Raw genomic sequence first — 66,993 nt, 5'->3', positions numbered from 1 at the left:
TGTTTGTTTGGACAGAGTATTAATTGAAATATTATTTGTAATAATTATAATAGTACTCCCTCCGTCCCGTTTTCTTAGTCTTGGTCTTTTTTTCACACAGATTAAAAAAGTGTAATTAATTTGGTTGGAAACATAAATTTAGATTAATAATTTCCTAAAATACCCTTATGCTAATCAATGTAGTTAATGTATTCAATATATTGGAAAAACTCAATGTATTCAATGTAGTGGGTTAGTATTTAATAATAATGTATTAATAACAAGATATTTAATAAGGGTATTTTAGACAATTTGAAAGATTACTACATTTCTTAATGGGAAAGTGGACTACAATTTGGGACGGACGAAAAAGGAAAACAAGACTAACAAAGTGGGACGGAGGGAGTATTTTTTTATGATGTGATGTACGTGAAATAAAAAAATAATTTAAAAAATATAAAAAATATGTTTATAATATAAATAAAATATTATTTAAAAATTTTAGGTACCGAAACACTTGAGAATTCCATCATGTGGTACTTTTGTACTTGGCTCTTGCTAGACCAATTTTGTGACCTGACATCTTTATTCGCTGTGTCTGCCATTAAATGGAAGCACAAGTTTTCAGGTCGTGCAATGAGTGAACCTTTCTGTTCCCTTTTTTTTTCCTTCTTGTTACCGTGTCATCTCTAAACAAATGTAGCCAACTAAAATATTTGTTTCAAAGGGTTAATCTAATTAAGAAAGACCCTATAGGTGTTGCTCTTTTGAAAAAGTGGAGTTAAATCAGAAAAACATTGACAAACGAAGGACAATAATGATGATGATAATTGGGTTCAGTCTCCGTTGGTTCTCCGTGATTCTATTAGATCATCTTCTTTAAATATGTTAGAGTAGAAATAGGAACAGATGTAAATGATGATAATTGACCCAAAAAAAAAAAATCAAAGGACAATAATGAACGTGAGTTTGTGGTATTTAAATGTAAACAAAGTGTAATAACCGATGCTCATTGGATAGTAACTAGAAACATCCAATTTTTATGCCTCTTGGAGAAAAATTCCCAATAAGCCAGAAAAATCCAATTCTTAGACCTCTTCAATTATATCTATGGAAGAGTGCTTAGGCTTGATAAAAATGAACTCATAAATAAAGTTGATAAACTAATAAACTCCATGCAATGTAGAGCATTTTTACTATATATATATATATATATATATATATATAGAGAGAGAGAGAGAGAGAGAGAGAGAGAGAGAGAGAGAATGTAAGATTACAATCGTTGCAATCGAAACCAGTGAGATGAATACAAATGAATTGCATCTAAAGGATTAATCAAAAATACAACTAACTCAAACAAAACGAGAAACTCATACAATGGTAGGAAGAACTATTTTTGTAGTTTATACAAAATGTGGTTAGCTCAATGCCTCAATCACATGCACATGTGATGCTGATTGACAGCCCTTTTATCCTCAATCCAATGATTGCTTTGCATCTTGAGTTGCCACTGCCTAATCTCTTTTCATGACTATCCGCAATTCTAGCCATCAATTTTTAGCTACAACTAGCAATTTCTCTTAATTAATTATAGAGGATGAAATACGTCTGCCCCCTCAACCTAAAAAACACGGTTTAATAAGTAGGTTTAAGCCTGTTTCATCATGTTTTCAATGCAAACCCCTTTTTTTTTCTTTTGGTTTTGACAAAAACAAAAAAGAGACTGTTTTTAACATTCACCTTAGAAGTTAGTTTAGCAATTGTTCATGAAATATGATCACGTGTTTGTTTTTCTTTTTGGAGTATATCATCTAATTGTTGCAAAAAATGAAAGTCAATCTTGATTTATCGATCTAACATACAAGGGGTGTGCATCCAACTGGAAATTAAGTCGAGAAAGTATCTAAATATAAAGGAAAATTTTTTTTTGTTAAATATTTGGGGAAGTTGTGAAGGGTAAAATAGAGGGGATATGCAAATGAGATAATTAATGTGAGTATATGCATTTAAATGATAAATTACGTGTAAATTAGGTGCACAGTTGGGTCCATATTACAAGAATCCTATTCATAGAACACAGTTGTCCAAATACTATGACTGAAATTTGCCATCATACACGAATCTTAAAATGATCAATTGTAAGGACATTGATTAAAGAATAGGTTTAGACACAATTAATAGAGCCTTAAACATGCTTTATAATACGTTCCATTTTGTAATATGGCTGAAATTCTCGTCAAGATTTTGTTGGTATATGCTCCGTTTTATAATACTTCTCCGACCCACTTTGATAGTTTTGGTTTTTTTCTCGTATAGTTAAAAAAATTAGTTTATTTTGTTGGAAAAATAAAATCTAGTCCAATGCTTTTCTAAAATATCCTTACATTAATGTTAGGAGTATCACTAATCACTACACCTTTACATAAATTACAATAGTTATAATAATGGTATATTGCACCATTCAAAACATATATCAAAGCAATTGTTAGTGAAAAAGTTAACTAGTATATTAAATGATGTAGACTATACTTAGTATATTAAATTTGGGTATTTTAGAGAAGTTAAAAGTCAATTATATTTTTCAATTAGAAGGTGAACTATAATTTGAGATGGATGAAAAAAGAAAACAATACTATCAAAATGGGATGAAGTGAGTAGATAAAATCTCCACAAAGATTTGAAGATTTTTTTTTTGGGTACTTGTACTAGTACATTAGTACTCCTTTCATTGTATCAAAAGAACAAAGAAATCAAAGAGTGGCGCAAGGGAATCAATGTAGCTTTTCATGATTAGGCGCATAAAAGCGCTGATTTCTCCGCAATCATTGTTGAAAACGCGCTTTCCTTCTTGCGCATTAGACAAAATATTCTTAGCCAAGTAGATGAAAATGGAGTACTATTTATTTAAGGATTATGTTTGAGCCACTTTTGTCAATAAATTAGCAAAGATTTCATAAGAAGAAAAAGCAAATTGGAGGCAGCTCAATCTATGATACGATAGATTGTCTAAAACCCTCCATCTGAGTATGTGAAATTCAACTTTAATCCCATTTGGAGCATTTCTTGTTTTTTTTTTTTTTTTTCTTATAGTAAGGGAATGATGGAATTTAAGAAGTGAAGACATGAAAGGTGGAAATTGAACTGAAGACCTTTAGTTCTTGGAGGCTGAAGGCCCTCAACCTTGTTTACTACATAAATTTTTCTCGGCTCATCGGAGTATTTTGTCTCTCACAATAACATTTAATACAAGTTCACAACAAACAACTTTTGATTGAGGGAAAATTTGCTAGAAAGGGCATGCTACAATGCAAAATTAATAGGTAAAATGCAGTTTTTACCTATTAACATTTTGTGTACTAGTATACAGCATATTTTGTACACAAAATACTATATTGTCAAGGCTTACAAAAATTAATAGGTGAAAATTTTGTCATCGTCATTAATTATGCTTTGAAGCACTCATTTTCAGTAATTTTACCTTAATTATCTGTTGAATTTAAGGTAGTATTCAAGATAAAAATGCCCTATAGAGATATACAAGGGATCCTCTATCACCAACCATTACACAATCCCATATCCCAATATCTTATTATTGATTCTCATTAGAAAACATTAAACCATGATATGTTCTTTTTAGTTTTTTTTTTTTTGCATTTTCTTTAGTAAAAATCTTGGTATATTTTTTCTGCATTTTTTCTTTTTTTGAATACAGAAAGTAAAATCCCATATCCCAATAGTCCCAGGGTTTTTTTTTTTTTTAAATGGCAATGATAAAATTTCTATAATTTAATCTACAGGGAGGGGAGTTTAAAGAGATTGTGTATAAGGGACTAGTAGAAGCTAAAGAAGCTGTGTAGATGGGGGGGGTTTTTTTTTTTTTTTTTTTAAATACAACCTAAAGAGATTGTGTATAAGGGTTTTTTTTAACAGCAACAATAACATTTTTATAATCTAATCCATAGGGAAGGGAGTCTAAAGAGACTGTATATAAAAAGCTAGTAGAGCCTAAAGAGACTGTGTATAAGAGTTTTTTTTTTTTAATGGCAACAACAATATTTCTATAACCTAATCTATAGGGAGGGCAGTATAAAGAGGTTGTGTATAAGGTTTTTTTTTTTTTAAAAAAACCTAATCTATAGGGAGGGAAGGTTAAAGAGACTGTGTATAAGGGATTGGTAAGTATAAGAACCTATAGGTCAAAGGGGTGCTCTTGCATCTTTGGTTTTCTTTTTTAACGGCAACAATAGCATTTCTATTTATAACCTAATTTTTTTTTTTAAAGGCAACGATAGCATTTCTATTCTATAACCTAATCTACAGTGAGGAGAGTTTAAAGAGATTGCCTGTAAAGAGCTAGTAGATATAAAAATCTGGCTAAATAAAAGGGATTCCTTTCTAATGGTACAATTGTTTTTTTGTGGTTAGACAATTGTTACTTGTTGGGACAGCAATTTAATGATTGCAAAACTATACTCTAATTTCCGTATTCTGGACGGGACAAAAAGTGTTCTCTCATCTTGCTGTTTCCAGATGGGCTGCCAGGCTGTATGATGCCGAAGAAACTGTTTGGGATTCCATCAAAATTCATCAATGCTTTCTTACCCATGTGAGGCCCATAAGATTTTGGGGAATTTTGGGCCCACAATTTTCTCTCTTTGTCGAAAGTAACCCACCACAAGACGGCACCGTTTCCCCATTTGCTTGACCGCCGTATTGGAAAACAGCATCTTTTTAAATAAATAGCTTTCAACATTTTGTGAGGCTTATTAGTGTTGATAAATGTTTGTTCACATATAATCTTGGACATAATTTATTTATTAGAGATTTATTTTTGATAAAAGTTTTAAATAATTAACTTTAACTGAATGAGTTTTTGGATAGAACTCGACCAATGGACCTATGTTAATTTTTGCTAATAGTTCAAAATAAATTTGATCAAAATGCATGAGTTGGCTTAATGTGTGGGATTCTACTCGCATTGCTATGTTATTATCGACTCTATATTTTTGATGAATTTTAGAAATATAATAAGACTATGGTTTTAAAAGTTATGGACGTATAAAACTTTCTTGATCGTTATTTATGTGGTTTGGGATATTAATTATTATAAAAGTGTCTAAATATCATGGCGAAAAAATCGGAGCAGATTTTAAATTTTCACAAAATTGTCTAAATATCAAGGTAAAAATATCTAAAATATAAGATTGAAGAATAAAAACATAGGACAATGATCCATTTGGAATAAAATAGCTGCTAATGAAAGCCAAACTATATGTTTAGACTTGTAATTAATCTCCTTTTTTTTGTTTTGATTTGAGGGACTTGTAATTAATCTTGACTCTTGTTATCTTATCCCAAGATCAAAGTCAAAAAGAAGTCACTCCTAAAAACAAGAACAAAGCATTCAAACAGTTGACGGTAAAGGGATAAACTTGTCAATAGAATCCATATAAAGAAAGCCTGCTGCTGCTGTAAACTGCACTTTTCTTGGTTCTTCAGTGTCATTTCACAATTCAAAATCTAACAGAAAAATAGACAAAAACACCCAAACAAACACTCACATTGGCACCCAAAACAGAAATACAGAGAAAAAAAGAGCATTGCATTTTGTCAGTTTTGTACATTTCTTGTTAAATTTGAAGTGTGAGTTTGTAATTGCAACTGAAGCTGCTGCAGTATTGTTGTTCTTGTGATTGTGGATTTGTCCCACAGAAAGATTAACGAATGGGGGTCTCAAGCGATTCAGTGGCCGTTGATATTGATAATTTGGCACCTCCTGCAGGGAAGGTAACCAACTTAACATCCTGAACTGAATCATCCCTCAAACCCCTTAATTTCGGCTTGTTCTTTAATGCGCGTAAATGGGTTCTTTTCTGTTTTCTTGAATATTGACTTGTAGTTAGAGTTTCATGTTATTGCAGAATCTTGAAAAGATAATTGATGGGTTTTGAAATAATTTCTGCTTTGGTACTTTAACATTGCAGGAAGCTTGTGTAAAAACTAGCAAAGGTTTAATCTCAGTTTTCATCTGTGGGGATCAACAAAAGCCTGCTTTAGTAACGTACCCAGATGTTGCTCTCAATTGTATGTAGCATTTCTTGAATATGTTTCTATGTTGATATCATGAGTTTATCTTTCTTGCATTTTCTTTTTGGCTTCTGTTTGGGGTAAAAATGAGTTTCTTGTAAAAAGCTACAATGACATCTTGTTTTGTCCTAGATTTTGCGCTTTGATAGGTAGTGATTTTTGTAGTTTGGTAGCTGATTTTTAATTCATTGAAACGTAATGTCTGCATAAGACTAGTCTACAGCCTCATCAGCCTCTGTTCAAAAGTTGTTCCTGACCTTTTTGGATTTTTCAGTTGATTTCTCATTGCCAGTCCTGCATTTCATATTGGAAGGGAGGAACTGGAATACCCCCTTTGTGATATTTTAATTAAAGTCATTAATCATGTAAAATTAAAGCTGCTTATTGCTTTTCCTGCATTTTAGGCCCTCACCAGCAAATGCTGATAACCTAAGCTCCAATTCCAGTATGCTCCAACCCTACAAAATAGGCGAGTGTGCTACCATTGGTGCAAATTGAATGGAATTGGAATAAGAATTTTCCCTACTACATTTTTCTAGTAGTGTGAATTTACTTGAATTTGGGATAATGACTACTTGGTTAGATATTCATAGAAAGTATATCAGTGGTGTCTATTAGTCTTTTCTACCTATTCTAATTTATAATTTGTAAAAAGATGTTCTCAAATTACTTGTGGCAACTTTTTTCAGTTATGTCTTGTTTTCGGGGTCTCTTCTTTTGCCAAGAAGCTGCTTCTATGTTGCTTCACAATTTCTGCATCTACCACATAGATGCCCCTGGGCATGAGGTCAGTAACACTTCAATTTTACTCCGGAATGAAACCCCTTCTGTTCTTGCTAATTGTTGTTATGAATACGTTTATATGAGTTCCTAGTGCCACAGTTATTCATTCCCACTTCAAAATGGTTTTCAGTGTGACTAATGCGTTCTTGCATTTTTTTAAGAGCTCGTGCAGTTAGGAGCAGATGCTATTTCTGTAAATGTGCCTTTGCTTAGTGTACATGACCTTGCAGACCAGGTTGCAGAGGTGGTTGATTTCTTTGGGTATGTTACCCATTGCCCGTTCTTTTAAGATGTTATAGATTTATCCTCAATGGCAGCTCATGGTGGAAAAAAGATTTCTTGTGTTGCATTACTGGATCAGAGTAAATTAATAGGAGCTGCTTGTCCACCTGCTACCACACACCAATTGTTGCATCTTAAGTAATTCTAAACCTGCAATATGCAGATTGGAGAAAGTCTTCTGCATGGGAGTGACTGCTGGTGCCTACATTTTGACACTCTTTGCTGTAAGTTTGCATGCTAGCTTCTCTCTTTTGTGCAGTACAGCTTACTCTTGATGCTGAAGCATTATAACTGACAGATGAAATATGAAGAACGGGTAGCTGCTTTGATTCTTGTCTCCCCATTATGCAGAGAACCGTCATGGACTGAGTGGATATATAATAAGGTACTTAAAATTTTACCATCAAGAATATGATAGTAATGAGACAAGAGAGTTCTATGTGGTAGCAGCACTTTATAGCTGATTAAAAAATTGAACAAAAAAGGAAAAATGTAAACATTCTTTTTTGTAGGCACCAGAATAAGTCAAAACCTTTTGCACGGGTATTCAATCAATTATGCATCTTGAGATCTAACAACACATTGAAGATAAGAAGAAAAGTATTGAAGGAACAGCAAAATGACACTAACATGACTTCATAATCAGCACTAAGTGCATTGTGTGAAGGAATTCATTTTCTTCTCTTCATATATCATACTCTATGTAAAATTTCAGTTATCACCTTTATAGATCGTTCACTTTGGCAGTTCTAACTGCAACTAATTAGCAGATCACCAGTATTCCGATTTGAAAGTAGCAACCTGATCTGTCACCGGATTTTCATCCCTAGAACTAGACTGAGGAGCATTTATCTTTGGATCACTTGCTGCTTAATAAATGATGCAGTGATAAACCTACTCATGCAGATTTTGTTGAACTTGTTATATTTCTATGGAATGTGTGGTCTACTAAAGGAGTGTCTTCTGCTGCGCTACTTCAGTAAGGTATCCTTGTCACCATAGTTTATTAAGTCACATGCATTGATCTCAGTCACCAGAATACCTGTACATGTTCTCCAGGAACTAAGACGTGGCATGCATGGAGCAGAGTCAGATACAATATATTATTGCCGAAGGGTAAGGAAATCTCAACTCTGACCTAGAGTTTTAATGATTTCTTTTCTAGATGATGAATAACATAATCTCTAGGTCTTTAAAAATCAGAAAGTACGTTACCAGATTGTAATGTGCAGCTGTTTTATATACCCATTGTATTTATCATGGAAGAGCTATGATTTTGCAGTTGGGATAGTGAAGCGTGTGGAAACATGCATTGGAGAGGAAATCTGTCATTTTCAAGATAATATTTGGTCTGTTGTGTGGGAGAAGGGTGAGGGAAGGATATATTGGCCTAAGCTAGTTTTTATGAGGGCTTATTATGACATCGGAGCTGTTCTCCAAAACTCTTGGAGGTCCTTTTGTCTGCCTTCAGAATATATGCCTTTAGGATGGTAGGGAGATAAGTTGCAGCATAAAGTTAGTTTTTAAGACTGGTAATAACCTCAAGTAGAATGTTGACAATTCGAAAGAGTGTGAATTCCTTTTCCATCAGTTATGAACATCTGATGGCCCTTTTGCTCATTGAAATGTTGAGTTGTCTGAGGCAAGAAAAGTACACCCTTCCTACATGCAACTGTGTTTTACATTGATATGGAGGTTGAGCCAGCACAGATTCATTTTGTGGATGTGTATGCATTTCATCAGGTTATAGGTACTTGAGCAACTCTATATTTGATGTAAACCACAGGACCATGTTAGTCTAGTTTAGTCAAGTGTCCAAGGGTTATGATAGGAAAACCAAGTGCAGTAGGATGCTGAAGTGCAATGATTGAGAATGTGTCTTCTTTATAGCTTGTTCTCAAGGTCTAGTATGAAACATCTCTCTGATGCAGGGATTGAACAGATTAATTGGCTGAGAGCGCTTCAGGAAATGAGGTGCAACTAACCTTGTTCTGCCAATACATGATACCAAGGGGCAAGAATAGTAGATGTAACTCTTAAGCTGCTGAACAGAGATGAACTGTAACCCCAATGTCATAAAGCTTAGTCTATTCATGTGAAGGGTATTAAAAATTTTATTCGTATTAACTTCCTTAAGACATGCAAAAGAAAAGTAATTACTCTATCAATTCCTTTGATTTTGTATATTATGCTCAACCAAGTTTTAGTCAACCGCTGATCAGTAGATTTAGGTGAGCAGCTTAGCACATAAAATCTTCAAAGTGTGCAACCTAGCACATAAAATCTTCAATCTTAATCATTCTCACAAAAACACAGGGACTTGTGGGAAAGTCACAGAGAAGAATCTCAGGTTGTTCTCCAAAATGTTTTCATATTGCTCAGTACTCAGTGTAATATTATACTCATATAATTCAGAAGCGTATCATCTCCGAGCCTTACTAAATTCATGAGATTGACCATGAAAAGGAAATATTATAGATTTGACTGCCATCAAGGAGTAGAAAATCAGAAAATACATGAAATATCATGCAGAATCCAGATCTAAGTCAACTGATCGCCAAACATACTATTGCTGAGCTGTTCTGCACTTTTCCTTAATTTTCTTTAAGGAGCTTATTTTACTTTCTGAATTTCATTCTGGTTTCATTCTGAAATTTGAAAAGTTCTCCTTTATCTACTATCTGCAGTTACTGGATGAAAGGCAAAGTTCAAACGTCTTGCGGTTTCTTCGAGCAATTAACGAGTAAAGCTCTCATTTTACTATTCTTTGCATCATCCAATTGAAAAAGAAAAAAAAACCCTGAAATTTTTAACTTTCTAGAATGGCCTAACTCATGTCTCTGTCATTAGGATTCACCTTTTATTACACCCTTTTTTGTTACCATACGGACTGTTTATTGTGGGAGAACATTTATTTTTATCATCACCTATAATGAGACTATCATGGTGTTTCATGGTTGTTTATGTATGATGATGTAAAGTGCACCATTTTGTGTCGATGGAAGCAGATGATTTCACTTAAAAGGAGATGACCTCTATTATGATAGTCAAAATCGGAGCTTATTTCCAACTCCTGTATTTATTAAGTTCTTTAGAGAGGATGATAAGCGTATTTTACAAAAGCTCTTAAATTATTCGGCTCATGGATTTAGTGTGTGGAAGTTCTATGGTGCATTTTAACTTAGTGTGACTTTCGGTACTGTATGTTGCATGTACCATAGAAGGTTTTATTAGATGTCAAAGTTACTCGCATATGTTAAGAGTGTTGAACTGCAAGCTAACATTTCCTTTCAAATTTTGGCTGGGATTGGTAGGAGGCATGACTTAACAGAAGGCTTACAGAAGCTGAAATGCAAGACCCTTATTTTTGTTGGTGAGAGGAGCCCATTCCATGCTGATTCTATACATATGAATACCATGATGAACAAGAACACTTCTGCCCTTGTTGAGGTAACGCGACATCATTTCCACATCCTTGAATTTTCATTGTGGTAAAATATGTTGCAGAATGGATCTTTCCATGCTTATTTGAAATGGTTGTAACTGTTTTCCAATTATCCCTGGTATGCATCAAGCAAAGCTAGGGATATGAAGGCGCCACTTGCCACTGTTGATGCTTAACCCGAAAAATGGTAAACTTATATAATTTGGTATTTCCACCGAAAAGTCTGAAATTGTTAATTAAGAAGGAACATGAAAGAGTAGTTGGAGGGATAAGAGCAGCTACTTGGACATTATGGTTGCAAGGACGTTTGTGGGCTTCACAACAGATAAAAGTTAGAAAGAAAAGCAAACAAATAGTGGTGCATTTATTATTACTTTCCGTGGTTGAAAGGTTAAAGATGAAAATCTTGAGAACAATATCCATGTTTGGTACCAGTGGAGTTGCACCACATAAAACCATGCAGTACATTTGAGTAGCAGATTCTGAAAAAATAGCTTATGTTGAAAAAATATCTTATGTTGCATGAAAAAATAAATTTGAATACCCAATTTCCACGGAACGCTGATCCAATAATGAAGTTGTCAAAATCAATCTGTGTATGGAGTAGAGGGTTAAGAAGGATAGGAATTGGCATAAGCTATTTTGAGACCTGTCACGTGTTTTTTATGTTGTGTTGCATGGCACAAAATTTCTACTTTAATTCCCCTATTCAGTGGTAGTTCAATTTCACATCAACTACTTGGTTCTGCATTAAGAAGTTGTCTTTATTCTCTATGTATTTGTTATGATTGCTAACTATCTAGTAGTACTATTCCTTTTGTCACTATAAAGCTGAAGTCTCACTTAGAGCAATTAAGTTAACAAAAAATGCATGCACATTAAAAACATCAATCTGCACGCAAGCTCTCATGGCCGTAGTTGGTCTTGGAATTGGAAAATTTTCAGCTTGCCAATGCAGACGAGGAAGATTAACTTGTACTCCTCCTTCCTTCCTATTTGGTTTTCTTGTTCTAACTTATCTCTCCTGTTTCTTTCTCATGACGTTCTAATACTTTGTTATGCATTATTTAGCATATCAATTTGGACCCGTAACTGATGATCTTCATCCATAGCAGGTTGAATCATGTGGATCACTCGTGACCGAGGAACTTCCTTATGCAATGGTGGTTCCCATGGAGTTCTTTTTGATGGGATTTGGTTTCTACAATGAAACTCCATTTACCTCCACAGGAAGTAGCCAAGAACTCAGCAAAAACCCTTCAAGACATTGGTGCATCGCCCCGGAGCTCCTCTCTTCCGAGAGTCTAGGTGTTAAGCTTAAACCGATCAAAACCCGACCAACTCATAAAACCTGAGGTGGAAATGTCTTTATGCCACAAAGCTCCATTGTATGTTATCATGCCAAAATGTGATTAGCTGCTCTGGAATCTTAATCATGCACATAAATTGTACATGTAAAAGGCTTTCCACTCTGATGGCATTTTCATTGCCCCCAGGATTTGTTTAGGTAGGAAATTTTGGTCTGCAGCGGTTAGGTGCCTGTAATCCTTCTAAGATAGGGTATTTCAGCACTCTGGGAGCTGGGGGATGTCGCTACAAATTCATTTTGTACACTAAGATGAAGCAGTATAAATTTCTATAATACTCGAAATATGATAGCTGGTTTTGCTTCCCCCCCCCCCTCCTCTCCCCCTTCTCTCTCTTCTGGTTAAAACTAAACATTTTCCATTAATTATTTATGGATGATATCTATCAACCATGAAATTGAGCTATTCTGCTCTACTTATTGATCAGTATAACAAATGTAAATTAGAAATCTGTTCTCAAGAATCAGTTGTTGCTTCAGTAGTTATTATTCTTGATTAAAGGTTAATGACATTAGAGGAAACATTGCAAAATAAAAAATAAAAAAAAAGCATTTCAAGCCTCAAGAAGAAGTTAAAAAAAAAAAAATGGCAAGAAGATAAACTAAGAAATATCAATGTAATGCTCTTGGAGAGATTCAAGGAGCTGACAAAGACAATTAATATCATTTGCTGTCTTGTGGCTCAATTATTCGCATTGCTCGTACGTTTGGTATTCGTCATTTTCATGTTGCCATAACATGAAATTTCTTACTTGATTTTGATTTTTCTTGCTTTTGCTGAATATAGTGATAAAAGAAAAAGCTATAAAATGCCCTTTTTTTTTCTCTTCAGAAATTTCCTTCTCACTAATATTTCTGCTGAATTTTGAAGTCTCACAATAGCCTTGCCATTAGAATTGGATTCCTTTTTTTTTTTTTAAGTGCTTTCTTCAGCATTGTTTTCTCCATTTTGGCTATAAAATTAAGAATTTCTGCCAAGTGGCTGTAAGACTTGAAAATTACCAAGAAAACTGTCTGTAACAAATTTCAGCAGGCCTTGCTCAACTTTCATGAAAGCATTAGGTTAGTTAACACCAAACTTAATTCGTGAAATTCTTTGTCTTGAACATTATAAAACATCAAAGAAAAATATTAAAATCGTAAAATTCTACGCCGACCACAATTTATATATTTACTTCTCTGACACCACTTGGACTTGAGTTTTTTTTTTTTGTTTTTTCAAAATGGAAGTACCAACCACATCATAGAGTAATTCATTCTCATTATTCTTTCCATCAAAACAATTTTCTATTATTTTTCTTTTTTAATTGATCAATTTATCTTTTGGTACATGAGCTCAAGATGTGGTAGTTTTTGCTTGGTGGTCCATTTATTTTGTTGGTGTGAAAGATGTTCGCTTGCAAACTCCAACTAAAAAGTTGATGTAGATGCTTACAACACTTCAAATAGGAAATGCTATTGATTTTCAGCTCAATCGTAGCTGCTTGGGAATGTCTCCTTCACAACCACAATAATCTGCAAAAATGGTCCCTGAGGAAAGGAAAAGGCCAAGCAAATTTAAAGGTGACAATGAAATTTATCCTCAAGCTGTACTGTATTGGTATTTTTCAGCCTCATAAATCTTGCAATCTACTGTGTCATCATCTGCCACGGTAGCAATCTTCTTACTGTCACGTCTGGTGTGAGAAAAAGATGGTTTGAAAAATTATTCACATGTACCTGACAAGAGTCTGTATATAATGGAGTAAGACGATAGAAGAAACAAAACGTTGATGGACAATTAATTTGACTACCCTCTTTGCCTAGGAAGATGATTACATGATCTTGACCACCTGGACTAGGCCCTTAAATTCATGAGTCATAGCCTTCGAGAAAATTGTATCCCTTTGAGGTTTGGATAATCTTGAGACTTTTTGCAAAAGCATCAACCATAAATAACTCTTTTCTTTTATTGAAAAAGAATATCAACATGGCTGTAAGTAAAGGGGATGATAGTGGCTAAGGTACGGTGTCAAAATATAAAGATTTTACGTTCAAATTTCTCTTCTTCTTCTCAGTTCATTTCTAGTGATTGGATTTATATGCTTATTTTAATAGGAAATAAAATATTCAAACGCGGGGGACTTGATTTTACCAACGACAATGAAAAATGTGAACTCCCATCTATTTACGCGTTGGAACTTCAAGGGAGCAACTATGTCATGATTACACGAATCTATTCATTGCGTATAGACTTTAGGGGCATCACGGCATAGCCGTCAAGGTGAAGTTGGGGTCTACAAGATTAAATGGAATAGTACATAGACAAAATCAATCTCTTACGAATTACAAGATACTTCCTTAATTATTAAGAATTATGGTATCCAGCATTCAAAAAGGGAAGTAGATTACTCAAGAATTTTATGCCTCTTAATTTATTGAATCAGATATTGAACAAATAATTAAGAAAATTGAAATAAACTAAAGATGTAATCCATGAAAAAAAATTCTTAATAAGAACTACTAGAAATTTTTTTTTTTTTTTAAAAAAAGAGGATGACTTAATAAGCACTCTTTACAAAGGAATTTGTTAATTTTAGTAAGGCTTATGTGATGTTCTAGTAAGTTGTTACAAATCTCCAAAAAAAAAAGTTCTTACAAGTCTCATATGTGATTTTCTTACAATTTTGTTTAGCTACATTAGGTAGTACTTTTTATTATTGGGCTGCGCTGTTAGATAGTACACTTTGAGCATTTGAATGACTCTTCATTTCTTGTCAAAATAAAAAAGCTAAACCATAAAATGCTTAATGAATATGATAATTCTTTTAAAAGAAAAAAAAAAACACTCATGGGTATGTTGTCACCTTCCACCAGAATGGAGAAGACCAAAAGAAAAAACAGCAACAACAATAATGAAAAATAAAAAGCGTTGCAATAGCAGTCCTTCATCTTCATAAATAAAGAATTTTCCTAGGTTCAAATACTATGGGAAGACCCAAAACATATTTACTACCCTTCAAGGAAATTTTCAAATAATAGTCTCTTAATATATTCTTGCCTTTTTTTTTATACATAATTAGGCAATATATTCTTTAATTGAATAAAGAAAATTGTACTTACCTAATATGCATCCATTTTATTAACATGAGGTAGGCATGGGCAAAATTATCCGCTAACCCGAAAAACCGTCATATCCGATCCGATCCGATCCGAAAATTAGGATATCTGATTTTTATTATTTGATCGGGTCAAAAGAGGGTCGGATACCCGCTAAAATGCAGGGTGGGTTAGGGTCACATAATTAAAAACCCGCGGGTACTCGATCCGCCCCGTATATATATATTTTTTATTTTTATTTTTATACACACATTATAAAATAATAAATTAGAACTAAATAAGTAATTTTATTGAACAAATTGCATTACAAATATGAGAAACTATAGTTTATTTACAAGATTCATTTGTAGAGGCCATGATCTTATATTTTATAGAAAAAAGTTTAATTAATGTGGAACATATATATTAAAAATTGTGCTACTTATTTCAAACTTTTATTGATTTTCAATTCTTTTAATTTTTTTCCTTTATCTTATATTCTCTTCACATGCTTGTTTCTTGGTGGGAAACTTTTTTTTTTAAAAAAAATTTTATTAAATCTTAGATGAATGTGTAAAATATAAAATTAAATTGCTATAAATAATTTTTTTAAAAAAATTAAATAATAAATGGGGTGGGGGGGGTACTCGCTGACCCGACCCTATCTCAGCGAGTACCCTATTATAGGGTACCCGTTGATATGCAGGGCGGGTAAGGGTCAGAAAATGGCTAACCCGCAAGGTGCGGGTCGGGTCAGCCAAATAGTGAATGGGATGGGTATCCGACCCGCGCCCACCTCTAACCTGAGGTACATGGTAATATGAAAGCTATTTATAGTCAATTCATTTTACCAAATTATAAATAAAAGTGCAAAAATACATACCTTATCTAGAAGTATGTAGCAAAACTCGGAGCTTTGATGATAATCTCGACCTATTTCAGAAATAAACCAAGTACAAAGTATTGGGATCCAAGCGCAGAATACACGATTATTGAGATATTAAGCACACCATAATTTAACAAGAACCAAACCATAGGTATAAAAGATAAATGACACACAAGATTTAATATGATTCGATGTCATTATTGAGATTACATTTAGGGAGAGAAACTCATTATTTATTATGAAAGAAAATTAAACCCTACTTTATGAGAAAACCCTGCCATTGCTCTTGTATGCCACTTTATAGTATGCCAACTCCCTCCTATTTATAATTTACATTACTTGACCAACATTCAAATAATAACAGGAAATAACTGCTAATTTCTAAATTGGCTCATAATAGGAAATAATTCCTAGTTCCTAAACTCATACAAATAGAAAATTCCTTAGTTACTATTTCAAGTAACTAAAACTAATTAGAAAACTAGTTACCTCCATACAAAATAAGAAACCTGTCTAAAAGAAATTAGACCAATTTCTTAACAAATCTCCACTTTAGCGAATATTCCTTTTAGTAATAATTTGCCTTCAACTACCAAATAATATAGTACCGAACTGCACATCTGAATCAATATACTTCCGACACCCAATTGATTCAATTGGTAAATGAACATGTGTAGTTACTCTTAACTAACCTCCTGTTGACTTGCGAGAAAATGTCTCAATTCATCATTTCTCTTCGTAAGATTTTTTCTTACCACCACCTGCAACTCGGGATCCCATTCAATTAGCTCTATTTCCAACCATTGAGCCACTCAAGTGATAAAATCATCATATTTCTTTCCATTCTCGAGATTATTTCGTCATGTGTGGTTTTCAAGACTCCACTTACAACATAAAACTCGTAGCTGTCAGAGTTTTTTAACGTTTGAAAATTAGATTCCTTTGTTTTTTCAAAACACATGGTACACCATCTAAAGAACATAATCCAAATCTAAAAACCATTCCGGATGAAGTATAAACCATTGGAGTTGTGAGAAAGTCTCCACTGATTCACGTTTATAAATCAACATTGGACTCTAACTTTTTCTTGACTCTTAAATCACCTACCTAAATTTACCGTCAAGTTTCTCCACACTTTTCGCCTTCCCATCCTTCACCATCAATGTTTCTTGTCAAACCATTGAAATAAGGATATCAACCATTGAATTGTTGAATTAGTAATAGTTACCAATCCATTTTATCTCGGTAGTCAATCAGGATCCAATCATGAATCTCGCTCTGATACTAGTTTATTGGGATCTAAGTACGGAATACACAACTATTGAGACATCAAGCCAACAACAATTTAATGAGAACCAAGCCACAAGCATAAAAGATAAACGTCATGCAAAATTTAACGTGGTTCACCTCCATCATTGAGTCTATATCCATGGAAAGAAATTTTGTTTTTTATTATGAGAGAAAAACCTATACAAGAATACAAATTGAATTCAAACCCAACTCTTGTATACTATCTCTCATTTTTCAAGAACCCTCTCTCACACCATGTATCAGGTTACATATCGTCCTTGTGTGCCACTTTGTAACATGCCAACCCCCAGCTATTTAAAAGTTACATTACTTGGCCAATATCTAAATAATAATAGAAAATAACTGCTAAATCCTAAACTGGTTCATACTAGGAAATAACTCCTAATTTCTAAACTCATACAAATAGGAAATTTCTTGACTACTATTTCAAATAACTAAAATCAATTAAAAAACTACATACTTCTATGCAAAACAAGAAACTTGTTTAAAAGAAATTAAACTAATTTCCTAACACAAAGCAATCAGATTAATGATTTTTTTGAAAACCATATTTAATTTATAATACGAGTCAAGCAAAAATGTTCAACAAACGAAATTTTGTCCATTTAAAATGACAAAATTGAGAATAGCAAACCAACTCAGTACGTATAACAATAAAGCCATATAACTGTGCCAATGCATGCCTAATTGATGAAGCCTCAAATGTAAAGCAATAAGGAAGGGGAAAAAACACTAAAGCAAGAAGAAGAAGAAAGATCAATAGTTGGACATGCTTAAATAACTCTAGTAATGGCCAGAGTTATTAACTTCATTCATCAGCAGATGGCAGACAAAATTACCAAAAATCCAAGTAGTATTTAATGATCAAACCTCAAAAACGGCGCAACATAGAGATTTCGCCGCAACTCTAAGTATTAACACCATATACAAAATGCAATGAGAGTATTTCAAACCCATAATGAAATGACAAGAACCGCTAATGAGAGGACGATGTTCAAAATGTAATGGAAAACAAATTGTTTTTTTATTATAATATAAGGATCTATATTACACATTTTATTAAGTTCCAATCTGTTTATTGAAATTAAAATGTTTAATATCTATACTATATACACTATATATCAAAGGAGAGACAGCGGTTTAGAATAAATATTTTTTGTCACTTTATATACTTTCAACTTTGTCCTTATGAAAACTACTTATTATTTTAATAGTTACACATGAATTGCTAAAAATCATAGTTATTAAACCTAACCTGGAGCTCTACCTAGAGAGGTGATTAGTCACCGGGTTACCAGTTCAACTCCGGGTTATACAATAACCATATTATATAATATAATAATATATTTTAAACTATAAAATAATAAAAATTTTAAATTGATGGTTCAATTGGTGGCTTAACTGGCAGTTTTTGCCGATCTACCGATTGAATCGTCGGGTCATTAATTAGTAAATTTGTTTGATCGATTTAATTAGTGACCTAACCCGACCCTATAGTCGATTCATCGAGTTGATTGGTTCCATTGTCGAACCGGACTGAATTTTATAACTATGGCTAAACTAACTATTAATAACTACTCCCTCCGTCCCAAAAATTTCGTCGCACTTAGAAAACTGTGCTTTTTATGAATAGTTCCAGCATAGGTGAGTTGCTTACCGTTTTGTCCCTCGCCCAAGCTCTTCGTGTAAATGCAATCGGTTATGCCAATTCAAATTAAAGCCTAAACAACTTCTGGATGGTAGGACCAGAACATTTGTTTTGTTTGCACATATCTTGTGCGTGCTTTGCATGCTGAGATTTCAACCAAGTTTCTCATGGTTTTTCACTCTACGCACATATTCATATGGGCTTTTCAAACACATGAATACTGAACAAGTGGGCTCAAAGGACGCACATAACTTGATTATTGTGGGGACCAAAAGGGTAAAAGAGTGAAAGTGATTGATAAGTCTTTACTATTTTTAGCAAGTGACAAATATTTTGGGACAGCCAAAAAAGGAAAGTATGACACTATCAATGGGACGGAGGGAGTATTTTTTAACCATTACTATCTGAACACATCCTGATAAAATAACTGCCTATAAGTATTGTAACTACCAAAATAACTATCATTTGATGGGAAAAGGTTAAAACACTACAGTTTTCTCCAGCAATGAAAGTTTTATGCAGAATTAATTTGTAAGAAAGGCATTTCTGAATTATACACACATCGCATGTGCTTTTGGCAGCAGTATAGATTATAGGACAGATTCTCAAACCTAATCATGTGTAAATGGTGACTTACCTTTTTTTTCCTATGAATTTGCTAGATTTTTTTTTTTTTTTTTTGGAATTTGCTATGAAAGGCTTCAATAATTGCACGACTTCTCAGCCCCGTTATGGACCCTTCAATTATGGGTGCGTGTGTTTCTTTGCGCTGTTGAAAGTTATGGACCCTTCAATGCAAGAAAACAACACAGTCCCTAGCGTGGAAGTTTAAGGAACACAGAGTCACAAGGCTTCTTTTGTCATTTCATCGAGATTTTTTAACTGATAGCGAAGCGCGCGAGAAACGGTTAGAAAAATTAACGATTGTCACCAACTACCGTTGCAACCCTTGTCCCAAAAATAGACGGCCAAGATTTGGTTACATGGCACCATTTGAGGCTCTGTTAATCCTGTGAACGTTATCTTTCCAATATCTAGTGTTTCTGTTTCAAGTTTCCCATGTCCAATTAAGCCTAGCTCGAAGCTCTGAACCAAAAACTCAGTACTAGCTGAAGCACAATCCAATCTGCTCTGCAATAAATTTTTTGCAATCTTTTGTAGCCTATATATCCACTTTTACTTGTATTGTACCCAAAAAATGAGAAAAATGAAATATTACTAATGTGTCGATTAGATTGTCACTTTTTTCTTGACTGTATTTAGTCTATAGTTTAGCTGAGAGAAAAGTGGGTGGCTAGAAATTTTTTTTTTTTTTGGTGGGGTGGTTGATTTTAGTTGTGTTATTGCAAGATAATGTTGATTTGATATGTTTGATGATGAAAGAAAAGTGGGGCTGATTTGATGCTCCTGGTTACTTCTTATAGATGGTGATAGTTTGATTGAAAGTGGATGGAGTCATCATGTGAACGACGACCCATCGATGTTTTTAAGCCATCAGTGAGTCATGATGATGGAAAATCATTTGATAGGAAGCATGAGGGATTGAATGTGAAAGTACTGAGAATGCAAGGGGAGGCATCGGGGAATTCTGGAAGTACGACGGGTGTTAGGCATAAGTGGATGGCTTTTAAGGAAGAAGGGAAAAAATCAGAGATTACTGCTGGAAATGCTGATGAGGTAAGGGAGAAGGAGAATGAAGGACAAGGCAATAGAAGCAATCGGGTGCTCTCAGGAGCTAGCATAGCTGAAAGGACTGCAGAATGGGGACTGGTGGTCAGGACTGATGTGGGAGAAGGTAGCTTTCATGCAATAGGGATGAATGAAAATAATTCTTTCGGAGATGGAGAAAGAAGCAAGGGCTCATCAGATAAATTCTTGGCGGACTCAAGGAGGACGTCAGACGAATCTGAAGCTCCTGTTCCAAGAGTATCTCAGGAGTTAAAGGATGCTTTAGCGACTTTGCAACAGACTTTTGTTGTGTCTGATGCAACTAAGCCGGACTGTCCTATAATGTATGCTAGCAGTGGCTTTTTCAGCATGACTGGGTATTCATCAAAGGAAGTTATTGGGAGGAACTGGTAAGGTTACATTTGATTTCAGATGTATGTAACATAAAGTTCTTAGGCGTTGAAAGTCTCAAAAATAGTAGGAGCATGAGCTTTCATGGATTATGTTGATCATTAGACTGATCATAATTTAGTCCCAGAAATCTGGCAGCTAACAAACATGCCCCCTTATTTGTTACCATTTTCTGCTTAGGGGCGTACAAGTATCACTGGACAGTGTTGCAGGACTAAAATTTCTGCCAAGAACCTGTTACTCTCATCTTATTTTTACTGAAGACTCGTACTAAAGGTGTTTTCAGGCAAAACAAGTTTATTCATTCCATCAACAGTGAAATGTCGGTGAATAATTGTTCAATAGGTCAGGGAACATCATTTGAACTCTTCAAATTTCTTGAATATCTTAGTACATATTGACACACAAACTCAGACTTGTTCAGACCTACAGCATTTAGAAGCCCCCTCTTTCTAAAATACATTTCGTGTTCTTCGTTTCTTGGCTAATGTTTATTTAAGTTAGAAATGATGGACCAGAGATTAATGTATAGCAGGTCAGGCACCACTATTCTCTGTGATATATTAAAATATAGCACTTAAAACCCTTCAACACCTATAATTCTAGAATACACTGGCAGCTGCATGGTTCCTGACAAGTCAAAGTCACTAATGTTGAATGTGCTTTGCACTGTGATCTCTTATAACCGTAAAACGCATATCGAATATTTCATTGTTTTTGGTGTCACATCAAATCTTGGGAGGATATTCAAGGTTATTGATGGATGTTGTTCTTTGTTTTGGTGCAGTCGCTTTCTACAGGGACCAGATACAGACCCTAAAGAGGTAGAAAAGATACGTACTGCTGTAAGAACAGGATCAAGTTATTGTGGAAGGCTCTTGAACTACAAGAAGAATGGAACCCCATTTTGGAATCTGCTAACAATCACCCCAATCAAAGATGACAGTGGGAGGGCTATAAAATTTATAGGGTAAAGATAGTCTTTTCTCTTTTCAATTCAGAGTATCCAATCTGTTTCACATTTGCAATTGAAAGTTTCCTTATTGAAGATTTTTTTTTGGACCTCTGGCTTCCTAGATATGTATTAATTGGTTTCCTTGTTAGTTTAAGTTCTATTGTGCGAGAAGTGACTAATTTTCTGATTCTTCGTAGAACAGTTTATGGTAATTTCTACTCACATTGGTCCTGTTTCTCACTGACTTCAACCATTGTAATTAGCTCCTTATAACATTTCTGAGGCATCCAGAGATTGACAATTTGTTCATTGGTATTCTTCCCATTCAAAGTTTTAAAAGAGTTTTCCAGATTTGGTGCATTAATTTGTGATATTGCAGTGTGAACATAATGGATTTCGGAGCAATGAAGGTCACTAGATGAAAAACCATTCCAAGAGCCATAAGTGACAAATATGTTTCCTACTGAGTTTCCTCTCCTCAAATAAAGCATATGGATGAATATCACAAGCTTAGGTTACTAAAATCTGGGCAATCAAATAGTAGCTTTCGTATTGGATCATCTTTTGAACAAATATGAGCTTTCGGCTCTATACATAGTAGGGATTCAACTTTAACAGATGCAATCATTTCATCATCTGCATATTTTTAAATCTCTCCTTTTTAAATAATAATTAATATTCTTAGTTTTCCTGACGACAGGTTGGAAGTTTATTTTTAAAAATTGACATTGTATTCTAGAGGTCTAATAATTTGGAAAAACTAAGTAGGATATATTTTAATGAACTTCAGGTCCTATTGTCCAGTCTTCTTCTCCATTTAAAAGATATTTCCCCTCAGATTTCCTACTGTGGTAAGCATGTAAGTTTTTGCTTGTATGATATTCAAGAGCCAGATTGCTAAGTCAAGTAAACTAGTACAGACCTTATCCTCTATAGAACGTTCTAAGCTAGAACAGCATTTAGTAATTTCATGCATTTCGTGTCACTATACTTCATTGCATCTCCTTTCAGCTTGGAGGTTGTTGACTTTCACTGTAGAGTCCGTTTGAAATTGGTAAAATCTGAATTTGTTAGTGCATTCAATTGTGGTAACGTTTGAGCAATGCTGAGTAATTTAGGTAATTTCTGCTATGCTTCTGGTCTTATATGTTCAGTACCTTTTGGCAGAATGCAGGTTGAGGTCAGCAAATACACTGAGGGTATAGCTGACAGTGCAGTACGACCAAATGGGCTTCCCCAGTCATTAATCCGATATGATGGTGCATACGATTGCTATTTTTGTTATTCAACAACATCTCTGCATCTTAAAATCCTTTCTGTCTGCATGTAACAGCTCGTCAGAAGGAAAACGCCTTAGGATCCATCACTGAGGTCGTGCAAACCATAAAACATCCACGTTCTCTCATCCGGTCATTGAGTCATGATATTACAGCCAAGGTTGAAAGTGAGAAGTTTAATATTGATTATATGCTTCCCGGACCAGCTGTAACAGAGAATGTAGCAACATCTGGTAGACAAACTCCACACCATGACTTCAGCAAAAAATCAAGAAAGTCAGCGCGCATTTCGTTAATGGGGTATACCATTTCACGTGTTCTATTTGTTGTCTCTCAACCTCTACCCAGTTTTGAACGATTAAAATCCATAAGAAGGATAGTCAAGATAATTCTGGAGACCTTTTTAGGTTAGAGAAGTCCCTTATTATTTTCATCGTTGGCACTAGAACAGTAGTAGCTAGTCTTTTTTGCTTCCCCAGGTTTGAGATAAATTAAAGGCAACAGACCTGTTATTCTTTGTTGAAATCAAGCATTTTAAACAAGGTACCAAAAAGACGTAGCAGTTTGGTTTTGCTATAGAAACCCTATTTCATCTTTGATATTGAACAGTTAATTGTTCCTAGTTATGTTTCAAACGAATAGGTTTCGGACCATTTTGGATAAGGTCCCTATCCAATTTTCCATGTAGTTTTTGGAAAGAAATATTTTAGAATATCATCAAAATGGTAGTAAGATTTATCTCTGTCATCAGCGATATAACATTGTAACTGAAGCCATGTTGTATATGAGATCAGCAGAGCTACTGAATTCAATGATACAATGTTTAATTTCTGATATCATAAGGCCAGAAGAAATGTACTAAATTGGTATGCCTTAATAGAGTTACGTCCTGCACAAAATAAAAGAATCTGCATATGGGTGGCAGTGTCTTGTTTGTCTTTTTTTTTTTTTGGGATAAACAAGTTTAGGCAGTAGCAAAAAGCTCCTTAATTTTAGTAAACTTCATAATTAAGGATACAGTCTAAACAAATGTGCTTGATTTTCAGTAGGTTTAAGTTGAGGTCAGCGAGCTATGCAGGAAGGGAGGAACCAATCATTGAGCCTGAAATCTTGATGACAAGAGACATAGAAAGAACGGACAGTTGGGAACGAGCTGAAAGAGATAGGGATATTCGTCAAGGAATAGACCTAGCAACTACTTTGGAACGAATTGAGAAGAATTTTGTCATTACAGATCCCAGACTTCCTGATAATCCAATTGTAAGATCAATCATGTTTTTTGAGATAAATAGGATCACTGTAGTTGAGTGCACTTCAATTGTTTTAGTACCTGAGATTGTAAGTGTTTGTGACATTACAAGGTTTCAGTTTCTATCTTCAGCTGCACTACTGCCTTTTTATCGCCTTTCTTTCTGTCAGGGAAGCAAAGTACCTGTTTCAGTTTGCAGTTTAGACTGGTATTTGTGTGAAATTTCAACTAAAACTGTGGTGTCCTTTGCAGATTTTTGCATCTGATAGCTTTCTAGAATTGACTGAGTACACGCGTGAAGAAATTTTAGGACGAAATTGCAGGTATGAATTTTTACCTTAAATAATCTTTTTATTGCAATTAAAAGACTATATAATATTGGTTTTGCTGGTGAATGTTTCTCTGTCTTTTGCACTTTATAGTAACTATAAATTGAGCTTGAAGAAGATATGTCAAAACTAAAATAAATTATTCATGGTTGCCTCACTGCTTTGCTGCTTTCAACTCAGGCCCTCTTTCCCTATCCCGTTACATTCAGAGTTTAAAGTTTTCTTGATTTACCGTGAGCTTATGTATCATGGTCTTTAAGAATATCAAAGTACCTTGTTTTCCGATGCTGATACATCATGATTGATTCTGCCAATATGGCTATTGAATTCAACTTTATTGGTAGATTTACGGAATCATTATCCTCCTCATTGTACAGGTCTTTTAAATGGTCACAAGCAAATGGTTTTCACCATTCTGATATTGGTGTCATATAACTTCACCTCAGAAATTTATGCTGTTTTCCATCTGTCCTTACTGTGTCAATGTCTTTTTCGGTAAAGCATTTTCCTCGTAGTAGCAGCATTATCTGATTAAGTTTTTATACTTCTGCAGATTCCTTCAGGGGCCAGAGACAGATCAAGCAACTGTTTCAAGGATAAGAGATGCCATCAGAGAACAAAAGGAAATTACTGTGCAGTTGATTAACTATACTAAGAGTGGTAAACTTAACATCTTTTGTGCTAGTGGACAGAATTGGATCTAATTCTTGAATATACTCTATGATCTCACCTAATTGTTTATTCATACAAATACACTGCAGGAAAGAAATTCTGGAATTTATTTCATCTGCAACCTATGCGTGATCAAAAGGTGAGCAATGTGGCCTGTACCAAGTGGTTTGTTACATGCAGTACCTGCATCTCTGGTTTCCTATCTTAAGCATTTTTTAACAATTTTAGGGAGAACTTCAATACTTCATTGGTGTCCAACTAGATGGAAGTGATCATGTGGAACCCCTAAGAAACCGACTCTCAGAAACAACTGAACAGAAAAGTTCTAAATTGGTAATTTTCTGTTTTATGAAGTTCTCCGGGATGTTCTTTTCATGCTTCAAATTTCTTTAGGAGTGCTATTCCAAGTTCTCACTATCCCTCGTGCCTGGATTCTCTTCATGTTGCTATACATCCTTAAAAACACATCTGGTAGATGACTTTAACAAACAAGTCAGAGGTAGAGATCATTCCTGATATGTATTTGTTATTGTAAAAGGTTTCTAAAGAACAGTACTATGTAATAGCTGTGGTTCAGATTTTCATTTAAGTAGAAAAAGAATAAATAAAATGAGGAAACATGAACAGAAAACACCAAGAGGCATGTACTATTTAACAAGATAATTCTACTGTTCTTTTTTTTTTTTTTTGGCAAAGCCCCAAATTGGGGTCGGGATGCCATCCCTTAATTTATTTATATCGAAAAAGAGTACAGTGAAATAGTGGGGGGCCAAACCTGACCTCTGTTAAAGTAAAAGAGACAGCTAAGGATCAACAATAATACGCACATATGGAAAAATCTGGAGTTCTAAATACATAACAGATCAATCAAACGAAATCATCCACATGAGAGTGCCCCACATTTGTGGGATTGTGAGCGAGCATAGGAATTTGGTTTGACACCTTAACGTGTTTGCATTGTTTTACCTTTTTTTTGAAAGCTGTTTCCTCGTTTTCTTTGAAATCACTTGGGTAAATTGCTCGTGAATTGGGTTCTGGTCTTGATCTTGGTCTTTTTTCGTGTTGTCAATCATCTTTTTCTTCTTCATTTTTGTCATCATTGCATGTTGTACTTGAAAGAAGAAAAGGCTTAGTTCTACTGTTCTTCTGAGGATAATTCTACCGTTCTTAAACAATCACAAATACCTGGATTAGTGAATGTGTGTATGTGGACTTGATTGAAATGGCAAGCTTCTTCTTGACTTGAAATATTTGATGTTTTCAATACTTCCTAGTTTGCCTAATGTTATGCCCTGTTGTTCAAATTTTTTTACTTTAGTAGCAATTAAGTCATGGCATGTCAGACAATGTTGAAAGAAAAAAGAACGGAACATATTTGCAAAATAACAATTTATATGGAAAATGCATATGAAATTGACCCTCAGAGAAGTGATAATATTGGTACAAAGGAAAACAATCTTGTATTAATGCTATGGCTCTAGATTTATTATGTGCGGTTAAGGCAGGCAATGGATCTATTCTTTTTTAATAGGATTACCATTTTTTAGCAACTTCTTAAGTGATCAGATTTTATATGAATCTGAAGATCCTTACTTGCTCCAGGTCAAAGCTACAGCAGAAAATGTTGATGAAGCTGTAAGAGAACTTCCTGATGCCAACTTGGTAAGGTATTCCTTTGTCTTTAGATCGGATTTTGGTTGATAAACCACAAAATTGAGTAAAAGAATGAAGGCATACCCTTACATATTTCTTATATGTTTAGACCACTTATTATACTGATGAAATGTATCACTTGGTTATCAAGGATGTTAAGAATTGATGATCAAAATGCACTGCAAAGAAAAGCATTAGAGTAGATTTCATTAATTATATTTCAGATAAAACTTTTGGGAATTTAAGAATTTTCTTTTGCAAACAGTTGCCAGAAGTATCTATTCTATCTAGGCTATTAATTGTGTTATCACTTACAAATCCTCATGCTGCCTCCTTTCAGAGACCAGAAGACTTATGGGCAGTGCACTCTCAACCTGTCTATCCAAGGCCTCACAAAAAGTATAATGCTTATTGGGAAGCAATACAGAAGGTAAGGATTTTGAGAATTTATTCCAAGAAACAAGCATTGCTTCAATGAATTGAAAATGGTTAAGCAAGAGAAGTTCCAGGAACACTTTCATAAGTTTCTAGTGCCGGGTGCAACAGCATTTAGATTCTCAGTTTCTAGGCCTTTACTAAGCTTTCTTGAATCTGGAAGCAAGCATAATATCAGACCTAATCTAGGGCTCGGTGCAACAGTACTTCTTTTTCTTTTTTTTTTTTTCCGTAAATGTTTTATCAACTAGAGCTATGGAGTCATTGTCATCATAAATATTCATACATGTCAGGTTATTCTATTATTAGAGTTATACATATGTGAAAATTTACTGTTTCGAGAGCAAGAAACCCAAGACTTGTTGCAGTCAAAATTTGGAACTAAAATTTCTTCAGGAGATTCTTCTGTTTACTTGCTCTTCGTACTGAAATAATAACCTGTTACATCTGAATAAAAGTGACACGATCTTATGTCAGTAATAGTAATAGTACTACTCTTTCATAAGCTTTAGTGAATTGGTTCTTCCAACTTACTCTTTGTTGTCTAGAGTTCCTTTGGTTTTTTTCTTCTTTTTATTATCCGGCATCCTCAAGCATCTTATAAAAATCCTTTCCTCCATAAGGTGTGGGAAATGTGTTACTTCTTGCAAAGAGTAGAGTCCAAAGGGCCAGTAAAACAACTCCTATTTGTTTGTCACACATGATTTGGAGGCTAGATCACCATTCCAGGTCACGTATTAGTGATTCTAGAGTTGTTTGCTTTTTGAGAATAACCGTTTTTGTCCCTTTCGTCTTGTAGATCACGGCAACTGGTGAAAGAATTGGACTTCATCATTTTAAACCAATACGACCCTTGGGATGTGGAGACACTGGCAGGTTTGCATTAAAAATGCCTTCCTATAAGCAAGACTAGTCAATGGTCCACTGAATTCCAATTTGTCATTGCCACACTGGTTTTATCTACTAATATTGAGTTTTTGATGTTATAGTTAGTACTAGATGCCCTTTCGAAGATTTCAATTCAACAAAAGATCATTCATTTGATCACAATGACTACTATTACTATTGTTTGTAGCTGCTATGCTTTTTCTTGCTTGTGCCTTGGATGATTAATATCTTGCTCAAAATCAGTAAGCATCAAGGAACTATTTTATTTTTGTTGCTGTTGTGATCAGCACATGATTATATTTCATTCAAAGTGTATGACAGATGGAAGTCAGTGAATGAACTTAAGGGCGAGTGGACTAATCTCTATGATAGAATGATCTATATCTTCGCATAGAATAATCCATTGATAATCCTGGAATTTGAAAGCCTTTCGATGTCCAGGTTGTCATGTGACTTGGAGAGTTATTCTTTCTAATTTTCTGGACTTTTGGATGTAATTGCTTTGTTTCCGGTGCTTTCTTTTCAAGCGATCTTTACAAACTTTTCTGCTCAACTGGCAAGCATCATACAGTTGTCCATTCCATATTCCAAATATGAACAGCTTGAAATGATATCACACACTTTCCTAATCATATCATCTGAACTGATATTAATGATGAATGATGCAGTGTTCATTTGGTGGAACTGAAAGGATCAGGTCAATTATATGCAATGAAGGCAATGGATAAATCTATAATGATGAACCGTAACAAGGTTAGAATGGCAAGTCACAAGCTCATACACAAACGTTACTGATTTCTTTCAATACATAGCTTGGCTTTTTCCATAATGCATAATTTAATATTTGACCTGGTTTCAGTGACTAGAAATATAACAGAGAAATATATACTGGTTTACTATCTTATTCTGGACATCAGGGAACGTGTCACTCAGACTCCAGCAAGTTTAATAGAAAGTTATTTTCACAAAATTCATGCAAAGAGTGTCCGTCCCCATCTTTTCTTGCCATAGACGTGATTAAAGATCACAGTTTGTAATTGCTGATTCTTCCATTTCAGATGCAGACATGCAGAACCACCATTTTGCATCACTAAACAAATGTAATCACTAAGTTGTCCATAAAATTGCATTGTTTGTCTTCAGTTCAGAGGACATGATAGCTTACTATCCAAAATTTTGAACTTTGAAATCCATGGAAACAGTTTCTTCCCTGCTATGGAATCAGCACCGGTACAGGGTTCCCAACTTTTGAGCCCTAAGCAGACTGATGAATATGTGCAGGTTCACAGAGCATGCATTGAAAGGGAAATCATTTCACTGCTAGATCATCCATTCCTTCTAACGCTGTACGCATCTTTTCAGGTTTGATTTTACTACTCTTCATTGCTCAAGTTTATAGATAGTTGTATAGCTAAAAGCAGGAATTACATAAACAAATAAGTTCGTTCATGAATTCTAAGCATAATTCAATCTACTTTGCCATCCCATAATTCTGTTTGGCACTTGAATTGTCGCAAGTCTAGTCTCTTAGTCCTAATTGTCTAATTGTTTTAGCAAATAATTATTCATGTTTTATTTAGCCTCCAATTTTTAAGGGTTGTGGATGATTTCCATATCCACACTTTTCAGTCTTTAGCATTAGATCTGAAATACTTCTGCATGCACTTCTTTGTCTTTCAACTGCTTCATTTTCCTAGCGTCAATCAGAAACTTTCTTCCACATTTTAAGATTTTATTCTGGATACACTCTGAATACCTTAATAGACAAGAACAGCTACCCTAAGAAAGTGTTTAGCATTTTTAAGCTCATTCAACATGCCTCCCGAGCTGAAATTTTGTGATGGCATAACAACCAATAAAACATTTGCATCATATATTCCCTGCCTGGTTTATTCCTAGTTACATCAGAATATTCCAGTCCTACATGAACGTTTGCATACAGCTACAAAGTGTACATTACATATAGTCTCCACTTCTCCTTTATAAAGAATACTATGTATTTTCCATGGCTTTTTGGATGTTAGTTCATTTTTCTTATTGTAACTGCTAAATTTATGCATAAAGCTAGTTTGACATAAATCCCATTGAGTCCAACAAAATTACTAACACATCGAAACTCATAAAGTGATTTCTAAATTTTTGGGAGAAATAGTGATCCATCCCTGATTACAATTAATTTCCTTTTGGCACTTTGATGAACTGATAGAATTGCATTTGTGCTTCAAGTTATTCCTAAAATTGTTGTCTGTATTTGTCCTTCTGTTTCAGTTTGAGCTAATTTTGTATGTTTGGTCTTTTGGTTTGATGTAGGCTTCTAAACTCCATACAAGTTATTCTTTCTGTGTTTTTTTTTTTTTAAGAGATTGGTATGCTATATTGTTTGAACATAACTTAGTACAAGGTGAGAAGGACTAACATTTCTTTGTTCCCCCAGACACGCACACATGTCTGTTTAATAACTGACTTTTGTCCTGGAGGAGAGTTATTTGCGTTGCTTGACAAGCAGCCTATGAAGACATTCAGAGAGGATTCAGCAAGGTATGTTCTTTCTATACATCCATTTATGATGGCAAAATCACATCAACAACTACTGCTATTGATACTAGTTGAGTTTCATCTCTGCTGATTTTGGGTTTGAAGAAAGTATTCACTCCCATACGGCCTGTTATGGTATGGAGAATAAGGATCAGAAGATTGGTTAGCATTGAAATCTTCCTGTTCCAAATTCATCAACTTGTGTACAACGAACAAACACAAAACAATGGATATGATTACAAGATTCTGGCAATATCAGACTTTTGAGCACAAAAAATAGGCTAGTTTCAGAGACACCGTACTAAAATGAATGAATGGCCTTTTTAGTTTCTAAACCTGTTAGGAAAATGTGCTCCTTAACTTCAAATAAAGATTATTTAATTTATTAGGCTACATCGGATATTAATAACCACGTACGGGTTCATCTGCATTGATTAACAACACGCATAACATAGCAGTATCGAACGCCAAAAGGTTATCAACAGGAGCTCTTGGATTGGAGCTCTTCCATTTCTATGTTGTACCTAAGCTTTGCAAGAAATGCTGGGTGCCTGGTGCCAGATTAACTTGTTTTTAGACTTCCACCAACTAGCCAAAGTCATAAAAGTGAAATTTAAGAACAGTAAGATATTAAGCTCCTTGATTCCAAATAATCCCCAGATATCCCAAAGCGGCAGCAAATAAGACAATTATACAAAGGAATATCAGGCAAACATACAAGATTAATTTAGTTTTAAATAGGTGAATGGGGATAAGGTGTCTTTCCCTTGGTTGTATCTCTACTTGAAGTGATTAAAGAAAGTACCTTCCCGCTTTGTCACAAGAAATTTGAGATGAAAAATCGGCTATGTTCGTTTAACATGTAGTGTATTTGGACATGTTTTACAAGTTTCATTCAACCGGGAAAAAGTTCTGTGACTATATTTGATACCACGTACTTGGCTATAAGTTATTGACTTAAAACTTTCTTTTCTTTACCACTTGAGTATTTACTTTCAATCCATTGAGGAATTTATTTCTGTAAATTAATGGCCTTTTCCTCGTCAATGTTACTGCTCCGCAGGTTCTACGCAGCAGAGGTTGTAATAGGTTTGGAATATCTCCACTGTTTAGGTAATTGTTCAAAGTTTATTAGACGCTGTTTACTTTCTTGAACAATTAACTAATTAAGTGAGTTTCCTAGTTTTCGTCTAAAAATCTTCATAGCTATTTAATTTCAACTTGGTGATGAAGAATACCTGGAATGCTTAAATGAATTGTCAGGTAGAGTTTGAGGTCTGATACATCGAGTGCTTTTACCATCAACTTAACATTCAACAAATGTTGAACAAAACTGAATCTTATTATGCAATAGTTGCACTTAAAAGATGGAATCTGGGATATCATGTGGAATTACTATTGATCTAGATGACCCCAAGACAAAAGAGATACCGTCTTGCATTCCTGAGATTTTCACAACCTTAGAGTGATACACAACAATTTTAGTTTGTTTTGGACAAATTGCTCAAACAAGTCCTTGTCCACATCTTGGGGCTGCATTCAGCTTGGCACTTCCTACTGTTCATCAAATTAATTACCTTCGCTCAAGTACCTTCGCTTATTACCTGACTTCCTTGCCTCTAACCTGCTCTCAAAGAGTGAGCTAACAAAGTCCCTGAATGGACTTTTCATCTTCTCAAAGAGGTAGCCTGAGATTGGGAGCACAGTGTAGCCTAGGCCTCTTGCATACTTTAACTCCTCGCTATAGTACACTCCAACAAATTCACCGGTTGGAAAGATGAGAGTGTTATTCTTGTCTCGATAAGGTAGAACATAGAAGTAGATTGGTGAACACTGAACAATTTGAAGGGCATGCCCTTTAAAAGTTTTTACGACTATCCACAATGTCTTTATGGTTCTATCAAGATTCTGTGTTACATAAAAGAAATCAGTAAGAACCTGTATTAGAATAGCGCTTGTTCTAATGAAATGATTGCTTGTTTTCTTTTTTTCTTGTATTACAGGGATCATTTATCGAGACCTAAAACCAGAAAATATACTACTCGAAAAGGATGGGCATGTTGTATTAACAGACTTTGATCTATCCTTTAAGACAACCTGTAAACCCCAAGTATGCATTTCTTCCTAATGTTATGTGTATTCCTATGAGCAGATAATCGTTTCATTCTCAAATAGTTAATCCCACTGTGACATTAACCATGGATTTAGGAGAATACACCTACCATTATTCATAAATTTGTTTTTATGAACCAAATAACCTCATGAAACTCCATTTTCAGCATTTCTGGAAAACATCTTGCAGAAAATACTATGATTTCTCTCTCTCTCTCTCTGTCTCTCTCATTCATTTAGAGCTCAATACATATGGAATGATGATTCATACATTTTCAGAGTTCAATTTTATATATTAATGTCTAATTATTGCATAAAAAACCTCAGCACTTTATATATTTTGGGTGCTAAGGTATCTTTATCACGATGTTAAAATGTCTTGGAGCTGATCATCACTGACCTTTGCTGCCACAAATAAACTTATTTCAGATTATAAAGCATTCGCCACCCAAGAGAAGAAGATCTAGGAGTGAACAACCACCACTATTTGTTGCAGAACCAGTTTCACAATCAAACTCTTTTGTTGGAACGGAAGAGTACATTGCACCGGTATGTTGCATCATTCGAGTATATTAAATTGTCCTTCCTGGAGCCTCTTATATGCTGGAGGTTCTGTTTCATATATTTACCGTAGTAGTCTTGCAAATTGCTTCTTCTCCTATTGTGGAGACTATTGTTCATGAAAAAATAATTTCAATGCGTTTTATCTTCTTGTAGGAAAAAATATGCATCACCATACCATGTTATATTCTGTTTCCTAATCTTCCAGTTGTATATTTTTAAAGGATAGAAACATTTGAAATGCTGAATATGTCTTCTAGTTATCAGTCATCACTCCATCTAGTTATTAGTCAGTTACTCAATCTTCCATGCAATTATCTTACTAAATTTTCAGTAGCCAAGAAAACAAAGTATCATGTTGGGATTCTCTCAACACTTCTAGGAAGTCTTTGTAATAAGTTGTAATTGAAGCTTTTGGAGGTTTCTTCAATTTACAAAAAGGAAAAGCATTGATATATTGAGGGTTTTTTTTTTTTTTTTGGCAACAAATGGAACCATTAGGACAAAGGAGAAGGTGATCAATTGAGTTTTATTCCTATTTTCTGGAGGCAATGTTTTTTCAAGATAACTGTTTATCCTGTTGGAAATTATAATTAAACGAATTACTTTGCTCAGTTCGACCTATTGTTTGACATGTTATCAGGGAGATATTGTTAATTGCACTGAGTCTTACTAAAGGCACAATGCTCAAGACATGAAGTTTTAAGGAACTTCATAAAAGTAAAATATAATTGTATCATTTTTGTTTGCTTTGTTTCATTGCCTCCCTTTTCATAAAAATAAAAAAAAATAACCACAATCACCTTATGACGTTATACAAGCGATGCAGCAATAATTCATTCTTGTTGACCTATTAAGCATATACTTACAGATGTATTGCTTTCAGGAAATCATTACTGGCGAAGGCCACAGTAGTGCTATTGATTGGTGGGCTGTTGGTAAGTATAACACAAATGTGTGATATCACTGTTCCTTCACCAGTTCTCTGTGTACCAGTTCCTGCATCATACCTCATCTTTCTTAGAAGTGGGAGGTGGGGAATGAGTTTATGATGTACAGTACCTACATTTCTAACAATCTGTTTGGTTTGAGAAATCTCATTCCCATTTCTAACAATCTGATGGGAGCTTGGTTGCCATGTGCTTTGCAATGTCTTGTTTGTCTTCTATGGCATGGTTGAGTAACTTTAGGCTGATTAATCTGCTTTATGGTTAACATCATCTAGAATTTAGGATGTTTTGTTTGTGCAGAACTTCTGATTGTTCTTAACCTGGCATTCAGGTATCTTGCTCTATGAGATGCTTTATGGCCGTACTCCTTTCAGGGGAAAGAATAGGCAGAAGACATTTGCCAACATCCTCTACAAAGACCTCACATTCCCCAGTAGTATTCCGGTATAATCATATCTTGCGTATGACAAATAGTCTCCCTCCAATCAAATTTCTCAGGGTCTATATTAGCAACCAGCTTGCTGTATTTAACTTAACTATCTGAGACGTCTACCTATGTTATCCTAAATTTAAGGAGAAAGAGAAGAATATGCGATTAACCATGTGTTTTGGTTTATACAATGTCAAGAAATTAGTCTGTCACGTTTAGGACTTCTAATCAGCAATGACTTTTATCAACCAGATGAAACTCTAGTCTCTCTCTTCAATTCGAACATAATAGATTGAACATCTATTGTAAATGAACTGAATTTGATGGACTGCAGGTAAGCCTTGCAGGGCGGCAGTTGATCAATGCCTTGTTACATAGGGATCCTGCCAGCCGTTTAGGTTCAAATGGAGGTGCAAATCAGATAAAAGAACATCCTTTCTTCCGTGAAATAAATTGGCCCCTCATTCGGCACATGGTACTAGTTCTTCCTTCTTTAGCACATTATCTGGAATTGTATCAGAGGACTAAAAAAAACATACATTATGCAGCCATGCATTTAAGCATCTTGAAATATGTATACCTGCTTTCTTGCAGAGCCCACCACCTCTAGATGCACCTCTCAAGTTAATTGGGAAGCATTCTAATGCCAAAGATGTACAGTGGGATGATGAGGGAGTGCTCGCTGATTCAATGGAAGTCTTCTGAAGGTATGGAAAAGTGATAAGAGTTAAATTTGTTGCAGTTCCTGTCTATCTACTAGCTCTGATATATGCAGTCTCAACAAAAACTTCTCTCATCTAATCAACTTTATGCCGCAAACATGATTTCAGCAAAAACTGTTTTTCATGCTTACTGTGCTGTTGTCTATAGTAAATCCTATTTGCATTTGATCCATATTTACGTCTTTTTATCCTAAATATTGTTCAGTTTAGTCTCAAGTTCATTAAACCACAGGCAATTGAAATCCATATTGTCTTCTGATCTAACAGATTGAACTTCTCAAAAATATGTTTTCCACAAAGACGGGACTTTCAGCACGATGCATGGATTTTTATATTGTATAGAAAACAAACACCAAATCCTGGTTTTTGTGTGCCCACTTTTCACAAATTGGATAACAGATGATCCTCATGGGAATATGGATTGAGGCTGCTACCTCCATTCTCCTTCACAGCCTGATGTAATCTAATCTAATAGTGAGCAGCTTACTGCAGATGGTACTAGGTGGTGTACTGTATCTACTTTTTTTAGTGTAGAAAATAAGTTATTGGCTTAGAAAAGGCTCTAATATTAAAGGAAGAAATTTGAATTAATCATCAGTTTGCAAGTTATCAATGCCAAAAGTTTTCGGATCAACATCCATTTGCATGATTACTTGCAACCAAAAAGTTTTCTGATTAACATTGTTGCAGTTATTAAGCATAAACTCCAGAAGATCCATCCACTGCAGCATCTATCCACTTGAGACAAGAATGTTAAAGTCTTCACTTTTACTTTCCCTGAAATGAAAACCTCGTGGTTGTTTTTTATGCATGCCATGTGAAGACTTGGCCAAACCCTGCAATCATAAGTTAAACTGAGAGGACAAAAATCGATATCAAAAGCTGCACAGATGAACCAATAAACAGCTCCTGGAACATGCTATTATGGGAACTTCTAAGGACTCTGGGTAAAACTCCCCAAGAAATCCAACTCTGATATCTAATGAATACTATTTTGGAAGCATAACATGCAAATCAGAGCGCTTCACATGATCCACCCAACTTCCACAGTGAAAGGGGGTGGTTGAACAAGTTCTCTTTCTAACGAACCAGAAGCAGATATGCAACCTGCAGTCAAAATTAGCCTCGCCAATATAACTTACAGGATCCTGATCATTAAGATAAATTGAGGAAATTCAAGGTTTTCTGATTAACTATTTTTGCTCATTTTCTAAGTCTTCCTTATTAAGCGTAAGCCAACTCTTTTAACTTGATTTTGGAAACACTCAGACAGATGATATTATTAATTAGCAAACTTGAGAAGAGTTGCTAATAATTCTCTTCGATCTCTAGATGCTCCTTAATAGGCAGGGTGGCTAGAATACAATTTGCTAAGAATAGATGTATCAAAGCACTGTTAGCCTATTATAATAACATCACTTCAATAAGAGTGCAGCTGTGCAATCCTCTAGTCTAGAGGTATCTCCTCTCTCTAGCTTGCTTTGATCCAATTGAATTCATTCCTAGTATAGGTTAGAATAGGAGTAGGACTAGAATTGACGATTGACTTAAAAAAAAATCAATATCAAAAGAAGTGGCAACTTGGAATTTACTTCATATTTGAAAGTTTGAAACAAGCTTTTAGAAATAGGGAATTTTATGATAAGTCAATTCTCATTAATATGGAATTAAGATGATCCTTCTTTTCTTTAATAGTAAACATTGGTTTCCAATGATAATGGAGCATTTTTAGAGTCAGCCATCTTTTAAAGTTGATGTATGTCTATTGACCTCAATTGCGGTGCCAAGAATATTGACTTAGAATACTAAAAGAATATTCTCCGCCTCTAGTTGGTTCACAAAGGTTTTGCTATAATCAAAGGATAGAAATATTGCTAAATAAGGTAAGCCATAATGAAATTAATAATTTCTTTAAAACCCTAAATATTTTACCTCTACAAAAGTAGAGCAGTCAAAATTATCTTTTATTGTAATTGATATGCATGCAAAATTTTGATAATATTAAGTAAACTACAAAGAATTCGACTGTGGTACTAACCAACAGTCATTTTAAGTGATCACAAAATGATTATTGATAGGTATAAAGTGTTAGGTGGTTGTTTATGTTAATTTTTGGTGAAAACCATCACTTATTAAACTCAAAATTTTTATGATAATTATTAAGAAATAAATTAACAGTAAAATTGCGAAAGCATACCTGTATTCATGTTGACTAACTGGTAATTGAATCTTCAGATATTTTGGGGTGGTTTTCTAAATCGATATGTATTCGCTAATCCCTTGAGAGATGCCTTTTGTTTCTCTCTGGTATCTTGGTATCTTAAATGATGGGATGTCAGGAAAGAGTTATTTTTGTGGTACTAAAAATACGATAATAAGAATACGTGAGATTTGGGGCTCATACTCCTATTTATAGATAACTTTCTTGTTATCTTTTAGATTTTTAGTTCAACCCATCATACAAATAGAAATTACTTTTAAGTCTCTACACGTTAAAAACCCACATCCTATTAGATACATTAAACTCCAAATCATAATTGATCACTTTAATTGGATTTAATTTTATTTGACAGTTTACAACACATAATTAATCATATATAAGTCCAACATTGGATTAAAGATCTAACCATAACCCATTTGAACTATATGTATAACCTTATAATTATGTTTTACAATTAACTGTATGAGCTCAATTTTACTGTCATAATCAAAACGTATCTACAACCAATTCGGTCTATTAATTACACCAATATAGGATCAAAGCGATTTTTGTTACAATTCGTAATTCAACCCCTCAATGGTCACATATATTGATATAATTGAATGACATGAATCATTATTTGGATGTGTAACATGAAAATATCATGTAGTGTAATCATAACATGTCTATTTTCAATTGGTCCATTTTAAACTTTCATGAGATCAAACCATACCAAAATTAGAGTATAAATAAATTTAAATTTTATTTATGCATAAAAATATTCTTAAACATTGATAACCAAAAATACAATATCGTAAGAACATTTAAAATGACAAACTCCCACTAAAACTAAATATCATTTAATAACATGACACCCATATGAGCAATATGTTGATGAAACATTTTTTGTGGCAATCTGTTAATAAGCGGATCCGCAATCATAAAATTTGTCTCGATATACTCTATCGACAATTGTCCACTCTTTACTCTCTTTTTTTAACAGTCAGGAACTTGATATCTATATGTTTAGATTTTGTCGAGCTTTGTTATTAGAATATAGAACTGCTGACTTATTGTCGCAAAATAATTTTAGTGGTCTTTCGATACCATCCATTACACGTAATCCTGTAACAAAATTTTGCAGCTAAATTCTATGATTAGATGTCTCATAATAAATTATAAATTTTGTAATCATAGTAGAAAAGGTTATAAGAGACTGTTTAGACCTTTTTAAGGATATGGTACCTCCAGTTAGCAAATAGATATAGTCTGATAATAATTTCATACTATTTTGATGTCCAATAAAATCGAAATCAGTATACCCAATGACGTTGAATTTATCTGACTTCCGATACGTGAGCATATAGTCTTTTATTTTCTGTAAATACAGCCAGATCTGTTTGATTGTCTTCCAATGATCTAATTCAAAATTGCATAAATATCTACCTAACATCCCAATAGTGTACGCAATATCCAGACGCATACAAATCTAAGCATACATTAGACTCTCTACTGCTGATGCATAAAAAATTTTTTGTATTTCCTTTTCCTCAAAAGCATTCTTAGAACATTGGTCAAATCTAAATTCATCTCCTTTAACCACAGAGTGTCACCTGATTTGTATTTTTACATGTTATATCTTTTAAAATTTTTTTTGATATAACCCTTTTGTGATAGTTCTAAAATACTCTGAAAATGTCCCAGTGTATTTGTATGTCTAATACAAAAGATATATCACCAAAATCTTTCATCTCAAAATTTTTAGTTAGAAATTTTTTGATCTCATGCAATAGGCTTATATCATTGGTGACAAGTAAAATATCATTAATATACAATACCAGAAAATATACTTACTCCACAGAATCTATAGTATATACAATCATTTACTAAATTTATCACAAAATCAAATAAGATGATTAGTTGATGAAATTTGAAATACTATTGTCGAGATACTTGCTTGAATTCATAAATGAATTTTTTAAATTTGCAAATGATATTTTTTGCATCCATAGATCATCTTATCAATGTCACCATTGAAAAATACTGTCTTTACATCCATATGATATAACTCAAAATTGAAATATGTCACTGATGTCATGATAATTCTAAAAAAGTTCTTCAAAGAAATCGGAGAGAAGGTTTTTTTATAGTCGATACCTTCCTTTTATGTAAAGTCCTTAGCGACAAGATGAGTTTTGTATCTTTTCATATTATCTTTTGAATCTCTTTTAATTTTAAATATCCATTTATAATTAATGGATTTTGCTCCTCTTGACAATGGGACAAGATCTCAAATATCATTGTCTTTCATGAATTTAATCTCTTCATTTATGGCATCAATCCACTTTTGAGAATTTAAAATTTTCATGGTTTGACGGAAGTTGATTGGATCATCTTCAATCAATCCAGTGTCATCCTCGTGTTCTTGGAGAAAAATAATGTCATTATCTGTTGCTGCACTTCTCCTTTCTTTAATGAATCTTCTTAATGGCATTGATTCTTAAAGAGGTAGAGTTTGTTCTTCTATAACATTTTATTCTTCGATATTATTTTGATTTATTATATCATGATCAAGATTATAAATAGGATCCTGAATAAGATCAATGACATCTGTGAAAATATTAACATATTCCTCTTCAAAGACAAGATTCCTTACTGTAGTTTCTTCCCCAAATTCGATATCCTCAAAGAATCAAGTATTTTTCATCTCAAAAATCGATTTAGTCGTGAGATCATAAAACTTGTAACTTCTGAATCTTTTAGAGTATCCAGTAAAATTACAACCAATCATTCTTGAGTCCAGTTTCTTTTCATTTGATCTATAAGGTCTTGCCTAAATTGGATATTTCTAAATATGTAAATATTTTAAATTGAACTTTTTACCTATCCAAAACTCATAAGGAATTTTGATAGTTACTTTAGATGAAACTCTGTTAAAGATATATGCTGCAATCTTAAATGCTTCTTTTCAGAGTGACTCTGGTAAGATAGAATGACATATCATACTCCTAACTATATTTTTAAGCATTTTATTTCATCTTTTAACTACACCATTCCTTTAGGTATTTAGCAAATGACTCTGGACGTTATTCACCTGAACCGTCATATCTGTCAAATATTCACAACCACGATCAAATCTAACGCTTTTGATTCTTTTGTTGATTTGATTCTCAATTTCAGTTTTAAAATTTTTGAATATGTTTAATGACTGTGTTTTTTCAGAAATGAGATATATATAGTTATATCTTAAAAAATTATTTATGAACGTTATAAAATATTATTGACCATTCCAAACAGATGTAGGAAATAATCTACAAATATCTGTATGTATAAGATCTATGACATCTAATGACCTATTGGTTTCAAATCTCATTTTATTGGTTTGTTTCTCCTTTATACAATTAATATAATCATCAAAATCTGTAAAATTCAAGGGATTGAGAATTTCAATTGACACAAGTTTTTTTATTCTCTGTCTATAGAAGTGACATAATATCTTGTGCCATAATGAGTCGAATTCTCATTGGTTAATTTTTTTTCTTTACTCCTCTAGTACACAAATGTAGGGATTTATTAAATGAGATAATTGTCTTAATTAAATATAGATTATCATAGTGTATTAAAGAATTAGAGCCAATTAATTTTGAATCATGAAATAATTTAAATTTTTTATTTTCAAATGAATAAAAATAATCAAATTTGCCCAAAACAAAAATAGAAATCAAATTTCGTCTAAAAGATGGTACAATAAATGTTTCATTAAGATCCAAATAAAATTTTATTTTTAATACTAATTTAAAAACTCCTATTGTTTCAAATTGAACTGTTTTGTCATCATCTACGTAAATATATCTTTCATTATCATTGGTCTTTCGACAATTCAGGCAATCCTAAATAGATATACTGATATGAGTTGTTGTATCAAAATCTAATCACTATATGTGCCTAAGTAGTGAAGTTAAATTAATTTTAGAACAAATCAAATTAAGAACCATACCTTTCTTAGTACGTCACGCGTGATTGTTGGTGTAATACTTCTTTTTATGCCCTTTAATTTCACAGAAGAAACAACTATTCTTTCTCGAATCGACAGATTTCTTCTGTTGTTTCTTTTGAGGTGCCGTATCTGCAGTTTTTTTATCCTTCTTTATTTTATGTCCCTTACTTTTATTATTAGTGGTTGAAATCAAATGAACACTTTCTGTTTGATCTTATTTCAACTTTTTCTCTTCCTCTACACAGTGTCAGATGAGTTCATCTAGAGATCAGGTCTCATTTTGACAATTGTAACTCATCTTAAATTGACTAAACTATGTAGGACGAGATATCAAAATCAAATGCACTAATAACTCTTTAGAGAGTATAAACTTAAGTGTATTTAATTTCAAAACAAGATGAAACATCTCCATAATGTACTTTCTGATATTACCTTTATCACTATATTTCATTGAAACTAGACGTGTCAAGAGCGTACTAATTTCAACCTTTTCATTCTTGACTAATTTTTTTTAATGTTTTGAAAGAACTCCTTAGCAGTAGCTATCGCTTTTGACATTGTTTCTCTGAATGCTTCTGAAATATCCTTTTTTAATGATCATCAAATATAAACGATTTAATCTCTCCCGCCTTTCCTCATCCCTCTTTTCATCAGAGGTATTCTGATTTGTAAGAGATGGAGGAGAATCATCCCTTAGCGCAAGGTCGAGATCCATTACTCCAAATACTATTAAGAGATTTTCTTTCCAGAACTTGAAATTTGTGTCATTCAATATAGGAATATTATTAATGTTGATAGTAATATTTATAAGGTCATTCGCAACTGAACAAAAAATATAAAATAACCAAAACCAAATCACATACAACAAATTAATAATAAATTCAAATAATGGTAATCCTATCTCAAAATATCGATGTTCCATTAATATTTTATTTTTGGACAAAAAAAATTAACTTCTAAGTGATATCTTAGTGCAGTAATAAACACTAAAAATAATATGTCAAAAACTAAAATTTTCTTTGGGCCAATTTCTAATTCACATAAAAAAATCTGAATAATTATCACGTATTTAATACCACAAGTGCACATGTAATTTTGTTAAACATTAACTTTCCTTTGATTCGATCAATATTCATAAAATTACAAGTACCCAACTAATTATATTCTAAAATAAATTAATTTTTATAAAAGAGGTCACTTTGGTCGCATATTGTTTCAATTAATTTATTCTAAAATATATATAAGCATTTCAATATTCAAATTTAAAATTATACAAATTATACAAAAATTTTGATCAAAGTCAGCTCTGGTCACAACGTGGCCAACTCAGTCAAACCAGTCAAATCTGGTCAAATCAATCAAATGGATCAAAACTTATTAGACTAAAAGTTCATGTTGCTAACTTGATCCAATTTTATCATTCAAACTCAAAATTTTCTTGAAATCAATAAATGTCTTATAAGACTATGGGCCAACATTTTGGATTTTATAAGGTTTAAATGTCTCTTTTAAATTTATTAAGATTTACTCAAATTAGAGAAACCTTAATTTTCTTAACATATATATATATATGCATGTTTATTCTTGAAAAGAGAAATAAAAAAAAAAGAACAGACCAAAAAATCCAACTTAAGAGCCGAAATATGAAAGCCGACAACATGACTTGTGCAGCCAATTAGTGAACATAATTTGGGATTCGTACCTTGACTTATGTAAACAATCACTGAACATGAAAATTGTATCATGACTTAAGCATCGTGCGGCAGAATCCACCAAATCATATTCACTTGTAACAAAAAAAAAACAATAACGAAGCGACTTTACCAACAACATAAACAATTAAATTACTTGATTCATGTGCCGCTTCTATTCATGTTCCAACACAAATTGAATTCACGCATATATCCACAATGAATTCATGAGGCATATAAATTTTTAAACAATTGGCCCAGAAATCATACACAATTGGCTGATTCTTCACAAATATAAAAAAAACACAAATTATTAAATCCAAATTATTCCTTAATAATCAACCATATCTAACTTTGATACCACTTGTTATGTGGTTGTTTATATTATCTTTGATGAAAACCATCATCTATTAAATCTAAAATCTTTATCGTAATTATTAAGAAAATTAATAGTAAAATTGCGGAAGCATACCTGAATTCATGTTGACTAACTGGTATTTGAATTCTCAGAGATCTTGGGGTGGCCTTTCAAGTTAACATGTATTCGCTAATCCCTTGAAAGATATCTTTTGTTTCCCTCTGGTATCTTTCCTGACGATAGGATATCAGGGAAGAGCTGTTTTAGTAGTAATAAAAATACGACAATAATAATACGTATGACTTAGGAATCATAATCCTATTTATAGATAACTTTCCTATTATCCTTTGAATTCTTATTTCATCCCATCGTAGAAATAGAAATTACCCTTAAGTCTCTACATATTAAAGGTCCACATCTAATTAAATACATTATCTAAATCATAATTGATCACTTTAGTTGGACTAAATCTTATTTGACAGTCTGTAACACATCATTATTCACATATAACTCCAACATTGGATTAAGGATCCAACATAAAGAATTGAAGATGTTGAAACTAAAAATTGTGAAAATCTCAGAATATTGATCCCATCCTTTAGAAGTCTCTTCAAGGTTTCTTTTGGGCCAAAAGAATGAAAAAAAAATTGGCCAATGTATTTGTATATTAGGTAAAATACAATAAATCCTCTTGTAGTTTTGCTAAAAAATAGGCAGCCCCCTTATATTTTAAAAATATTCACATAAACTCCATATAGTTTAAACTAGAGTGGAAAATGGACGGAATCCACATGAGTTGTTGGCAATTGCTGCCCACATGAGCTAGAAGCGCACCACTTGTCGAAAAAACACCAATAACAACTGAATATCACATTTGTGTCCCAAAACTATAGCTTAAATTAGATATGTGAATCTAGGGCAAAGCGCCAATAGTCTCTTGGGCTATTGGTACCATTAAAGTCTTGGTGGGAGTGGGAGGTCAAATATTCAACCTTTTAACCTACCATATACTTGCTACTTAATTGTGGCTGCCACTTTCAAATGGTTTCCTCGGATGGAACTCTGTTGGTTAGACTCCCCTTCCCCCTAGGTTATGCTAGAGTAGGTTATACAAATTTTATTGTTGAAAAAAAAAAGAACCTAGGGCAAAGCCTTTGAATCTATTAGCAGCGTGAGAGCAACAGACCTGATAGCTTGAAGGTTGATTGAGATGATATGCAAAGGAGGAATGGCAAGCTCTAACATTGATACTGGAGGATCGAGGGATTTGAGACATCACTAGAAAAGATGCTACTACAGGAACAAAGCAAAAATCAAGATCGTGGAATTAGAAAACCTGACAAAAGGAATGTTGTACTATGTTTGCGAAAATGAAACTTATTCGTTCTGGTCATGGTGCAATCCGATGAGAAGATATAGAGCCACCCGTGAATATACTTGTCAAAGTCCTTTAATTGGCTGGGAAGGCGTGGCTGATTTTGGTTCAAGGATGAACAAATGTGAAGGTAATTTGGTGATGAGCCATGATAAGGTGCTACAGGTAATTTGTTAAAAAATGAACAAAATTGAAGGCATAGTGGGAACGATGAAGATGATGCTATGAGTATGTTTATGGGTCTATTGCTTGTCATTACTCATTGCTTGTCTTAGATGATACTAGTCCTTTAATTGGCTGGGAAGGCATGGCTGATTTTGGTTCAAGGATGAACAAATGTGAAGGTAATTTGGTGATGAGCCATGATAAGGTGCTACAGGTAATTTGTTAAAAAATGAACAAAATTGAAGGCATAGTGGGAACGATGAAGATGATGCTATGAGTATGTTTATGGGTCTATTGCTTGTCATTACTCATTGCTTGTCTTAGATGATACTAGTGCTATGGGCTTTGGATGTACTTTAGAATCTAGATATGTGTGAATATGTTCATGTGATGAAATGATAACTTAGTCTTTATTATGAACTTTTTCATTAACATATATATAAAAGAGGGAATGCCATGCCTCAAAGGGGTACTTGTGTTGTTGATGTGGCGAAATGTGGTTGGCTAGAGAGTGTTCGTGTGACGACCCCACCTCCCCCTAAGGCGTACCAAAGGGTTCGGCGGATCGCCTGCCCAATTCTCGTCAGGACTCACTTACTATGGAACTCGAATCATGTACACACATCCATGAACCATAAATAACATCCACAATTCAAGCTTATAATTTACATTGATACAAATCAAGGTACCAAGTCTCAATATACCAAACTAGTTCAAAACGTATACAATCCAAGTACAAAATGTTTTATTCGAGGAATAGCGCGAGTACAAGCCCAAAAGTCAAAGATAAAAAACAAAAGGCTATACTAGTCTTTTCAAGTCTCACGCCTCGCTCGTACCCCTGTAAGGAAAACAAAACTAACGGGGTGAGCCAAAACTCAGTGAAGTTCCAGATATCAAATTGGCCAGCAACCAAGTGATAGCAAAATAATAGTGAAACAGCGAGCAAACAAGTTAAATCCGAGAAATAGCATTTGAGCTAGTCTAGCAACATCGAGTTCACATTCACATGTAAGGATACAGTAATTCAAGTCTCGACTCCATTCCAGCTTGATCAATCGGTAGTTGACCCTCCGTCAACTTTCAAGTAATAATTAGTCCAAACAAAACTCCACTACACGCCCGTCTCCATCCACCGTTCAACCCCCTTTCCCGGGCCCGCACGCCACATGAAACATGGGTGGTAATACTAGAGTATACCATTTAGTCAAGGAGATAGCACTCCACTTGACATTACTAGTGACCCAGGGTTTGTTATCTAATCGACCAGGCCCTTGTCGGTTCGACTCGATTAACTAGTCACAGGGTTTCTGGAATTCCAGGCAGGATATATCTCAAGTACATGTGAAGTAAGTAAAGTGTAATCAATAGCAAGAACAAGTCATATTAGGGCAAGTGCGATAAAGTACACCCTTGCCCTATCATTCATTTTCATGTAATCATACAAGTCAAGTAAGGAACACATGTATCAAGTACAATTGGATATTTGGAAGCACTCACCAAAATATAGTGCTTCAAGTATTCACGTTCAATTATACTCTAGGTTTGGAGTCCAGATCTGCGATAAAAATTCAGTTTGAGAACTTTGAAACACGAGTAGGATTCAAAACTTAAACGTTCCGTTCATTAAGAATTGACTAATTGAAATTTATTTGGAAGACATTCGTGAAACACTTGCTCGCTTTTCAAATTCGTAAGGTTTTGTAGCATATATACTTGAAAATAACACTTGAGTTGGAAGTACAAGGAAATACAAGTTTACATTGGCCATTATGTCTTTTCCTCAAGGGTACAAGTTCGGTTAGGTTTTAATGTATAACCCTCGATTCAAGAGAGCCAAAATCCTAAATGGCTCAAGTATTATTCATTTCAACTCGACCCAAGTTGCAAATGTATTTTTATAGTTCTCGAACGTAAATTTGGGCAGCATGCCCTTTGTGTTTACCTAATTTCCAGCCATTTAGGCTTTAATCCTTACTCAATCCAGCCCAACGTCATCCATAACATAATTTCAGTTCATTAGCCATTCCATAGGCTCAAACACAACATAAGAACAAAAATCAAAGTGATAACAAATGCGGAAAGGCAATCCAGCAAAAGACAGATTTGCCGGGTTTTTGCGGAACGGCTACATCCGAAGTTACACTTGTCGGATTGAGGCGTAACTTATACCAATTCGAAGATAAGACAAAAGCCTACAGTTTTCATGAAGAGCACTCAATCAAATTTTCAGTGTAACCTGATCAATTTTCCAACTCACATAACCTGGTTTCAACTATTCGGCTAATCAACTGCACTGCACTCAAATGACCATATCTCAGTCTACCGAGGTCCGTTTAAAACGTTCTTGGAGAAGTTACAAATCTAAGATAGGGCACTAAAATTTTTATGTTTTAACAAATGACTAAATCTGAATGGATTATAGTGAATAAACTCAACCAAAAAGACTAAACTGTCCACGCGGAACTTTGGAAAGTGACCCAGATCAGCAAGGGTATTTTCATCTTTTCACAAGCTGTGTTGCTTCGATTGAGCTGAACGTTTGTAGGCAGCTATAAAATACCATTCTCTACAACTTTCATGTTTTAACCTAAGGCCAATTCGGCCTCTAACATGGAGCAACAAAACTGGCCAGAAAGAGGGGAAATTTTCCAGAAATCTGGAATTTGTTGATTTCAATGCAACCTTTCTTGATTTCTTACTTCCAACACTACCAAAGCCCCTTATATAATCTTATATACAACATATATTAATCACACATCAAGTTTGGCAGCAATTCCCCCAAACCCTAACTCATATGTCCACAAGAAAAACAACCCAAGACATGCTAACAACCGTTATTCATCACAAATTTGAGTTACTAAACTAATTTAAACAAGATTGAAAGTAAGAATTAGAGAAATCATCATCCTTACCTTGATTAGTATTCACCAAGTGAAGCCCTAGCTTTCCCTTTCAAAATCGCACCAACACTTCACTAACTAAACACTCAAAGGTGAGTTTAATCGGTTTATTTTCTTTGTTTCCTCCCTTGGTTGCTAGATTCAAGAAGAAATAAAGAAGTTTTTCTCTTGTTCTTTCCCTCTCTCTCTCTCTCTCGGCTCTTCAGCAGAAAAATGAAGGAGTATGGAGTAATTTGGGGGATAAGAAGGTTGGACAATTGTCTTGATCAATGACCCCTAATGGTGTGACACTTGTCACATCCCTTACCAAGTAAAATTTTCTTTTTCTCTCTTGTATTTTCAGCCTTTAATTTTGGTCAAGCTTAGCTGGAAATTAGGAGATATTTTGCTCAAATATTAATGAACTTGTATGGTAAGAAAGTAGTGGTCAAGTGGTGCGTTCAATCGGTAGTGCGCGGGACCCGCCGGTTCGCGCCGTTTTTCTTAAAAACACACGTACTAGGGTTTTTACTTCCTATTCACCAACCTTATCTCATTGCTCCTAATCATATTTTATTTCTCACTTAAAAGTCACTTTTAATCACAAAATTTGATTCTTGTTCAGTACCGAAAATTCATCCGGCGAGAAAAATCGCGAAAATCCTAATTTGCTCCGATCTTGAAACCGAAGAGTGAAACCCTACTTTCTAGGTTTACTTACACTTATTGTGGAAGGATTGGGTAGGAGGCCTTGAATAAATATTAATTGCAAATAAAAGGCATTTTTGAGGAAAAATATAAGAAATTTGCGAGTCCTCACACTCTCTCCCCCTTAAAAGAATTTCGATCTCGAAATTCATACCTTTCGTCGTGAACAAGTCGAGATATCTTTCTTGCATGTCTTTTTCTAGCTCCCAGGTTGCTTCTTCCACTTCGTGATGTTTCCATAGAATCTTTACTAAAGGAATCTGCTTGTTTCTCAGGTCCTTCACCTTTCGATCCAATATTTGAATAGGTCGTTCTTCATAGGTTAAGGACTCGTCGAGTTCAACGTTTTCGGGTGGCAAAATGTGAGTCGGATCCGGATGGTATTTCTTAAGTAAAGAAACATGGAAAACGTCATGGATCCTAGACAAACTAGCTGGTAACTCAAGTCGATAAGCCACATTTCCTATTCGTTGAAATACATTGAAAGGTCCTATATATCGTGGTTGCAACTTTTTCCCTTTTCCTGATCTAATCTTTCCCTTCAATGGGGTGATCCGAAGGAACACTTTATCCCCTATCTCAAACTCCAAATCCTTCCTCCTATGATCAGCATAACTTTTCTGACGGCTCTGGGTTGTTTGAAGTCTCTGGCGGATCACTTTTACTTTTTCATAGGCTTCCTCAACCCATGGTATTGTGGCCGAATCTATAATTTTTCTCTCCCCTACTTCATCCCAATGGATTGGGGATCGACATCGTTGTCCATATAAGGATTCATATGGGGCCATTTGAATAGTGGAATGATAACTATTGTTATATGCAAATTCAACCAAGGTCAAGTATTGACTCCAACTTCCTCCAAAGTCCACAATACAGGCTCTCAGCATATCCTCAAGAGTTTGAATAGTTCTCTCAGATTGTCCATTAGTTTGCGGGTGATACGCTGTGCTATAACTCAATTTAGTTCCTAGAGCCTCTTGTAATTTCTGCCATAATCGGGATACGAATCTAGGGCCTCTATCAGATACAATGCTCACTAGAACCCACGTAGTCTCACCACCTCATCCATATAAAGTTTAGCAAGTTTCTCCAAGAAATATTTCATATTTATTGGCAGGAAATGTGCAGTCTTAGTTAATCGATCCACTATTACCCAAATTGCATCATGCCCCTTTTGTGTTCGTGGCAATCCTGACACAAAATTCATCGTTATGTGCTCCCATTTCCATTCAGAGATCTCTAAAGGCTGTAACAGATCTGATGACTTTTGATGCTCAGTTTTTACCTGTTGGCAAGTAAGACATTTTTGTACAAACTGGGCAATCTCCGTCTTCATTTTCTCCCACCAATACAGACTTTTAAGATCTCGGTACATCTTATTATTTCCTGGGTGCACCGTATACCTAGAACAGTGTGATTCCTCCAAAATCTCCCTCTTTAACTCCTCATCCCTAGGTACAACGACACGATTTCGGAACTTCAAGATTCCATCAGGGATTAGGCTAAAATTAGGTAACTCCTCTTTCTTCACCTTTTCCACCCATTTTTGCACTATTGGATCCTTCATTTGGCCCTCTTTGATCCGCTCCATCAATGCCGATTTCGTCTCAATATTTTCAAAAATTACCTTCTCCGGTTCCAAACGAGGTTTCCACTCACAGACATCTTCTAACAGGCTCCACTCTCTCACTATGAAATTTGCTAGTTGAGCTTTTCGATTTAAAGCATCTGCTACAACATTGGCCTTTCTAGGATGGTAGTTAATTGTACAGTCATAATCCTCTAAGAACTCTACCCACCGACGTTGTCTTAAATTTAATTCCTTCTGAGAAAATAGATACTTAAGACTCTTATGATCTGTGTAAACCTCGAAAGTTACACCATAGAGGTAATGTCGCCATTTTTTCAAAACAAACACTATAGGTGCAAGCTCCAAATCATGGGTCGGATAATTCTGCTTATGAGATTTTAATTTTCGAGACGCATAGGCAATTACATTCCTATTCTGCATCAACACGCACCCTAACCCTTCTTTTGAGGCATCGGTATAAACCGTATAACTATCATTCCCACTGGACAAAGCTAAAACTGGAGCCATAGTATGTTGTTTCTTAAGTTCTTGGAAACTACTTTCACACTTGACATCCCAAATATACTTTTCTTGTTTCTTGATCAAGTTAGTCAAGGGTCCTGCAATTCTTGAGAAGTTCTTTATAAATCTGCGGTAGTACCCTGCTAAGCCTAGAAAACTTTGCACTTCTGTGGAATTCTTTGACCGTTTCCATTTGGCTACAGCTTCTACTTTTGTTGGGTCTACAGCAAGGCCATCTTTTGAAATTATGTGACCAAGGAAGGCTACTTTTTCCAGCCAAAATTCACATTTACTGAACTTAGCGAACAGTTGGTGCTCTCTTAGGGTTTGCAATACTATCCGCAAATGCTGTTCATGCCCCTCCCTTGACCTCGAATACACTAAGATATCATCAATGAACACCACTACAAACCTATCCAAGTAAGGTTTGAACACTCGATGCATTAAATCCATGAATGCTGCTGGGGCATTGGTTAAACCAAAAGGCATTACTGCGAATTCAAAATGCCCATACCGAGTGTTAAATACCATTTTTGGCACATCCTCCTTTCTAATTCTCAATTGATAATATTCTTGGCGCAGGTCCAACTTAGAAAACACTACAGCTCCTTGTAACTGATCAAACAACTCATCGATGTGGGGCAAAGGATATTTATTCTTAATGGTCACTGCATTCAGCCCTCGATAGTCAATACATAACCTTAAACTTCCGTCCTTCTTTTTAACAAATAACATTGGAGCTCCCCACGATAACTCGCTCTCATGTATAAACCCTCGTTCTAGTAAGTCCTGCAATTGCACCTTTAACTCCTTAAGTTCAGCAAGTGCTATACGATAAGGGGTTTTCGAAATAGGAATTGCTCCGGGTACTAGGTCAATTTTAAATTCAATCTCCCTTTTGGGTGGCAGAGACTCCAACTCCTCGGAAATACGTCCGGGTATTCACTGATTACTGGCATGTCTTCCAACTTAGTCTTTTCTCCCGGAGTATTAATTAGAAAAGCTAGGTACCCACGTGCCCCATGACTAAGCAATTTCCTAGCCCTTATGCCCGAAATAAGCGCAGAATAGGCTATCATACCCCTCACGTCTAACTTTAAAGTTGCTTCCCCCGGTATACAAAATTCGACCACTTTCATCCTACAGTCTACTCGAGCATGATAATGAGCTAGCCAATCCATATCTAGAATGACATCGTACCCCTTGATGGCTAGATTAATGAGGTCAACCACTAATTTTCGTTCACCAACCCAAATCTCATAATTCCTATATACCTCATTCGCAAGCAAGATTTGATTACCCGTAGGTGTTCTTACCTCTAAGTCATAAGGTAACCTTTCAACTTTCGAATCAATTCCAAACATAAATGCAGGATTAACAAAAGAGTGAGTAGCACCGGGGTCTATCAAAATTCTAGCTAATCGGTGAAAAATAGGGATTGTATCTTCTACCACCTTTGTTGGTTCAGGCACGGTTGTTTGATCCAGCGAGTATACTCTAGCCGGTACCCTCGACCTGGCCCTTCCAGCATTAGTCGGCTTTGGGTTTGACCTGGCAGTCGACTGGGTGTCACTGATCAGCGGGCAATTGGCTATCTGGTGATCCACACATCCGCATCTCAGACACTTTCGAGTCTTTCTCCAGCACTCATCCTCGATGTGGTTCGGTTTCCCACAATACGCACACGTTACCCGGGGAGTGGAGGTTTGGCCTCCATGGGGAAAACCTCTACCTTGGCCTTTACCACCTTGGCCTCCCCTCTGGGTACCCCCTCTCGGAGTACTTCCCCTAGATGTGCTCGAAAACCGTCCACCTCCAGCCCCACGACCGGATTTAGCAGGTGGCATGCTCCATTCGCCTCGCATTGACCCTTGGGCTCCACTAGGTGCCCCTCTCCACTTAGCATGAAAATTTCTCACTTGTGCCCTAACAGTCTCTATTCTTAGGGCCTTCTCTAGAACCTCCGTGAATGTATTAATTTTGACTGCCGCTAAAGTTTCTTGTAACTCCACATTCAGCCCTTGCACAAGTCTTTGTACGTTTCTCTGCTCCGTAGCTATCAGTTCGGGAGCAAATTTAGACAATTTTGTAAACTGAGTCTCATACTCAGTTACACTCAACATTCCCTGACGGAGTTTAATGAAATCGTCCTCTCGCTTCTCTTGGACGATAGGAGGAAGATATTTCTCGTTGAAATCCGGTACAAAGTTTAGCCAAATCCATGCAGTTCTCTCTCTCTCTCCCACTTGGCCCTCACTACATTCCACCAGGCCCTAACTGGCCCCTCGAACTGGAATACAGCAAATTGAACCTGCCTCTCCTCTGTATAGTTTAAGGCAGCAAAAATATTTATCATGGCCTCCAGCCATTTCTCAGCCTCATACGGGTCTAGCCCTCCTAAAAACTTGGGTGGGGAGAACTTTTGGAATCTTTCCAAGGCTCTATCCTGCCCCATATCGGGGTCCTTAGGTTGATTTACAGGGGTTTGACCCTGTTGTTCCACCAATCGAGCTAAAATGTTAGTCATCTGTTGGATGGCAGTTGCCACTTGATCTCCTCCTGCAGCCTGGGGTTCAGGCTGTGGCTCAACCGCTGCCTCCCTCTCCTCTCTCGGTTCTGGCACCGGTTCCTGTGCTTGTTCACCCTCACGGCCTCGCCTAGAACCGCGTTCTCGGTTAGCTTTCTTGGTCCGACTTCTTTTATCTTCCATGTTTTGAGAGTTAACCAACTATAAACATATAAACAGGGTAAGATATGGCTCATTTATCATGTTGCAACAAGGTAATTAGAGGCAAATAAACACGTAAGAAACAAGTACTTTATATACATAATAAACAAGTCATATATATATGTCAACCACGGCAAGTTAGAGGCTATAACAGCCAAGGAATATAGAACAAAAGAAACCCTATTTACATCCACCAAGACATATCAAGGTCAAAAACAAAAGGGAACGTGTCGTCCTACTATGTTCCTAACTGTCCCACAAAAGAAACCCCCTCAGCTCTAACAAGTGGTTCGGCTAGACGCCGACCCAACAGACTCCAGCGATGCACTCGGCTCCTCCTCCGGGTCCTCCTCAGGATCCTCCTCTAGATCCTCCCCAGGAGCATCGGGAGCGCCAGGAGCTACAGGTGCTTGGCCCTCTCCGGCCAAGTCCTGGAGCACATCGTCCACTAAAGCCTCACACTCGGTCAGAATATGGCCAGTCCGATCTCGAATGACCGCAACTACTCGCACGAGACGTCCGGAAGTCGCCTGGGCCTGCTCGCGGAAGGCGTCCGTCCGCTGCTGCTCCTCCAGCACCGAGGCCTCCAGCTCTCGGACCCAAGCTCCCTGATCTCGGAGAGTAGCTCAGAAACGCTCAATCTCCGTCTGGCACCTACGATTGAATCGTCTCCGCTCGTCGTCCGCCGCGAGCACTACCCGATCAGGGTAGGAGTAGGTCTTCCAGCAGTCGCAGCGTCGGATCTTGCGCGCTGGGGACCATCGCTGCACTGGCCCACCGGGGCCCTCCTGATATGAAATCACACGGCAAACAGGCCCCTCCAAATGCGGCTCGTCAATAGGAGTGTCCGTAGGCGCATCAGTAGGTACCCCAGTCGGTATATCAGTAGGCGCAGGCTAGGATGACCCAACAACCCCAGAGGCGTCAGTACCCGCCATAACCTAGATTTGCAAATAACATTGCAAAGGTAATTTCACAACACGTAAAAAAAAACAAGGCCAAAGGCTAAACTCAAGAATAAAACCCTAGCCTATCATGTCAAGTACACAATCTATCCAGATCAATTCACAACCTAGGCTCTGATACCACCTGTGACGACCCCACCTCCCCCTAAGGCGTACTAAAGGGTTCGGCGGATCGCCTGCCCAGCTCTCGCCAGGACTCACTCACTATGGAACTCGAATCATGTACACACATCCATGAACCGTAAATAACATCCACAATTCAAGCTTATAATTTACATTGATACAAATCAAGGTACCAAGTCTCAATATACCAAACAAGTTCAAAACGTATACAATCCAAGTACAAAATGTTTCATTCGAGAAATAGCGCGAATACAAGCCCAAAAGTCAAAGATAAAAAACAAAAGGCTACACTAGTCTTTTCAAGTCTCACGCCTCGCTCGTACCCCTGTAAGGAAAACAAAACTAACGGGATGATCCAAAGCTCAGTGAAGTTCCAGATATCAAATTGGCCAGCAACCAAGTGATAGCAAAATAATAGTGAAACAGCGAGCAAACAAGTTAAATCCGAGAAATAGCATTTGAGCTAGTCTAGCAACATCGAGTTCACATTCACATGTAAGGATACAGTAATTCAAGTCTCGACTCCATTCCAGCTTGATCAATCGGTAGTTGACCCTCCGTCAACTTTCAAGTAATAATTAGTCCAAACAAAACTCCACTACACGCCCGTCTCCATCCACCGTTCAACCCCCTTTCCCGGGCCCGCACGCCACACGAAACATGGGTGGTAATACTAGAGTATACCATTTAGTCAAGGAGATAGCACTCCACTTGACATTACTAGTGACCCAGGGTTTGTTATCTAATCGACCAGGCCCTTGCCGGTTCGACTCGATTAACTAGTCACAGGGTTTCTGGAATTCCAGGCAGGATATATCTCAAGTACATGTGAAGTAAGTAAAGTGTAATCAATAGCAAGAACAAGTCATATTAGGGCAAGTGCGATAAAGTACACCCTTGCCCTATCATTCATTTTCATGTAATCATACAAGTCAAGTAAAGAACACATGTATCAAGTACAATCGGATATTTGGAAGCACTCGCCAAAGTATAGTGCTTCAAGTATTCACGTTCAATTATACTCCAGGCTTGGAGTCCAGATCTGCGATAAAAATTCAGTTTGAGAACTTTGAAACACGAGTAGGATTCGAAACTTAAACGTTCCGTTCATTAAGAATTGACCAATTGAAATTCATTTGGAATACATTTGTGAAACACTTGCTCGCTTTTCAAATTCATAAGGTTTTGTAGCATATATACTTGAAAATAACACTTGAGTTGGAAGTACAAGGAAATACAAGTTTACATTGGTCATTATGTCTTTTCCTCAATGGTACAAGTTCGGTTAGGTTTTAATGTATAACCCTCGATTCAAGAGAGCCAAAATCCTAAATGGCTCAAGTACTATTCATCTCAACTCGACCCAAGTTGCAAATGTATCTTTATAGTTCTCGAACGTAAATTTGGGCAGCATGCCCTTTGTGTTTACCTAATTTCCAGCCATTTAGGTTTCAATCCTTACTCAATCCAGTCCAACGTCATCCATAACATAATTTCAGTTCATTAGCCATTCCATAGGCTCAAAACAACATAAGAACAAAAATCAAAGTGATAACAAGTGCGGAAAGGCAATCCAGCAAAAGACAGATTTGCCGGGTTTTTACGGAACGGCTACATCCGAAGCTACACTTGTCAGATTGAGGCGCAACTTATACCAATTCGAAGCTAAGACAAAAGCCTACAGTTTTCATGAAGAGCACTTAGTCAAATTTTCAGTGTAACCTGATCAGTTTCCCAACTCACATAACCTGGTTTCAACTATTCGGCTAATCAACTGCACTGCACTCAAATGACCATATCTCAGTCTACCGAGGTCCGTTTAAGACGTTCTTGGCGAAGTTACAAATCTAAGATAGGGCACTAAAATTTTTATGTTTTAACAAATGACTAAATCTGAATGGATTATAGTGAATAAACTCAACCAAAAAGACTAAACTGTCCACGCGGAACTTTGGAAAGTGACCCAGATCAGCAAGGGTATTTTCATCTTTTCACAAGCTGTGTTGCTTCGATTGAGCTGAACTTTTGTAGGCAGCTATAAAATACCATTTTCTACAACTTTCATGTTTTAACCTAAGGCCAATTCGGCCTCTAACATGGAGCAACAAAACTGGCCAGAAAGAGGGGAAATTTTCCAGAAATCTGGAATTTGTTGATTTCAATGCAACCTTTCTTGATTTCTTACTTCCAACACTACCAAAGCCCCTTATATAATCTTATATACAACATATATTAATCACACATCAAGTTTGGCAGCAATTCCCCCAAACCCTAACTCATATGTCCACAAGAAAAACAACCCTCAAGACATGCTAACAACCGTTATTCATCACAAACTTGAGTTACTATGGTAATTTGCACAAGATTGAAAGTAAGAATTAAAAAAATCATCATCCTTACCTTGATTAGTATCCACCAAGTGAAGCCCTAGCTTTCCCTTTCAAAATCTCACCAACACTTCACTAACTAAACACTCAAAGGTGAGTTTAATCGGTTTATTTTCTTTGTTTCCTCCCTTGGTTGCTAGATTCAAGAAGAAATGAAGAAGTTTTTCTCTTGTTCTTTCCCTCTCTCTCTCTCTCTCGGCTCTTCAGCAGAAAAATGAAGGAGTATGGAGCAATTTTGGGGATAAGAAGGTTGGACAATTGTCTTGGTCAATGACCCCTAATGGTGTGACACTTGTCACATCCCTTACCAAGTAAAATTTTCTTTTCCTCTCTTGTATTTTCAGCCTTTAATTTCGGTCAAACTTAGCTGGAAATTAGGAGATATTTTGCTCAAATATTAATGAGATTGTATGGTAAGAAAGTGGTGGTCAAGTGGTGCGTTCAATCGGTAGTGCGCGGGACCTGCCGGTTCGCGCCGTTTTTGTTAAAAACACACGTACTAGGGTTTTTACTTCCTATTCACCAATCTTATCTCATTGCTCCTAATCATATTTTATTTCTCACTTAAAAGTCACTTTTAATCACCAAATTTGATTCTTGCTCAGTATCGAAAATTCATCCGGCGAGAAAAATCGCGAAAACCCTAATTTGCTCCGATCTTGAAACCGAAGAGTGAAACCCTACTTTTTAGGTTTATTTACACTTATTGTGGAAGGATTGGGTAGGAGGCCTTGAATAAATATTAATTTCAAATAAAAGGTATTTTTGAGGAAAAATATAAGAAATTTGCGAGTCCTCACAATTCATCTAACTTGGTTTCTAGTGGTAGCTTGCCTTTCTTATATTCCCATTTCGTTTTCTTTTCCATTCATTCTTTCTTTCTAACTAGAAGACTAGACTGGATGACTAAGAAGATTACAAGCCAAAGAAGTGGAGAAGAAAGGGGAGAGTGGCTGGCCCACGTTGCATCAGGTGTGATTAGTTAGGTTGAATGACAAGAGGTTGGTCTTGGGCTCAGTGGTGGGTCAGTGAAATTATAATTTTACCCTTATTGTTCCCCAAATTTTACAAATTCTATTATAAAGGATCTTTCTTTTGAATGCCCTGTGAGTGTAAAATAGATTCCACCGTCCTTGTACAAGCTTGACAAAGAACAATTTTCTACTCTTTTTTTTTATTAAGACGCTTGTTGGAAATTTGTTCGTACAAGAAGTGGACGAACGTCCATGTATTGCCCGTCAAATTTTGGAGATATTTGCATTATGATTGTTGGTATTTGTGCTTCCATTGCTATTTTGGTTTTTGCTCATTTCTTCTTGGTTTGTTGTACTGCAGAAGAATAGGGCAGGTATCTCTCCTCCATCTTCTTCTTTGTAGGCTTTTCTTCCTCTTGATCATCTGCATCTTCCTTCCCTGCCTTTCTTTTTCTTTTTCTTTTTCTTTTGTGAATATTGATTGAACAAACAAGATTGCTTCCACCTATTATTCTATGGATCTTAATCTTGTTGGGAACTTTCATATTAAGGTATGCTTCAACTACTCTACACTTTGCATGGATGAAACCAATAAAAAGCAAATGAAGTTCAAAGGAGTTAGTTAAGGTGAAATTTTCCTTTTTTTTCTCCATGTTGTGCCCAATTTCCATTTTTTTCTTTCTTAGCTATACATGAAAATTATTTTTTTGTCTTGACAGCTGCCACTGAGATGAAAAGGGGAAATTGTTTATCTTTGTTCGTACCTTTTGATGATTACAAAACAAGTGGATAAAACTATGTTTTTCAAGTTTGTTTTTTGTCAGAAAATGGAGCAAAACAGGTTCAAAGGCCAAGCATCTGCTAAAACATTTGTCGGACGCACAAATACATCCTATCGGCCGTCCGATAACCGTTGAGTATCTTCGAACGCGCAAAGAACCTATCCTCGGACGTCCGAAGCTGATAAGTCAGCACTTCTAGGATCTCTAACCTTGATCGGACGCACAAATACATCCCATCGGCCGTCCGATAATCGTTGAGTATCTTGGGACGAGCAAAGAACCTATCCTCGGATGTCCGAACCTGATAAGTCAGCACTTCTAAGATCTTTAACCTCGATCGGACGCACAATACCTGAGCACCGGATGTCCGACAATCGTTGCAACACTTCGGATGGCAAGCATTAGAAGCACCGGACGTCCGAAAGAATTAATGAAGGATTCCAAGTTTTACATCATATGGTCGGACGCATATTCTGATGTTGCCGGACGTCCTAAAGATTTCAAAAAAATTTCTTGAACTCACTACCTACGTTCGAACGCACAAAATCAGCCTACCGGACGTCCGATACTACTAACGGCTAGTTGATTCTTTAGCTGCCTTGTGTCCGTTAGTAGCATTAATTGAAGATATTTTTTGTCTATTATAAATAGGATAAAAGTCAACCACCAAAATCAATTGATACACATTAAGTCTACATTAGATCTTGAGTGATTCAAGCATAAGAATACTCCAAAAAGAAGATTTGTACTCTTAGTTCTGTGATCTTCATTTAGCTTTCCAAGTGTGATTCAATTTCTTCAATAGTGTAGCTTTGTGAGGGTTATTCGAGTGATTGTAAAACTTTCTTACTTGATCAAGTGTATCTTGAGGCAAGGAGGAAGTGATCCTTCCCGTGTACACAAGAGATTGGTTGTATGTTGAATCAACTTGAAGGAGCTTACAATATAAAGGGATATTCAAACTCTAGTCGAGTTTGAGATTTGGTTTGCTATTGCATCTTCTTATTCACTGTTTTACAACATTAACTGTTTATCTCTTCTGCTCTAAATTACTTCCGCTTTATCATAAATTGTTCCTTGGTCTGGTACTTTAGAAAAAGAGGGCTAGTTCAGAAAAAAAGTGATTTGTATTTTGGCTAGCTTTTAAATCACCTAATTCACCCCCCTCTTAGGTTGTATTCAATCCTTACAATTGGTATCAAAGCTTGGTCTCCTTGAGATTAAGCTCAATCGGCTTAGGAGTAAATATGACAACCAACAATGCCATGTTTTTTAGGGACAATCAGTAACTAGACCTCCTATGTTCAATGGTTCAAACTATGTGAGTTGGAAGGAAAGGATGATTATTTTCTTACAATCTATTGATATTGAGCTATGGTTATAAGTGATTTGATCCCTAATGATAGTTTTACACATACGGGGAGGGAGTATGCGGAGGAGCTTATCAGTCTCTCAACGACATATGTTTTAGACTGATAAGGAAAATTAGGGTTCGCCAAAGTGGGCAGCCAGGCCATGGCGGCACTCCAGCAGCCGGCATGGGCCGTAGGGGATGCTTTGAGGAGTTTTGCGGCGGTGGTAGCGGATAACGGCAGTGAGGAGGGGTTTAATCCAGGGACGGTATCGACGTTTAGAGGGGAGCCGGCCCTCAGAATCGCGAAAAAGGATATCATGCAATTGGCTCTTCCATTCCAGCACGCACTTGTAGGTCGATTCTCGTACAGCAGGCCACCGATGGAGACGGTGCGGAAGTTCTTTCTGTCGTTGGATTTGAAGAGGGAGTGTGCAGTCGCCTTGTTAGATTCGAATCACGTTCTCATCAGACCAACACTGGAGGAGGATTACACTAGACTCTTTGTCCGCCGTACGTGGTTCATAAAGAGTTCGCCTATGACTCTTTCGAAGTGGTCGTTGGATTTCAAAGCCAATAAAGAGATCTCAATTGCGCCGGTCTGGGTCAGTTTTCCTGGCTTACCCATACTGTTTTTCGACAGGCAAGTACTGAATAAATTGGCCTCAGTGTTGGGTCGTCTGTTGAAGGTCGATGCAGCAACGGGGGATCTGCGGCGGCCCTCGGTAGCCCGGGTGCTGGTTGAGATGGATGTTACCCAGACGCCTGTGACGCGGATCTGGATAGGGGAGGAAGAGTATGGTTTCTGGCAGAATGTTGAATATGAAAACTGGCCAGAGTTTTGTCATTTCTGTGAACGGTTTGGCCACGATCAGCAGCTATGTTTCAAGAATAACCCAGCGCTGAAACCTAATAAAAATTCGCAACCGTAGCAGACACTCCCTCGGCCCACATGGATTCCGCGGCAGGGGGAAAATGTGCGACGGGATATGCAGCAGTCGACGATAGCTGGAGAGCGGGCGGAGTTGAAGGGGGCTGAGGCATTGGTTTTGGATCAGGGGCAGCCTGAGGGGTGGGAGGATAAAGGGAAAAGTCTGGCAGAGAAGGACCCACCGATGCGGCAGGCGCGGGATGGGGACTCGGCAGGAAGTGCAGTGGCAGTGGCGGAAGGGGGTGGGCAAGAGCAGGAGGGGGAGAGCGAGGCATCTATGGGTGCTGATGAAGAGAGGAAGACAGATACGAGGGGTATAATGGCGTTGGTGCTGGCACAGGCAGGGGGTAAGGGGGTTGTCCAGGAGAAAGCGGTGGAGCCGGTACAGCTACGGAACTCATTTGGGATCCTCAATAGGGTGAGTGACGAGCTCGATAGATGGCCAGCTTGTATTCTGAGGAGGGCTAGATCGCTCAGTCCAGTCCGTGGAGATTCAGCAAGTGAGTTGCGGCACCAGGACCTACGGGACATGCAGGAGGTGTTGACACAGCGGTTGGGGCATTCGCGCAGGATGGAGCCGAATTGGAGGGAATCCGCAGAGGTTAAAGTGACAGAGGAGCAGAGGTTGCCACACTTGGATATCGTGGGAGAGGCGGCACGTATGGTCAGGCACCCACGGTCAAGCATAAGGGTAGGGGAAACTCGCAGTAGGTATGCCCTTCGTTCTAATGCTAATGCTCGGAATGATTAATTTTCTAGTCTGGAATATACGGGGTGCGTCTAAGATGGATTCACTCTGGTATTTAAAAAAATTAAAAGTAGACTATAACGTGAAACTTTTGGTTTTGTTGGAGCCTATGTCGGAGGAAGGCCGCCTAGAGTATGTCAAAAGAGTGGTTGGTTTCCCATCAGCAATTTCCCTGGTGGAGGGTAAGATTTGGGTTCTTTGGGATCCTATTCTCAACATCACCTTTAGCACGCTAGCAGAGCAGTTAGTGGATATGGAGATCAGTTTTCCAGTTGGGTCGTTCTTCTTCTCCGCGGTCTATGCCCGATGTACTGGGGTGGCTAGACGTCCGCTCTGGAGTGCTATGGAGAGGTTGGCGTCTTCGAGACAAGGATCCTGGATGGTGGCTGGGGATTTCAATATCATCACGGAGGCGTCAGAAAGGCTTGGGGTGCAGCACCGAACGCACGTCATATGGAGGATTTCAATCAGACGCTCTTTAATTATGGCCTTACTATGGTAGAATTCGAAGGACCTAAGTACACCTGGACGAATGGGACGATATGGCAGAGATTGGATCGAGTGGTGATTAACCAAGAATGGGCTGAGATGTGTTCAGTGACACGAGTGTTGCACCTGTCCAGGGGACGGTCAGATCATACGCCTTTACTGATCAAGTGTGGTTCAGGAAGGCAGGGTAAATCGGCCTTCAGGTATCTCAATGTGTGGCCCCGTCACAGGTCCTTTCTTGGGGTTGTTCAAGAGGTATGGGGAGGGGGAGGCCCTTCACGTACGATGTGAAAATTTTATCAAAAACTGTTGGGGGTGAAGAGCAAGCTGAGGGTATGGAACAAGGAGGTTTTCAGGAATATAGAGACCCGGGTGGCGGAGCTCGAGAGGGATATGCGGACTGCCGAAATGCAGTATGATACGGGGAGAATTGTGGCAGCGAAGATTGTTTATCATGAGGCTCGGGCGGCATATATGAAGCAGTTGGCTGTAGAGTGTGGGTTTTGGCGTCAAAAGTCGAGGATAAAATGGATTCAGGAGGGGGATGCGAACACGGCCTTCTTCCATTCTGTGGTTCGGCAAAGGCGGGCTTCGAATTACATTTCTGGGATTCGGAGTGCAACGGGGCAGTGGCTGTCTGAGGCTGAGGACATTAAGAGTTCGGCAGCAGCATTCTTCCAAGCGTTATTCAGTTCGGATAGGAATACTGATTGGCAGCTAGTATTGCCTTTCGCTCTCCCACAGGTGTCTCAGGGGGATAATGAGAGTATGCTGGCCCTGCCAACAACGGATGAGGTGCGAGAAGTGGTGTTCTCGATCAGTCCAGATAGTGCCCCTGGTCCAGACGGCTTTGGGTCAGACTTTTACCAGGCGTGCTGGGAGATAGTTAAGGATAGTTTAGTGGCTGCTATCCATGATTATTTTAGAGGGGGTGGCTGCCAAAAGGAGTAACCAGTACATTGATTGTGTTGATACCCAAAATTCAGGGGGCTACTCGATGGCAGGAATTCCGGCTAATCAGCCTATGTAATGTAAGCTCCAAGATAATATCTAAATTAGTGTCCAATAGGCTGAATCAGCTCCTACCCCAACTGATCTCTCCTTGGCAGTCTGGCTTCGTTCCGGGCAGTCAAATAATGGATAACATTCTCCTGGCGCAAGAACATGCCAAAGAATTGGACCGTCGCTTGGAGGTTCCGAACCTCTTGTTAATGCTTGATATGGAGAAGACATATGATAGAGTGGAGTGGTCCTTTCTCTTGTTCATGCTTAGATCGTTTGGCTTCCAAGAACCTGCAGTTGATCTGATCTTCCGTTTGGTCGCCAATAATTGGTTCTCAATGCTAGTTAATGGGGAGCTGGCTGGATTCTTCAAGTCAACGAGAGGGGTCAGACAAGGAGATCCAATCTCTCCAGGACTCTTTGTACTAGTTGCGGAATTTTTTGGCAAAGGGCTCTATTCCCTGTTTCAGCATGGTAGACACAGGTTTTTTCAGGCGGGCGGAATTAAGATTCCATATCTGGCATTCGCCGATGATGTCATTATTTTTACCAGGCTTGCACAGGAGACATTAGAAGCGATTAGTGACTTCTTCAAACGGTACCAACAGTATTCAGGACAGAAGATTAATGTGGCAAAGAGTGGTTTTGTGTGCTCCTCTTGGGTGTCGGAGACGCAGGTGGAGCTGGTGGCTAGCATTCTGGGCTTTCAGAGGCAATTTTTCCCGCTGGTTTATCTTGGTGTCCCCATTTCCCGAGGTCGATGTTCCTCTATTGCCTTCGATGGGATTCTTGCAAGAGTGAGGGCACAGATCTTCCACTGGAGTGGGAAGTTGTTGTCCATGGGGGGAAAATTAATTCTTATAAAACATGTCTTGAATTCCATGCCGCTCTATCTGCTACAGGTGCTTAAACTCCCCAAGGCAGTGTTTGTTGCACTGGGAAGACTATTCAACTCCTTCTTATGGGATAAATCCAGGGACGATATACGAACGCATTGGGCGTCCTGGGAGAAGCTGTGTTTTCCCACGGAGGAAGGTGGGTTAGGGGTTAGGTTGCTGGAGGACATGGTCAAAGCCTTCTCGTATAAACTGTGGTGGAGGCTACGTCAAAGGGGTTCCTTGTGGTCGGATTTTATGTACTCCAAGTATATTGGGGACCAGCACCCGTTGCAAGTTGAGGTAACAAGGCCGACTGGTACATGGAAGCGATTGCTAGGTATACGGGAGGTGGCGGAGGAGCAGATTTCATGGAATCTCGGCCCGGGAATGGTGGATTTCTGGTTGGACACGTGGTGCGAGCTGGGCCCTTTTTTTGGTTCCGGCGGAGAGCGACAGACCACATTTTTTGGTAGCGGAATTCCTTGATAGGGAAGGATGGAACAGGGGCAGACTTCTCCACTGGCTCCCGGCCAATCTGGTGGATTCGATAGTGGAGATTCCTTTCGACCTTGAGGGGCAGGATCATATTCTGTGGGCGAAATCGGCGACAGGGCAGTTTTCCTTAACTTCGGCTTGGGAGCTGTGCCGGCAACGTCGGGCCGCATTGGCGCTGCCTCAACTGGTTTGGAATAAGGGTACACCGATAAAAATTTCACTTTTTGCTTGGAGGCTGTTGAACAACTTTGTGCCCTTAGACTCGGTGATGCGACGACGTGGCCTGCCCTTGGTATCCAGGTGCTCCTGCTGTCTACAAGAGGCGGAATCATTGCCACATCTTTTCGTTAATGGACCAATAGCGAGTGAGGTTTGGGGACATTTTGCCAGTAAGTTTGGTATTCTTCACTGCCCTCCTGATGATATTCAGCTTGTGTGGAGGATGTGGGCCACTTCGTTGACTCACATCCCTGCTCATCATATTCGGTGTGTCCTACCGTTAGTGGTTACATGGTTCATATGGCGGGGACGAAATAAGGCAAGGTTCGAAGGGCAGGAATTTTCGGCTAGGGAGGTCATCGTGGAAGTTGGCAACTTCTTGCACGACCTGGGAAGAGCAAATAGGCTGGATAAGGCACAGTTTCGGGGTGACCGGGATTGCGAGTGGGCACGGTTAGCATCAAGTACGGCCCGTAAACGGCGACCAGTGGTGGTAACTTGGGCAACGCCTCCGCCCCGGCAATACAAGCTAAACACGGATGCTAGTGTGGTCAACGGGAAGGCTAGTGGAGGAGGAGTGCTACAGGACTCACATGGTAGAGTTATTTTTGCATTCTATAAGGAGTTTGGGGACAAAGGAGTACTGCATGCTGAGGCTTTGGCCGTATTAGAGGGGCTTTTAATGTGTGCGACCAAGCGGTTACGAGGGATTCTAGTGGAGGTGGACTCGGCGGTACTTGTGTCCTTAGTTAAATCATCGGTACTGGGAGGTTGGCTGTATTACAGTGTGCTACGGCGGATTCGTCGCCTGTTGGATCAGGTTGCTGTGTCGTTTAGGCATATATTTCGGGAGGCAAATGGGGTTGCGGATAGGTTAGCTGCTTTGCAAGGTTGTCCAAGTAAGGTTTTTGATTCCCCGCAGCTCCTACCAAGGGAGGTTCGGGGTTGTATTGCTATGGATGCCGCTCAAGTCCCGTCTTTTAGATTAGTGCTTGAGTAAGGGTTAGGAATCTCCAAATCTCTTGTAACTGTTTTTGGAATAAATAAAGGTTTTTTAGAAAAAAATCCCTAATGATAAATAGCAAACTTTAGTATTTTTCTTTAAAAAAGAAATATTGAGCTATGGTTTATTGTTAATGAAGGTCCGTTTGATGCCTCTACTATTGATGCAAATACAAACAGGCCGAGACCAAAAATAAAAAGGGAACTAACTGCTGAAAATAGAACTCATCTGACTCTGAATGCCAAGGCGATAAATGTACTGTATAGTGCTTTAGACTCAAACGAATCTGTTAGATTCAAGGGATGCAAATCTGCAAAAGAAATTTGGGATAAATTTTGAGAAATACACGAATGAAGTGAAAATGTGAGAGAACAGAAGAAGTCCATTCTGGTCACGAAGTATGAATCCTTTAAGATGGAAGCTCACGAAAACATCGACAAGATGTATTGCAGATTCAATGATCTTATTAAGGATCTAGAAGTTATTGGGAAAAATTACTCTCTAGGTGAGAAAAACAGAAAAATTCTGAATGCTCTATCAAAGGATTGGGAGAGCAAAGTAACTGTCATTGAGGAAGCCAAAGATCTGAACACTTTATCTATTGAATCTCTTATAAATTCACTAATCTCTTATGAGCTAAAACTCAAATCTAAGGTGCAGGAAGAAGAAGACATAAGAGTTAGAAAGAGCATTGCTCTGAAGACTTCACAAGAAGATGATACAATCTCTCTGGATGGA

General features: G+C 36.7%; 5 protein-coding genes across 11 annotated transcripts; 4 read left to right on the top strand and 1 right to left on the bottom strand.

Annotated features, from left to right (window-relative positions):
- Positions 1–5,331: 5,331 nt before the first annotated feature.
- LOC113727463 (protein NDL2-like) lies at positions 5,332–12,234 on the top strand. 3 transcript variants are annotated; one of them, XM_072076142.1, is made up of 11 exons: positions 5,358–5,766; positions 5,964–6,063; positions 6,756–6,853; positions 7,022–7,110; positions 7,295–7,355; positions 7,430–7,516; positions 8,038–8,115; positions 8,191–8,247; positions 9,819–9,874; positions 10,446–10,581; positions 11,689–12,234. In XM_072076142.1, exons 1-11 carry the CDS (start codon positions 5,704–5,706, stop codon positions 11,929–11,931), a joined length of 1,068 nt encoding a protein of 355 aa, XP_071932243.1. In that variant the 5' UTR covers positions 5,358–5,703; the 3' UTR covers positions 11,932–12,234. The 3 variants fall into 3 exon arrangements, with proteins under 3 accessions (XP_071932244.1, XP_071932243.1, XP_027107456.1); XM_027251655.2 differs by having other exon boundaries at positions 5,391–5,766; positions 11,692–12,234; XM_072076143.1 differs by lacking the exon at positions 5,964–6,063 and having other exon boundaries at positions 5,332–5,766.
- Positions 12,235–19,889: 7,655 nt separating this feature from the next.
- LOC113727462 (phototropin-2) lies at positions 19,890–36,346 on the top strand. Of its 5 annotated transcripts, none has more exons than XM_027251652.2 (23): positions 19,890–20,943; positions 21,732–21,914; positions 23,067–23,158; positions 23,233–23,476; positions 24,226–24,436; positions 24,678–24,748; positions 25,308–25,414; positions 25,516–25,565; positions 25,655–25,759; positions 27,029–27,088; positions 27,420–27,509; positions 28,314–28,390; positions 29,071–29,164; positions 29,684–29,764; positions 30,837–30,940; positions 32,001–32,050; positions 32,941–33,047; positions 33,479–33,598; positions 34,497–34,548; positions 34,892–35,004; positions 35,325–35,465; positions 35,585–35,697; positions 35,980–36,346. In XM_027251652.2, exons 1-22 carry the CDS (start codon positions 20,315–20,317, stop codon positions 35,693–35,695), a joined length of 2,892 nt encoding a protein of 963 aa, XP_027107453.1. In that variant the 5' UTR covers positions 19,890–20,314; the 3' UTR covers positions 35,696–35,697; positions 35,980–36,346. The 5 variants fall into 5 exon arrangements, with proteins under 5 accessions (XP_027107453.1, XP_071932242.1, XP_027107454.1 ...); XM_027251653.2 differs by having other exon boundaries at positions 19,891–20,943; positions 29,071–29,155; XM_072076139.1 differs by having other exon boundaries at positions 19,891–20,943; positions 24,223–24,436.
- Positions 36,347–36,736: 390 nt separating this feature from the next.
- LOC140035739 (uncharacterized) lies at positions 36,737–49,876 on the bottom strand. Its single transcript, XM_072077098.1, has 2 exons — positions 49,243–49,876; positions 36,737–36,819 (listed from the first exon to the last, which is right to left on the bottom strand). Exons 1-2 carry the CDS (start codon positions 49,874–49,876, stop codon positions 36,737–36,739), a joined length of 717 nt encoding a protein of 238 aa, XP_071933199.1.
- Positions 49,877–60,654: 10,778 nt separating this feature from the next.
- Positions 60,655–61,422, top strand: LOC113724514 (uncharacterized). The gene has a single exon (XM_027247406.2). The coding sequence runs from the start codon at positions 60,655–60,657 to the stop codon at positions 61,420–61,422; it is 768 nt and encodes a 255-aa protein (XP_027103207.2).
- Positions 61,423–62,278: 856 nt separating this feature from the next.
- LOC113724512 (uncharacterized) lies at positions 62,279–63,609 on the top strand. The gene is made up of 3 exons (XM_072077097.1): positions 62,279–62,599; positions 62,719–62,913; positions 62,980–63,609. The coding sequence occupies exons 1-3, from the start codon at positions 62,279–62,281 to the stop codon at positions 63,607–63,609; spliced, it is 1,146 nt and encodes a 381-aa protein (XP_071933198.1).
- The last annotated feature ends 3,384 nt before the right edge of the window (positions 63,610–66,993 follow it).

The sequence above is a fragment of the Coffea arabica genome, chromosome 2c (assembly GCF_036785885.1).
Source record: "Coffea arabica cultivar ET-39 chromosome 2c, Coffea Arabica ET-39 HiFi, whole genome shotgun sequence".
In the NCBI taxonomy this organism is placed as follows: domain Eukaryota; kingdom Viridiplantae; phylum Streptophyta; class Magnoliopsida; order Gentianales; family Rubiaceae; genus Coffea; species Coffea arabica.
The sequence above is the reverse complement of the archived record's forward strand: the minus strand, read 5'-3'. Positions and strand labels throughout refer to the sequence as shown.

Coding starts and splice junctions, on each gene's coding strand:
- LOC113727463 (XM_072076142.1), top strand. CDS start 5,704: ATGGGGGTCTCAAGCGATTCAGTGGCCGTTGATATTGATAATTTGGCA. Junction 6,854..7,021: donor TAGATGCCCCTGGGCATGAG/GTCAGTAACACT, acceptor GAGCTCGTGCAG/TTAGGAGCAGATGCTATTTC. Junction 10,582..11,688: donor ACACTTCTGCCCTTGTTGAG/GTAACGCGACAT, acceptor CTTCATCCATAG/CAGGTTGAATCATGTGGATC.
- LOC113727462 (XM_072076139.1), top strand. CDS start 20,315: ATGGAGTCATCATGTGAACGACGACCCATCGATGTTTTTAAGCCATCA. Junction 20,944..21,731: donor GAAGTTATTGGGAGGAACTG/GTAAGGTTACAT, acceptor GTTTTGGTGCAG/TCGCTTTCTACAGGGACCAG. Junction 27,510..28,313: donor ATTGGGAAGCAATACAGAAG/GTAAGGATTTTG, acceptor TTCGTCTTGTAG/ATCACGGCAACTGGTGAAAG.
- LOC140035739 (XM_072077098.1), bottom strand. CDS start 49,876: ATGGCCCCATATGAATCCTTATATGGACAACGATGTCGATCCCCAATC. Junction 36,820..49,242: donor CGACTTGTTCACGACGAAAG/GTATGAATTTCG, acceptor TTTTGACTGCAG/GTTGCATATCTGCTTCTGGT.
- LOC113724514 (XM_027247406.2), top strand. CDS start 60,655: ATGGCGGCACTCCAGCAGCCGGCATGGGCCGTAGGGGATGCTTTGAGG.
- LOC113724512 (XM_072077097.1), top strand. CDS start 62,279: ATGTCGGAGGAAGGCCGCCTAGAGTATGTCAAAAGAGTGGTTGGTTTC. Junction 62,600..62,718: donor AGGCGTCAGAAAGGCTTGGG/GTGCAGCACCGA, acceptor ACGATATGGCAG/AGATTGGATCGAGTGGTGAT. Junction 62,914..62,979: donor TTCTTGGGGTTGTTCAAGAG/GTATGGGGAGGG, acceptor TTGGGGGTGAAG/AGCAAGCTGAGGGTATGGAA.